The sequence below is a fragment of the Chlorocebus sabaeus genome, chromosome 10, assembly GCF_047675955.1.
Source record: "Chlorocebus sabaeus isolate Y175 chromosome 10, mChlSab1.0.hap1, whole genome shotgun sequence".
Taxonomy (NCBI): domain Eukaryota; kingdom Metazoa; phylum Chordata; class Mammalia; order Primates; family Cercopithecidae; genus Chlorocebus; species Chlorocebus sabaeus.
Genome location: NC_132913.1, coordinates 127,270,050 through 127,341,595, shown reverse-complemented (window position 1 = coordinate 127,341,595; position 71,546 = coordinate 127,270,050). Strand labels below are relative to the sequence as shown.

Genomic DNA, 71,546 nt, shown 5'->3' with positions numbered 1-71,546 from the left:
CCGTCACCTGGGCCGGTGGGGATGACGTGTTGGCCTCAGCAGGGGCCCTGGGCAGCCCGGCCTTCCCTTGAGATGTGCCTGAGCATGCAGCAGTGACGGCGGCCCTGGACCCTGGACGGCCTGGAGACAATGTGGCAAGGCCAGGCCCACGCAGTTTTAAGAATTCAGAGCCCTTCACATTCAGTCAGAAAATTGTTGACAATTGTTTGCAACGTTCACTTAACATTTATCTGCCTCCATCTCCTTGACTGGAAAATGGGGAGCTCGTGTTTGGACAGTCAAGGACGGACATGGCAAGAGAATGGGTAGCCAGGGTGTGTGGCGCAGATGCACCAAAGACGTCCGAAGCCAAGGTTGATGTCCCTCCGGTAGAAGCGTCCCCGGGGGTCCATGGACGTATGCCTTATTTTGGGAGGTCTTGGGAGTGCAGAAGGGGCTAAAACATGGCAATGCACTCAAAAGAACCATTGTAACATGTATTTTTGTGTGTCATTGATTTTGGAGTTTTGAGTGATGTGTGTGCGACTGCGTCTGTGTGTTTGAGACGGAATTCGCCCTGGTTTTCAGGGTCATTTCCAGAAATGACATTCGTGGATGTCTGTCATCACTCTAGACAAGGGCGTTGATGACAACAGGACAGAAACACGTGGCCACGCTGGAATACCTTCTCCTATGAGCACCGCCAAGAACCAAGAGACAAAAGCAAAGGGTTCCGCAGGCACTAAACTCCCGCATGTGACTGGGAAGCTGGGCCCTGAAGACCCTCCCTGGAAGCCCACTCTTTCCGCTCCACACACAAAGTAAACACATCTGCTTACCTGCCCTCCTGAAGCACAGCAGATCAGACACAGCTCAAAGGGAGGAGTAGGGCTTTTTACAGCAGCAAGATTTGGAAGCTGCTGCTAGGATTAAAAAAAAAAAAAAAGAGTACAAGGAAACAAAACATGGAAAATGCAAGGCCCCGACTGTCCTTGAACGCGGGACACTTTAGGGTTGGGGCAGCTACGGATTCCCGTGTGCGTGCCGTGATGGGACAGACCTGCAGCCATCATCCGTGAAGGCGTGTCATACAGGAACTTGCTGTTGGTGTCCTCGTGAAAGGAGGTACAAAGGCACAACACAAAAGGCGAAGCGTTCACACTCACTCTGCTCTCCTGAGCTCCTCCTCTCTGGCCCCTTAATTTTATAGAAAGGCCAGGCTCAGCGCAGACCAACGCTACGTTGCTCGTTGGTCAGCAGAGCCACATGCAGCTCTGTCTAGCTCAGTATTTCTCTCTGTGGAAAAACGAGGCGGAGGAGCACGTGGAGTGTCCCAGGTGGGGCAGGAGGATGATTGTTCCTCCTTGCAGGCAGTGCCCATGAACCCCCTCCCTAAGCCGGGCGTGTTCTAGTTGCCGGGTGGTGTAGGGATGAAAGCCAAGATTAGACCATTGGAACAGAAGAGTTTGAATGCTTGGAACCCACAGCAGCATGGGGCGGGGAGAAGGTGCCTCTGCTGTGACATGGAAAATCCTCTCTGCTTAAGGAGAATGTCCATTAATAGTTCACTTCTGACCAGATTATGGTATCACTGCCAGCAGATCTCAGAAAAGCCTCTGCGTTTCCAAATTCTAAAGCCATTTCACTTTTTCCTAACATCAGAAATTCCTTGATTCCTGTTCAAAGCGGCGATGGATGCCAACTCCGCTTAGCTGAAGGCTCTGAGCAGACTCCTCTGGCCCTATTTACAACCTCACGGCCATTTCCCCTCGAGGTTCTTACCTGGACCCCCACAGAGGTAAGCCCTGTTCTGTGCTCAGAGGCTGTCAGATGAGCTCTAAGGGGGCCTCTTGGGCTCAGAGGGGAGCTGAGAGAAGCAGCCCCCGTCCTGGCCAAGCTGGAACTGTGCTTTCGTTCCTTCTGAGCCCAGCTCAGCTCCTGGGACTTTGGGAGCTGAGGAGGCACAGACCCACCCTCTACTGAGAAGCTCCTGTCTTTGTTGACAAGAGGGAGGGTCAGGAGGGGACTGGAGTCCTTCTCCTAAATGGCACTGAGCTGAGGGTATCTTCCTGGGACACCGACTGAGCCTACAGTCACCTTTTTAGCGCCTGAAGGGCGGCTTCTATCGTGAACCCACTAATTGCTGGACTTTGGAATTCATTATGCGTTTGCATGAGGCTTTGTGGGGTCTTTCTAGGTGCGTGGTTGCCTGGATGGTTGCAGCTCCCTGAGAGATCAGTAAGAGGGTCCCATTTGGGAGCCCTACAAGCATAGGCTGGGAGCCCATGAAGAAGGTGGCCTAGCAGGAATCTGTCCCCACTTGGAGCCAGAGCTGGGGCCAGGACCAACATTCTGATGACTCCCTGCCACATGGGCTGGAGGGGTCGGCCTGGCCCCAGGGCCACCCTCAAGTCAACAGCGGGAGTCCTTTCATGAGAGCACCTCTCAATGGAGCCAAGAGTTCTGATGGGATGGAGAGAGGAGAGAAGAAGGAGGGGAGCCGACTCGAAGGGGTGAGAAGCACGGGAGAGAGGAAGCAGGAGAGTGGCAATCTCATTAGGACCAGGATGGTACAGCCAGAACGTGACTCCACAGGCACCTCTCAGGGAAGTGCGCACGGCTCACACCCCTGCTGCCCCTGAAGGCAAAGGCACATCTAGATCCCAGCTTGCTCGTGTGTGGTCCAGGAACCAGCAGCATCAGCATCACTTGGGAGGCTGTTAGAAATGTAGGCCCTCAGGCCCCACCCCACGGCTCCTGGGTCAGAATTCTCACTTCAACACAGTCTCTGGGGCACGTGAGCCTCTTGAAGCCCCACTAGCTCTGTTCTAGATGACATGGAATAGTTAAGGGGCCAGGTGTGGTGGCTCATGCCTGTAATCCCAGCACTTTGGGAGGCTGAGGGTAGGAGGATCCCTTGAGCCCAGGAGTTCAAGACCAGCCTGGGCAATGTAGTGAGACTCCTCTGTCTCTACAAAAAAATTTAAAAATAATTAGCCAAGCATTGTGGAGTACGCCTGTAGTCCAAGCCACTCTGGAGACTGAGGCAGGAGGATCACTTGTGCCTGGGAAGTGGAGGCTGCAGTAAGCTGTGATTGCACTGCTACAGTCTAGCCTGGACAACAGGGGGAGATTTTGTCTAAAAAAATAAGTGTGAAGGGCAGATTGTGAAGGAGGCTTTCCCACGCCGTGGCTTGGTGCCTTCTCAGACCGCCCTGATTAACACCTAATGAGCTGGGATCTCATTACAACCCTTAAGTTAAAACATGTTTGTTCTATCCCCGTTTTATATAGTCACAGGGGATGCTGACACCAGGTGATTTGATGTGCACTGAGGGAAAAGTCTCCCAGACGGAAATGGCTTTTGTTGGTTTCCTGCAGGATCACTGGGCCAGGGCCAAACACAAGACACTGACAAGTCGAGTGCCGCTGCCCCAGAGGAAACCATCCACAGGATGGCAGGGCACGCCAGGCAGGGGCGAGAGATGGCAGGTGCGACTGTCTCGGGGGAGGGAAGAGCGGGAGCCTAGTCACTGCCCAGCCACTCCCACCACTTGCCAGGTCAGTCACCAAGGCCAGCCCAGACTCTGGGGAGGGAGCAGCGCCCAAACAGGGAGAAGGGAAGTGGTGGGCACCTTTTGAGACTCTACACAGATCCAAGACAGAAACACAGACACGAGGTTGGAACGCAAGGCCCTGGGCTCCAGGACACAGGGTGGGTCTTGGGTGGGGGAGCAGAGTTGGCTTTAAAGGAAGGAAGAAGCTACCATGGATGGGTGCAGAACAGGAAGGGCCCTTAGAGAATGTCCAGGGTCTGTGGGCTCCAGGATTCCTGGGAGTCTGTGATGGTGCCTCGGCTGGTTCCCTGGGGTAGCAAGAGGGTTATAGGGTACTTTGTATCCTGACTTATTTACTTCTGTACTTATCTATTATTCTAATGGAAAGATAAGATGATGCTTATTACAAAAATTCAAAGATTCCTTTTCCCTTAAAATGGAAAAATGAAAATCATAAACTTCAAACAGGAAAACTGTAAAAAGGAGCTATGTCAAGGAAGTAACATGGTCAGGAGTAAATGTCCTTAAAGCTCCTGCCATTGCACCCAACATGCATGGGGCAGGCTGGACAGACAGGCAGACTGGCCATCAGGGGAAGGGGCTCTTCAGACACATGACAAGGATTGAGTCTATTTTTCAGAAAAATGTTTTGAGCCAAATGGCTTGGCATGTGGAGAAAGAACACAGTTTGAATCTCATGTCTTTAAAACTCAGTAAATTCAGATCCATCAAAGAATTTAATATTAAAAACTAAAATGTGAATGTTCTAGAATCAAATGATGCTGAAAAGACTTGGAGTTACTGAAGGAGGCCTTTTTTTTGGTATGTTCCCAACTTCAGAAATCGTATTGAAAAATACTGATAAGTATGACTATATAAAAATGTAAAATAGCTGGGGAAAAAAAAAAAAAAACGCCTACAGCCAGGATGAAAATCAAATTTAAAAACTGGGAAGGTGTTTTTCACACACATGATTGACAAGGTCTATTATGCAAAGGATATTTACAAATAAATTAGGAAAAAATCCCAATAGAAAGAAATGGCAAGAGGCTATGCACAAGCATACAAAAAAGAAAGAAAAACACCCAAGAATTATAGAAAGGAAATACAAGTATAACAATAAGAGTTTTAAACATTAGCTATTGGATTGAGAAATATTAAAGATTAAAGAAATCTGTGCTGGTGACAGTCTTCTTGTGTGCTTAGTAGCAGCTTACATTAGAACCATCTAAAACACAGTTCAGAAACCAGCACCGTAATGCGTGATGGCTGCAGCTTCTGCCTGAGTCATTATTGGTTGTAAAGGCGATAATTGCACAAGGTTAAACAAGGGATGTACGAAGATGTTCGTAGGAAATGATTTATTAAACAAAGGGAGAAAGAAAAACATGACCTCTCTAAATGTTTATTAATGGAGACTGGCTACATAAGCTCTGATTAGATCACACACTAATTAAAAGCAATGATGTACATGTCTGCTTGTTGATAGTGAACTATTTCTATAACATATTGTTGATAGAAGAAAGCTGATTTCAGAATAAAGTGCACATGTCTACAGGGTAAACTTGCATTTAGATGGACAAGCATCCCTGTCCTCTCTCCCGGAAGTGCCATCGCCCTGGAACGTGCTTGGGAAAGAAAGAGGGGAGCTCTTGTGTTCTTGCCCAGTTTGTCCACGTGAGCATTGCACCCAGAGCTGCCTGCCCCCTGCCCCACCTTGCTGCGGGTCCAGCACTGGTGGGAAGCACTTCGCTCTCCCAGTTCCAATTTGATAGATGGAGGAACCCCGAGCCAGGGCAGCCGCAGCCATTTCTAGGTGGTTAAGCTTGAGTGGATTTCTACTTTCTGTTTTACGGATTGTGTAATTTTTCCCCCATGTGTAACTTCAAAAACAAAGAATAACTTTTCAAAGATAGGTACGGAGTGGTATGTGGAGGGCCGAACATTCCTGCACCTGACAGTGTGTTTGAAGAAGTCCAGGGCATTTATCAAAGCACGGCGGGATTCGAGAAGAGTGCCTAGCTGCTGTGAGCTGCCAGCCCTGGGGTCCTGACGATCCTTCTGTTTGCATCTTGTACTCTGGCTTTCAAAGCTGCTCTCCTCCATGATCACCTGGGGGAGCTTCAGAGGCGCCTGGAGGGAAATGCATGGATACAGGGGCCTCTCTCGGCATTCCTCGGAAAGTCCAGCAGTGCCTCCAGAAGGCGTGGACACTGGGCCTGGGTGCTGGTCTGGGGACCCTGGTCTCAGGGACACCCAGCCTGGAGGCCGCGTGAGGGGAGGATGCCTTTCCGAGTCCCTTCCAGGAGCACCTTCCATCTTGCAGCAGTGGGAGCGTTTCACCCTGGCTTTATTCCGTTGGCCCTCTCATCCTTTTCCTGCTGCTTAGACAAGGATCAAGGACGGGCCAGTGGGATGTAAAGGTAGCTGGACCCACCCCTGCCCCTTGCAGCGCCCCTGGGCGGGGCGGGGGGGGTGCATGTCCCTACCCAGGACTGGTGGGAAGATGAGCACCAGCCAGGGCTGAACACTGAGTCCACCTCCCTCTGGAACACAGCCTGTGGCTTGGGCAGGGCAGTGGCCTCTCTGCTGCACGTGCCCCACTCCACCCCATGTGCCCCTGCTCTGTCCACGTGCCCCACGCTGTGTGACTTTGCTTTGATGTTGTTCAAGTGGCACACGGAGAGGTTGTAGCAAAAGTTGGCCGTGGAGTGCGGTCTCCCAGAAGCCCCTTGTGTCTGGCTCTCTGCATCCTCCAAGGCCTGTGTCTCCAGATTTGCCCATTTTCACCCTCCCCTCTGAGGGAGTGAGGTCCGATGATCCCTGGTAACTCTCTGTAGGTAGTTTGGACCCAACATCTCTCTGGATCCAGTAAAGAAACCAAAGATGAGAACCACCATGGAGACTTCTCGAAGTTCCCCAGAGAACAGATGAGAGAGAGAACTTCCTAACTGCCCGCTCTGCAGGATTGGTTCCAACCCCAGCTCACCGGGTTCCTCTTCCTTGCCTGCTGCTCACTGAGTAGGTGGGACCAGCGAGGGCTCAGAGACCAGAAGCAGGTCCCCTGGGCCGGGGCTGCAGGGAGCCGGGCAGTACTGTCGGTTTCTTATTAGCAAGTTTCCCCTTCCCTCATCAGGCAGAAGAGCAGGTGGTAATAAAATAAAGGACTGCTGAGTGCTCTCGGGGAGCTCTGTGCAGGGGGAAGTTGGCTTAAAAGGCAAAAAGGCAACCACGAAGCTCATGGCAAGGTTAACACCACGTGCTACGAGGGTGGTGCTGCAGCCGGTGAGAGCCGCAAACACATAACACCTGCTCTGGCTGATCCGGAAGGCTCGGGTATGTCATGATGTATTTTGCTTTTTAGTGTGTGTCACGGCACATCTCAGGACCCAAGTTCACTGTGCCAGAGGGAAAAATAAAGCTGGAAGCTTTGTCATGCGAGAAACTGCCTTCCATCTTTTTTTTTTTTTCCTGAGGCGGAGTCTTGCTCTGTCACCAGGCTGAAGGGCGGTGGCTCACTGCAACCTCTGCCTCCCAGGTTCGAGCAATTCTCTGCCTCAGCCTCCTGAGCAGCTGGGATTACAGGTGCCCGACACCATGCTCGGCTAATTTTTTTGTATTTTTAATAGAGATGGGGTTTCACCATCTTGGCCATGCTGGTCTTGAACTCCTGACGTTGTGATCCACTCGCCTTGGCCTCCCAAAGTGCTGGGATTACAGGCGTGAGCCACTGCGCCCGGCCTCTCTTGTTCTTAAGCAGAGAGCTCGGAGAGGAGGCCAGGGGTCTGCACAGCGGCTCTGCTATGCTTCCTGTGTCTCACGGAAAGTGCTAATTTTAAAATACCGGACAAATGCATCACTCATTCCTCTACCTGCTCCTCTTCACGTGTGACGTGAGGGGTCAGTCACATGACCATACCCTCCCGCTTTCCCTTGCTGCCCCCTTTTCCTCTTAAAATATGGAAACTCTTGAAATCCTCTTTGGAAAAAGCACAGATCACAGACTGTTCCTGTGGTTTTGTGTTCCTTTCTTCATGGTCACGTCCTTAACCTGGGCAAAATAAACCTCTGAGTGGATTGAGACCTGCCTCAGACACTTTCTGGTTTACACAGTCAGTGACAGCATACGAGCAGTTGAAGCTACTGATTTATTCTGAAAGGGGATTCTCCGTGTGGTGTAAGAGTGAGGTCCAGGAGATCCCTGGAGACCTGTTCTTCCTCGCTGAGCACCCCTGTAGGAGCTGGAGGTCCGAGCTTCCCCCGCCCCCTCGGCCTCAGGCGCACTGGGCTGGGGGATCTCTGGAGGACTGGGCCCCACAGACCGGACAGGCGGTGCCCACTACTTGTCGCTGGTTCAGGAAGCGCAGGCTCTGGGGAGCTTTGGGCAAATGACTGGGGGCCCCCGCTTCCATCCAGTCCTGCCATGACCTGCCTGTAAGGCTGGATGAGACCTGGTTCTTTCACTTTAAAACTGGGATGGAGCTGAAAGGAGCATCGTATCTTGGAGACTCTGAAAACTCAGCCCTTTGTTTTACAAGGAGGGAGACAGGATCAGACTGTGGAGGAGGCGTGCCTGGCACTGGGGACTCCAGTGGTCACAGGTTTGGCTCCTGGCCCAGGGCCTTCTGCTGCACGCTACTGCCCTGGGAGGGCCCTCAGCTCCCTCTGAGACAGTGAGGATGCCTAGGGGCCATAGCCCCTCACTCAGAAAGACCCAGAAAGCTCCCAGGGGGCCTGAAAAGTGTCTCCAAATGCTGGACTGCAAAGAGGCCTGGTCACACACATGGCCCGCTGTCAGAAGTGACCATTTGCCGGTGGGTGGTGTCCACCATGGTCTGACCGTCTCCAGAGACCCCGCCCCTCCGTCCTCTGCCCATCAGCACCGTTGTGTCCAACGAGCCTGAGGCTGAGGCTGCTGTGGCTTGCCAGCCACATGTACTTGGACAATGATTCTCACCACTGCACCTCGGTGTCCCCCGCAGGGGTCTCTGGCCTCCCCGGAGTGAGTGGATGAGCTACAGGGACACTGGAGTTGCTGGCACAGAGCTGGGCCTCAGGGACCTCTGTGGGTCAGCTGGAGCTGCACCAGGCATGTCCCTGGGAGCCTCCCTAGGCAGCATCTCAGAGGGCAGCACCTGTGTGGCGCATACTGGGAGCAGCGGGGCCCAGCTGGGGCCATCACACGCAGTGGCCGTGAGGAAGGGGCACGTTCGCTTAGACACACCTGTCCACACCTCAGCCATCCCCAGCACCTGAGGGACTTCACACACCTGGGATCTTTTCAAAACCCACCCCAGAGCCATGCGATTGCCCTTTGCAGCTTCCACACAGGTGCGTGGCCTCCTCGGCCAGCGCTAACCGGCAGTGAATTTGTCCCTCTCTTGGGAAGCATGACTCCAGCTTAATTTTTTTCTATCTTTAGCATCTTCAACTTCTTTTCCTTTTATATGACGAGGCCGTCCTTGTCCCCACTCCCTGCTGCACGCAGCGAGCCCTGTGTTCCCTTTGTCCTTTCAGAAGCGCCGGCTGCCATCTCCCGCACAGCAGCGGCTCCCTGCGGATTGTGGCGAAGGCTTTGTTCCAGGGAAATAATAAGGAAATGGAGATTCCAAAAACAAGGCACTGGCTCGTCAAGCCCTCAAGACAACCACATTGGTTCCTCCTGAATCTTGTTAAGAATTTGCAGTAACATGTTTTGGCTGCTGTTCGAGCACTGAAGGGGCCTCCCTGGTGGCCGTTGGCAACAGAGGTGGTGAACCGAGGAAAGGTGCGCTGTGATGCTAAAGGCGCCAGGATAAGGACGCTATGGCGCCAGGATAATGACGCTACATCGGAATTTAAAACCCCGTCAAATTCAGTTAAGACGTTGAGTACTCAAGCTAGAACAGCAAATGTGAGGCCCTAGGAAGGCTAGTGAGAGCTACACTCCTGTATGTGGGGCCTCCTCAGAGTCAGGCTCAGAAGTGAGCACAAGTCAGAGATCGGGCAGGGCTTCGTGGAGGAGGTGTCCTCGGAGGGGCCTGTGAGGGTAAGAAGGAGCTCACGAGGCAGCCGCAATGGGGGCAGAGGAACATTGCGGGTAAAGAAGGGAGGATGAGAGAAATACAGCCGGTTCCTCACACATGGTGTCCTTGGAGCCTCAGCAGGTGTGACGATGACACAGGCATGTAGGGGACAGCAGGGATGGAGTGGTAAGGGTGTGGCGTTCATACCCAGGGATCTTCTATTCAGTCAGCAGGACCTGGAGCACAACTTTAAATCTATGGAATCCATTATTTGTTTCTAACACTAAGAGCGTTTCAGGCGGGGGAGGATGGAAGGGTGGGGGCTCGGGGTGATGATTAAAGAGACTTTATCTTTATTTTATATATATATATATTTTGAGACAGAGTTTTGCTCTGTTGCCCTGGCTGGAGTGCAGTGACACGAGCTCAGCTCACTACAAACTCCATCTTCCTGGTTCAAGCAATTCTCATGCCTTAGCCCCCTGAGTAGCTGGGATTATAGGCGCCCGCCACCACACCCAGCTAATATTTTTGTTTGTAGTTTTAGTAGAGACAGGGTTTCACCATGTTGGCCAGGCTGGATTCAAACTCCTGACCTCAGGTGATCACCTACCTCGGCCTCCCAAAGTGCTGGGATTACAGGCGTGGCCACCGTGACCGACCAGAGAAGTTACCTTTAACATTCACGTGTTTAAAGCAAAGACGGGAACCTGAGCCGGCAACAGGCTCATAGCAGCTCTTCCGCATAGCTGCTCACTATTTACGATACTCAGTATTTTTAACCTTCTTGAGATGAGAGTGTGCAATGTGTGTACACATCATTTCACGGTTTCCCAGGCCTTGGCGTGACCTTCGTTGATAATAGACTCACGGCTTGCTTCAGCTCCGAGGCTTCTCCCGCCTGCCTGGCTGTGGCTGGGATTTGTTCCCTTCCCTCTGACGCTATCTTCGCAGGGACCATTCCTGTGCTCCATGCCCAATCTTTCTTGCCCCTCGTCTTCTCCATCGTGGGGCGTTTTCATTTTGCTCTTTGTCCTTCCCCTCTACATCTCACGACAGTGCCTGGGGTTTGTCCTCTCCGTCCCCAGCAGGTTTCTGCAGCAGCGCGAAGTCTTGAAGCCGAGTTCACAGCTTCACTCAGGTGGAACTTCCTCCCCCTGCTGTCCCCAGTGCCTGGCCCAGCCTGCGTGTTCCTTCCTGCTACTCCTCAGCCAATTCCATTTTCATCCTAGTCTGTCACTTAGTTATCTCGCTCTCCATCTCTTTTCACAGAGTTTCCTGAGTCTTGTTGAGAACACAGAACAGATGCTTTCTAAAAATTGCCATTTATCCCACGGTGAACAGTGACTCTATACCATTCACATTCATGAATATATAGAGACACAGACGTGTGCACACGAATGGATACCACGAGCTCCCTCTCTGCAACTCCGGAGCTCTGTGCAGGTTGTAGAACGAGTTGTGCTGGAAGAGAAACCATTTTCCCAGGCAGAGCAGGTGGGCTCCCCGGCTCCTCGCACCGTCCACCTTTCTGAATGAGGGCCTTCCCTGCAGCTCACCTGTGGAGTCCAAAGTCTGGGGTCTGGCCCCCCACTAAAAGAACCAACCCAACCCCAGGCAGAATTTCAGCCCCTACCCCTCAGTCATCTCACAATTAAGAATGGAACTTACTTCCAGATAACCTGAAAGTTTATCATTATTCTCTTGCCAGAAAGGGTGAGTCACCAAGTACTAGCAGCCTGGGTTGCTGGGCCCAAGGGATCTTCCAGGGCAGCCCCTCCCTTCCACCAGCTCTGCCTTCCCAGATGAGGTCTCCCCCTGGCCACCTTCACGTGCCACCCAGTCCCGAGGTGGGACAGAGGATGGTTCCAGAGTGGTGTAGACATGAACACGTTTCCATGGCCCAGAAAGTGGCAGACGCACAGCAGAGTGGGGGCTGCGCCTAGGGGGTCTCACTCCCAAGAATCCAACCCAAAGGCTGAGAGGTGCCAGTGGGGACCTGGATGCATTCCAGTTCAGTGACCACACTGTGGGAGGTAGAAATCCCTGTGGCGGAGCACTGACCCACAGTCCTGGCTCCCAAGACCCCTCCTCGAGTACTTCACTGGGGAGCTGGTGATGGGTGGTGGCCAGAGTGAGGGTCCAGCAAAATACAAGCACCTCCCTTCATGCTTCTCCTCACCAGGTCATTTTCACAGGGCAGGAGGGAGTGGAATAAATGATTTAGGGTATTTTAGTGCCCATTTTACAGCACCGTTAATGCCCCATTGGCATACGAACTGGTTGCAGAACCAGTAACCCAGCCACGAGGAGACTGGCATCAGGGAAGGAGTGTGGTTTTGCTCATTCTCCTCTTCAATGAGTCTGGCTAGAGTTGGGTTCAGGTGGCAGTTGACTGGGCGTGAAATTGTGTCTGGAATTGGTTCCTTCCAGTGGGTTCTTGGTCTCACTGACTTCAAGAATGAAGCCACAGACCTTTGTGGGGAGTGTTACAGCTCTTAAAGGTGGTGCCGACCCAAAGACAGAGCAGCAGCAAGATTTATTGTCAAGAGGAGAGAACAGACGTTCCATAACATGCAATAGCACCTCACAGCGCTACCACTGCTGGCTGGCGTGGCCAGCTTTTATTCCCTAAGTTGTCCCCACCCACGTCCTGCTGATTGGTCCATTTTACAGAGCACTAATTGGTCCATTTTACAGAGTGCTGATTGGCCCATTTTACAGAATGCTGATTGGTGCATTTACAATCCTTTAGCTAGACAGAAAAGTTCTCCAAGTTCCCCCAACCCAAAAGCCCAGCTGGCTTCACCTCTCAAGATGTCTTAACCAGGATAGAGAAAAATACAGAAGCAATTGAACAGTTTACTTCTCAGATGTATTCAGCTGAAGAGTTTGTCCCTGGATATTTGTACTAAAACATAGTAAAACCAAAAGCCAACACATGATATTAGTTAACAAATAGTTCAATTAAAGAATTCGTTGAAGAATCTGACTTGCAATGGAAGAACTGTTCAGTGGATCAATTTTCTAAATACTTGCTTGGGCTTGGTTCTTCTGAGCTTAGCTCACTTTGGGGACGGAGGCAGGAGAAGGATGTGACCTTCATGTTCTAGATTAAGAGATTGGTGCTCAGGGAGGTAGGCGCTTTCTGGTCTTCTGGCTAGTGAGTACCTGAGCTGAGGCTGAACCCACACCGTCCTGCCTCTAGTGAGTGGGGGGAGGAGGCTGGGGTTCGGATTGATGTATAGGAGCAGCGTTCCAGTATGGATTCTAATTCTAGACATAGAGTATATGTTTTGCTTCCTACTCCTCTCAAAGATGAGGGCTTCTCTGCCAGCTTCAGTGCTTGGCTTAGTATCCCTAATGGCTGGGATGCTATCGTGATCATTTGGAGACTCCATGAAATCCTCCCTCTTTGGCAAAACATGTGAATCATCACTGTGTCTTCCTGGACTTCTGAGGTGTTGGGGAACCTGTGAAGAAGGGGGGCTCATTTTCCTAATAAGAAAAAAGATGAATGAAATGAGGACTTTGATGATCTGAGACAGCACCAGCAAACGCATGGCTCACCATGTAGAGTTAGTACAGAAGTTAACTGTTTACTCAGGAAACTTCAGGAAAGAAAAAAGAGAAAATGAGGCCAAGCAGTAGTCAATTCAAAGACAGAAGTTTTCAACATGCTTATTTATTCTTGGTATGTTTTCAACTTCCTTTTATGTAGAATTTTAAACATATAAAGAACATGTAGAATGCTACAGTATATTTTCATGTACCTAACACCCAGCTTCAAGTACTGTTCTAAATCAATATACATATTTTTAAATCTAAATTCTCTCAGCCTGGCCAACATGGTGAAACCCTGTCTCTCTTAAAAGCACAAAAACTAGCCAGGTGAGGTGGTGGGTGTCTGTAATCCCAGCTACTCAGGAGGCTGAGGCAGAAGAATCATTTGAACCCTAGAGGTGGAGGGTGCGCTGAGCCAATATTGTGCCATTGCACTCCAGCCTACAGATAGAGACTATCTCTCAAAAAATACATACATACATACATAAATTCCCTCACACTTCCCCTTTCCCCATATTTTTAAAGAAATAAACCCAAGACATTATAAAATATATTTTGTACATGTTTTTGCATGTATTTCTAAAAGGTAAAGGCTCATGTTTTTAGGCAAGATAATGGTTATGTCTTTACTATTTTAGAAACCTTTTATATTATCAAATATCATCAGTGGTCAAGTTTTCAATGGCCTCGTAAATGTCAATTTGCCCTTCTTACATTTTGTTTGTTTGAGTCAGAATCCAAATAAGGTTGACACAGTGTGATTGGTGGATGTTTTAAAAGTCTCTTTCAATCTGTAGATTTCCCTCTTCTGTAATTATTCTTTGAAATATATCTGCAAAAGGAACATGCCTGCGTATTTCGTTTTGTGTAGTCATTGATAGATTTCAAGATGAGAAGGAGAGAAAAGAAAGAAGGCCTGGGTCCAGTGGAACTCTCGAGCTTCTGGATAAATCGGTTTCTTACGCCTCTTTTCCAAGTGGGGAGTGCAAAGGAGGATTTGGGACATGTGCGCTCTGCTCTGTCTTTGTTCTTGGTTAAAGCTCACATTTCAGCTCTCTGTGGCTGACTGTAGAATGGGTTGAAATAAATGCAAGTCTCAACCTTTCAGACCCGTCACAAAAGGACAAATTCCGCATGAAATCATTTGAAGAAGGTATTCCAAGTATTTGAAGAAATACTTTAAAGTATTTAAAGAAAGTAGAATGGGGTTTTCCAGGGGCTGGGGGAAGAGGGATGGGGAGGGAGTGTTTAATGGGGGCAGAGTTTCAGTTTGGGAAGATGGAAAGTTTCTGGAGACGATGGTGGTGATGGCTGCACACATTCGGAATGTATTTAATACCTTGGAATTGTGCACTTAAAGTGATTATTGTGGAAAATTGTACATTATGTGTCTCTTACCATAATAGAAGTTGAGTTAAAAAAGAAACTGGGGTTAGAGTTGGGAAAGATACATTATTTACAAAGAAATAAACCTGACAGCTACTTCCTCAACAGAAAAAAATAGAAGTCAGGAGACAATTGAATGATGTCTTTCAAGTGCTAAAAGAAAATAATTGCCAACTCAGAATTCTATGCCCAGTGAAAATATCTTCTAAACCTAAAGGTAAAGTAGATGTTTTCAAATAAAGTCTGAGAAAATTTGCAACTAAAACACAGAACTAAAGGTAATGTACAGGGGATTAGTTATTTATTTATAATTAATTTTTTTGAGACTGAGTCTCACTCTGTTGCCCAGGCTAGAGTGCAGTGGCATGATCTTGGCTCATGGCAACCTCTGCCTCCCAGGTTCAAGCTATTCTCCTGTCTCAGCCTCTCAAGTAGCTGGGATTACAGGTGTGCACCACCATGCCCAGCTAAGTTTTGTATTTTTAGTAGAGACGGGGTTTCGCCATGTTGGCCAGGCCGATCTCGAACTCCTGACTTCAAATGATCCACCCACCTCAGCCTCCCAATGTGCAGGGGATTACAGACATGAACCACTGTGCCCGGCCAGTACAAGGGGACTCTTTCTGTAGAAGGAAAATGATCCCGGGTGGAATCTTTGAAATGAAAGAATAATGAGAAAAAAGGTAATTCTACTTGGGCCAATCTAAATGAATATTTAGTGTTTAGAACAACAAAAATCATGTCCTGTGAGATTTAAAATAAATGTAGAATTGAAATACACAGCAACAGTAGCATAGAAGTAAATGGAGTATAAATATTCTTAGGGCCTTGCAGTATATTAAAATTATTTTGGAATTTTATTTTTATTATATAAACTCATAAAATTTTACTGTATGTTATATAAAATGTACATAATAAAATTAGATCTTATAAATTTGTATGTAAATATATACTATATGAATATAAATATTTTATTTTATAAAATTTATTTTAGAATTTTATAAGTGAAGGATACATTTTGAAAATCTCTAAGCCTAAGATAAGCTCTAAAAGAAGAATAAAGAAATGTATGATTAAGGAGTTTATAGGAAGGAAAAAATTCACAAAAGAAAATTAATACTGTATAAGCCAAAAGAGAGAAAAAGATACAAACAATACTGAGGAAAAATGGAAAAACAATAAATTAACAGTAGTTTTAAAGGATAGAGAGTGTCCTTGCCATCCACATAACCCATGACTCATCCCAGAGTATATAAGGACTCCTGGACATCAATGAGGAAATGTCAGAAAGCCGAATGGGAGACCAGCAAGAAACCTAACAGGCTGTGGATGAAAGAGGCCACACAGCCGGCCAGTGGACCTCGAGGTGCTCAGCCTGGCCAGTTGTCAGGGAAACACATATGAAGCCCACAGCATGGTGGAAAGGCTCAAAGACAGCGGCCTGTGCTGACCAGGGCCGGCCAGGTGTAGAGCAGCGGACCCTTCCGTGCTGGGGGAGCCTATGGCGGCACAGCTACGTTGGAGGCCAGTCAGGGCACTGCTAGAGCCTAGCATGTGTGCTCCCCACCTCAGGAATGACACCCAACCAGAAGCTGTGCACACATACCCAGACCTGGGCACAAGGACGAGACGTCTCTGAACAGCAGGACGAATGCATTGTGGCGTCCAGTTCAATCCCAGTCAGCAATAGCAATGAGCGCATTCACAGCACGCACACACTCCCCGGCATGGCTCTTACAGGTGCGATGGTGAGCAAAAGATGTCAGGCCAGGAGAATGTACACCACATCTTTCCATTCATGCAAACTTCCAATCTTCACATTCATACAAACTTCATGCAAACTTCCAATCTTCACATTCACACAAACTTCCAATCTTCACATTCATACAAACTTCATGCGCACTTCCAATCTTCACATTCACACAAACTTCCAATCTTCACATTCATACAAACTTCCAATCTTCACATTCATACAAACTTCATGCGCACTTCCAATCTTCACATTCACACAAACTTCAAATCTTAATATTCATACAAACTTCCAATCTTCACATTCATACAAACTTCATGGGCACTTCCAAACTTCACGTTCATACAAGCTTCCAGTCTTCACATTCATACAAACTTCATGCAAACTTCCAATCTTCACATTCACACAAACTTCCAAACTTCACATTCATACAAACTTCCAATCTTCACATTCATACAAACTTCATGCAAACTTCCAATCTTCACATTCACACAAACTTCAAATCTTCACATTCATAAACTTCATGCAAACTTCATGCAAACGTTAAATCTTCAAATTCATACAAACTTCAAATCTTCATACAAACTTCATACAAACTTCAAATCTTCAAGTTCATACAAACATCAAATCTTCAAATTCATACAAACCTCAAATCTTCAAATTCATACAAACTTAGAACCTTCAAATTCATACAAACTTCTAATCAGCGGGACGCGTACTGTGGGCAGAAGGGTCAGGTGGAGGCTGGGGAGGGCTCCAGCCCCAGGAGGCCCGGGAATGCCGGTGACGCCCTGCCTGTTTGTCTGTAGGCGGTGAGACAGGTGCTGTGAAAATCCAGCATGCCGTACCCTGGTGATTTGGCACTTTTCTGTAGGGAAGTTAAACTTCAATAAAAGAATTTATTTAGAAAAATAAAAGAGGCCAGGCCCATTTTGGGGGTTATGGTTATGTAAGTGCAGATATTCCAGGAAACTCCTTATTAAAAGCATGGTCTAGAGAACAGACGATGTCATTCTGTCCCAGCACTGTGCGGGTATAAGGCAGAAATGCCAGGATAAAGCAGAGCCCAGCCTGGGGCGGGCAGGCGAGGGATGGGAGGATGCATATGTTGGCGGTGACCCTGCAGGGCCTGGGTGGGCCGAGGAGCAGCTGCAGACTCCCACTGCTCTCACGAAGGCCTGGCCAGGCATGCGCTGCGTGCTGGGGTGGGGACACACATGAACAGCGCTGGCCCCTCCCTGTCCCTGAGGGCCCCCGCCAGTCACCCCGGGATGCCGGCAGTGCAGGGGCTTGACCTGCTGGGATGTACTCTGGCCATGTTAGGACCCCTGGCACGGGGCCTTGTTTCCTCCTTATTTGTTTGCCTGAATTCGCGAGTTAAACTAACTTGATTTCTTTCTTTTTTTTTTTTTTTTTTTTTTGATTCACTAAACCTGTAGTCCATATGAGCCCACAAGGGACAGCTTGGGCACTGGGAGCCAGCCCAGGCCAGACATGGATGACGTGGATGATGTGGACGACGTGGATGAGGGCATCTGCAGGCAGCGAGGCCCCGCTCCTGTGGGCAAGCAGCAGACACGGAGTGGAGCCAGGCACAAGATTCCTGCTCTCAGACTCTCCTTTCAGACAAGGCACCTCCACCAGGCAGGAGCACCGGGGACAGAGCGGGGTCCAGATGCTGCCCCTGTGCTTGTTTCCTGGGAAGACAGAAGGGGCTGGGAAGGAAGCGCATCCCCAACACCCAAGGACCGACTCCCGAGCCGTGTGCTGTGTGGCGCTTTCTTGGGTGAGGGATGTTGCAGGGACAATGCTTTTCCTTCCACGCAGCGGCCCTGAGCCCTCCTGCGAGGGAGAGGAGGCAGGACTGAACCTGCTGCTGCAGGGGATGGGAAGGCGAGCTGCCGAGGCTCTGACTCCAGGAGCACGTGGGCACACGGAGAGGTCTGGGTGTGCCGTCGCTGGCCATGTCCCAGGGGCTCCAGTGACCCCCTTAGCACCCAATGACCTTGCTCCTCCTCCTCCTCTGTTTCGGGTGTTTGGACTCCCGGCCTCCTGGCTTCCTGGAGCCCCTAGCGCCACACGCTTTAATTCCACGGCAGTCCCATCGCTCACCCGTGCTCCCCACCTCGCCTGCCCGGGCTCCCTCTGCGTCCACACCCATCCCTGTCAATAGCATGGCAACCACCCAGGCTGGGGGAACAGGCAAGTCCTGCGTCACTGGATTTTCCACAGTGCTTCAAACACTGCCTGGAATTGGGAGTATGGGTCTTGCTGCGTTTATGAACTCAGAATTGCATTTCTGAGAAGCACCTTAGGCCGATAATAGCGCTCCACCATGGAAACACTCCCGATCTCGCCGGCTGTGGCAGTTTTAATGCTGCAGTTTATAAAACTGTTTTTAATTAGGCAATGCTCCCTTCCTGCGCGGTATTATGCTTGGGTCCTAATCCTTCGAATTAAGTGGCTAATCGTGGAAAATGCCTCTTGTTGCTCTCTGTAATACTTTAGTTCTGCTCTTTACAGGCCTTTTTATTTTTTATTTAAGAGAGAAAGAGGTATTATATAATACTGATGTAATAGAATGCAGTTGGAGTTCCAGCATGCAATAGAATAACTGAGGTATGCTTCTTGAAAAGACTGCTTCTCAGTTAAAACCTTCCCATTTTAGAAAAACAAGAAGGCTCAAATTATGCTACGTTGATAACTGTAGATTGCTCAGTATTGTCCAGGACCGTGGGAGTGCATGAGCGAGAATGGGGGGCTCTGGTTCCACTTCCTTGTTTTACAGGCGAGGAAACTGAGGCACAGAGACATTTCCTGCTCAAGGTTCATAGCTGTTCTGTCCAGGTCCTCAGAGCTGCTCAGCCCCGGTCCTCAGAGCTGCTCAGCCCCGGTCCTCAGAGCTGTCAGTCCAGGTCCTCAGAGCTGTCAGTCCAGGTCCTCATAGCTGTCAGTCCAGGTCCTCATTTCCCTCATAGCTGTCAGTCCAGGTCCTCAGAGCTGCTCAGCCCCAGTCCTCAGAGCTGTCAGTCCAGGTCCTCAGAGCTGCTCAGTCCTGGTCCTCAGAGCTGCTCAGCCCCGGTCCTCAGAGCTGTCAGTCCAGATCCTCAGAGCTGTCAGTCCAGGTCCTCATAGCTGTCAGTCCAGGTCCTCAGAGCTGTCAGTCCAGATCCTCAGAGCTGCTCAGCCCCGGTCCTCAGAGCTGTCAGTCCAGGTCCTCAGAGCTGCTCAGCCCCGGTCCTCAGAGCTGTCAGTCCAGGTCCTCAGAGCTGTCAGTCCAGATCCTCATAGCTGTCAGTCCAGGTCCTCAGAGCTGTCAGTCCTGGTCCTCAGAGCTGTCAGTCCAGGTTCTCAGAGCTGTCAGTCCAGATCCTCAGAACTGTCAGTCCAGGTCCTCAGATCCCTCATAGTTGCTCAGTCCAGGTCCTCAGAGCTGTCAGTCCTGGTCCTCAGAGCTGTCAGTCCAGGTCCTCATTTCCCTCATAGCTGCTCAGTCCAGGTCCTCAGAGCTGCTCAGTCCAGGTCCTCAGATCCCTCACAGTTGCTCAGTCCTGGTCCTCAGAGCTGCTCAGCCCCCGTCCTCAGAGCTGTCAGTCCAGGTCCTCACAGTTGCTCAGTCCAGGTCCTCATAGCTGTTCAGTCCAAGTCCTCAGAACTGTCAGTCCAGGTCCTCAGAGCTGTCAGTCCAGGTCCTCATAGCTGTTCAGTCCAAGTCCTCAGAACTGTCAGTCCAGGTCCTCAGAGCTGTCAGTCCAGGTCCTCACAGTTGCTCAGTCCAGGTCCTCAGAGCTGTCAGTCCAGGTCCTCAGAGCTGTCAGTCCAGATCCTCAGAACTGTCAGTCCAGGTCCTCAGATCCCTCATAGTTGCTCAGTCCAGGTCCTCAGAGCTGTCAGTCCAGATCCTCAGAGCTGTCAGTCCAGATCCTCAGAGCTGTCAGTCCAGGTCCTCAGAACTGTCAGTCCAGGTCCTCAGAGCTGTCAGTCCAGATCCTCAGAGCTGTCAGTCCAGGTCCTCAGAGCTGTCAGTCCAGGTCCCCAGAGCTGTCAGTCCAGGTCCTCTGCCTCCAGTATGCAGAACGCTGCACGCGGGAGGAGGAAGCCTCCATCTGTGGCTCTCAGCTCCCTCTCCATCCATGAAGGGAGCAGTCGGCGAGTGTGAGTGGGTGTCCAGGCTGCCTCCTGGGGCTTCATGCTTTTTAAAACATATCCACACTGTATCCTCCCCTACTATGCATGAGGAAGCAGAATGGTACTAGGTGGGATTGTGTGGTAGAGAATTCTTACTGAAGAGAAACCACAGAATTAACCGTGAACACTCACTGGCCCACAGTCTGTTCGAATTCTGCCTCATAGCTCACACACTCTCCAGACCAGCCTGGGGATGACCCGAAACGCTGTCCTCCCCTGGGGAGTGGGCTTTCAACAGAACCTATGAGCTGCCTGAGCCGTGCATCAGTCATCTCTGTGACAATGTGTGCCGCGTGCTGGTCGTGGGTAACAGCTTCGGAGTCCCCGTCTGTGGGTGGCTGGTGGAGCTTCAGCAGGAGTCAGTGGGGCCTGGAGGGCTCTGTGCCCAGGAGGAGGAGTGCCCACTGCTTCCCCATCCCCTTCACATCTAGCAGTCCCTGAGCCCCTGACTGCCCTGGTCCAACTTCCATGAACTTCCGGTTTTACTAGTCTCCCTTCAGGATGTAAAGGGATGTTTGTAAGATAAGATGCTGGCAGGGTGCTGGGTGCCAAGGAGCAGCAAAGACGGTGGGACACAATCCCACCCTCAGGTCTTGCCATCAGCCTGGAGGGCACTGCTCTGCTCTTTGGAGCCTGTGTTTGAGAGACACATTGTTAGATGCTTGCTCTGCATTCTCTTTCTCCCCTTCTCCGGGATGTTCTTTTCTTTTATCATCATTCTCTCCTGCATCCAGCTCACTTGAGGCCTGGCCAGACCCGCTGATTCCTTGGTTCTGCCTCTCAAAGTGAGGAAGTGGGCGTGGACGCTGCTGAGTGAGCCTGTCCCCACCTCCTGGACTTCCCAGGACACTGCCTCCTGGGAGGGACTTCAGAGGTCACCCTGTTCCACTCCTTCACTTTCCAGGCCAGGAAACGAGGCTCACAGCTTCCCGCCACTCACAGGTAAAGTGAATTTCAGGCTGGGCCTGGTGGCTCTGCCCCCAGGCTCTGGGGCAGGGTGAGAAGTGGCTCTGAGAATCAGAGCCGGTGAGGGGCCCAGCCTCCCAATCCCAGACCTGCCATTCACACTGTGCCCCAGGGCCAGGAGCCTGCAGTACGATTTTACATACTCCACTGTCCTTAATGTCTACAACTGTTGAAATTCCAAAAATACAACAATGACTTTCTCTTTTAGAAAAACATCGACTTGTCCAAGACTTGGAAGCCCTAGAGAAATGTGGCCTGGTGCCAAGGGACAAAGACCACACAGAGGCCGGCTGTGGCACACCTAGGAGGTAATCGTGCTCTCCTGAGGCTGTCCTCATGCTGGACATCAAGTATTCCCTCCAGTGTCCGTGTCCCTCGGCACTGAGGACACAGAGACCCAGCCTCAAGTGGTTTCAGCAGGAGCCCTGTAGGGTTAAATTCCCAACACGACTAATGAGGCAGGAGTAAGGTTAGGAGGCCATACAGACAGGTCCCCCTGTGGGAAGCCTCGCAGACTCTTCCCTGCACCTTCGTGCATCAGCACCTGACTCTTTTGCAAGGTAAGCGCTCCTGCAGGATACCAGCCGCCTGCCAGATGGTTACCTTTTCCTGATCCCTGGCTCAGGAAAGAGAACAAAAGCCCATTTTCCCTGATGTAGCTTCCTCAGTCCCCAGCCAATCACCACCAAAAGCCCAAGAAGCTATTAGCTACAAGTTCTTGCCTTGTAGGGGGTGGCCAGGGACTTCTCCAAGGTCCCTCATGTGCTAGGGTCAAGGTTTAGCTTAGAGTGACCTTTTCTTCATTTTAGTAGTAGAAACACATCCACAGGTGGAGATTTCATATGCTAATGGTACATGGGATATGTGTTAGATGACATAGATGCTGAGCACATGTGCCAACCGCAGGTCCACCTTTGCATACCTGACCACACCAGTGTTTTATGAATATTCGTACGTGGCTCCCACAAGGGAAATTCCTCTTAAGGCACTGGCTGCTGTCTCTCCCTTCGAGCAGTCCACCCTGCCTCTCAGAGTGTGCCTTTGCTTTGCAATAAACTTCTTTGCTTACTCTTACTTTGAACTCGCTCTCAAATTCTTTTGTGTGACCACCTCAAGAACCTGAACCAATCTACCGACAACACCAATCTATACAACACTTTTACGACCTGAAAATTCAAGCACAGCAACTAAATTAAAGTAGCTGGATGGCCTGATCCTTGGCTTTGTGGTTATGTTAATGCTTAGATCTTAACTGATTTCCTTAGGGTATTTTTAACAACAGTGGCTCTGTTGATGCAGAATAAATACAAGCTAGCATAGCCAATGACTACTCACGAGAGCGGTAAGTAATATCACGGTGTTTTTCCTCTTCCCCAGTGCTCGAGATGTTTATTAGAAGGGGAAAGAGAAGGGAGAAAGGATAAGCACGTTTATGCTAAGAGGACCCATCCATCACTTTAATTCAAGTCAGAATTTAAAAATATCGCCCTAAGTTCTTGTTTGTTGGATCCAGAGATCCGAGTTACTGGGCATTTCAGTCCTGACATTTGCATCCAGACAGTTTGCAAAGGGTAAAGGTAGAAAATGCTGTAAACCCAATCAACTGCTGCTTGATATTCCAAGTAGGGTGAGTAACCTTTTCAAATAATAGAGGAACTTGCGAGTGATAAGATGAACTCTGATCTTCGGAATCACAGATTCTTGGTAATGCATCTCTTTACCTTTGACTTGCCTTCTTATACATACCTTGAGGTGCTGGGTTTTGATAATAAAGAAACATCTTGTAGAGCTTACAAACAAGATCCCATATGTCACTGTGATGCTTTCTGGCTACAACCACAGGAGCCTTCATGACACCCTGTCATCCTGTCTGGCCACACTGGCCTTTCCAATTGCAGAAACACTCTTGGGGGCTGGAGTGGGTGCAATCCTGCATCCTGACCAGAGTTTTCCAAGAAGGGGTCTTATTCCAGCCTACCGGTGTGCATGGGGCAGACCTGCCTCAGTCACCCTGACTTCATTTCTAATTGCTTTTTCTAACGACATGGAGCTGTGGCTGAGATGGACAGCCTTGCCATGGTGACACACATCAGCTCATCTACATCTGCCTCTGCCATTCCAGTGGCCTGTGGAACTTTGGTTGCTGGGTCTCCAGGGACATGAGGCACAGTAACCACTGTTCAAACGGGACAGTCCTCAGTGTAAATAGGACACTAGAAATGATAAAGATATGCAATGTTTAAAATATGTATTTATTGACCAGCAAATTGATTACATTACATTACTGAATCCATAAAATAACTCTATGAATAAATAAATTTCAAAAACAAAATTCCTGTTAAAAATAATGTATTTTTGTGTTCACCAAAGCAAGATAATCTTTATATTGGATATCTGAACACCGAAAAAATAGCCAAGCAGATTATTATTGATATATATTCATACACTCTACTTGAATCTGCTGCTTAGCCATTTCTCTTCTCATGAAATTCATAGTTTATCTCTCATCTTTTTAATCTCTTCATAAAATTACAATCTTCTTTAAATTTCGGCTTTATCATTAATAAATTTAAAATTATAGACACTTTCAATGGACTCTTCTCTGCTGCTACATTCTAATATATGTTAGAAACAACATTCTCTCTAACTATGCTGAGGTATCAAGTAAGTGCAGCATAATTTCTGCTAAATGGAGGATAATCTTAATTCTATTTCTCATATATAAGTGTGTAAATATTTCAGGCCAAATGTTTCCATAGATACTATCTTTATGCTTCCATTCAGAGTACATTTTTTTGGCAAAGATAAGATAAAACTTGTCAAATAAATTGTGTCTATTTATGGTTCTTTTGAATCTCTCACCATATTTAGATCATGCAAAACTGTAAGACTTCTCAATTTAATTCCATTCTGGTATAGAGTATAAATTTATCCAATTAAAAATAGGTGCTCCCTCGAAAGATTTTTCCCACAAATTGAGATATACTAAAGCAAAGCCATACAATTTCAAAATTAAACCTGATACATGGCTAGAGCTTTTACCAAGTTAATGTGTTCAATTTCTTCTTTGATTTTATTCCATTTACATTTAACGTAATTACCGATAAAGTCTATTTGCTTTCCATTTGTCCCACCTGTTTTGCTGTCTTCCTTTTTTTTAATTAATAAAGTGCTTTTTTAGTTATTGAATTGTGTTGAACATTTAAATACACATTTTTGTACTTTTCTTTTAGATGTTGCCTAGAGATTGCAATAAGCATCATTGATTTATTAGATGCACCTGGAAGTACCACTTTTATCACACTCAGAGTAACACAAGTGTGGTGGCCGTGGTGCTCTCAGGGTTCTCAGGGTGCTTAGAGAACCCACTGTCAGGAAAGTAGCTGGTGGATAAGTTCTAGCTGTGCACATGCAGACACACCGTAGTGTCACGCCAAGCCTTCGGTCCCCTCCCCAGGCTGTTTCCAGTCAATGATGGAGCCTGGTAGGAGTGCAATACTAGCTCGTTCCTGACAACAGGGTTCCTATGACAGATAATCTTTGCCTGGGGCTCCCTTGCAGCCTGACTGAGACCACAGTCTGAGGCTCTTCCTGCCCAGTCCTTCCTTCTCTCCTCTCTTCTTTCACAGGTGTCAGACCAGCATGATGGTCTGAAGGTTCTGTGTACCCACCCGCCTTCCCCTCCCGTCTGTCTTTCACAGGTGTATCCCCAATACATCTCTGCAAGTCTCATTTTTTTAAAAAAAATCTACTTCTTGATACCAGATTTGACAAAAGAAGAATCTTACAGGAATATAATTCCATTCATTCCCCCCTGTCCTTTTGCTACTATATATTGTATTAGCACATTTTCATACTGCTATGAAGAAATATCCGAGTGGATAATTTATAAAGAAAAAGAGGTTTAATGAACTCACAGTTCCACATGACTGGGGAGGCCTTACAATCATGGTGGAAGGTGTAGGATGAACAATGGTATGTCTTACATGGTGGCAGGCTAGAGTGCATGTGCAGGGGAACTGCCCTTTATAAAACCATCAGATTTCATGAGACTTACTCACTATCAGGAGAACAGCATGGGGAAGCCCACCCCCATGATTCAATTACCTCCCACCAGGTCCCTCCCATGACATGTGGGGATTATGAGAGCCACAATTCAAGATGAGATTTGGGTAGGGACACAGCCAAATCATATCATGCATTTTACAAACTTGGCAAACATAGTTGCTGTTGTTGCTTTGCACAATTAACATCTCTCATATTTGTACACATATTTTCTCTTTCTCCAGCTCTGTGTTCCTTTTGCAATTCCAATTTCCAGTTAGAATTGCTTTCCTGCAATCTGAAGAATTTTCTTTACTGTTTCTTGACGTGTGGTCTGATGGCAATTCATTCTCTTTGCCTTTGTTTGTCTGAAAGTGTTGTTATTTTTACCTTCATTTTTGATTTTTTTTTCTGAATATAGATTTCTAGGTTGGCAGGATCCCCCTTCCACCCTTTTATTTAAAAATATCATTGCAGTATTATCTGACTTACACTAGACCATCTTCTATTATTCCACATCTTTCATGTTCTGTTTGGCTCTTTACTTTTTTTCTTTTATTTCTCTGTTTTATCTTGGATATTTTCTATTAACTTATCTTCAAGTCTACCAACTCTGTTCTCAGCAGTGTCCAGGCTATTTTTAAATCCATTGAATGGCTTTCCAATTTTGGATATTGTGTTTTTTCTGTTCTAAAATGTCTATTTGACTTCTTTTATAGATTTTAATCCCTGTTGAAATTCTCTATCTTCCATTTAGTATATCTCTCCCTGGCACTTAACATATTAATCATAGTTATTTTTAAAAGCTTATCTGCTAACTCTGATATCTGAATCACCAGTGAGTCTGATTTTCTTGTCTGTGGGTAAAAAACTATAGAGGAAGGCATTCTTTTCCTCTGAAGAGTTTAACATTTCCAGTTTACTCTCCCATATTTCAATAATTATATCCCTTCCAGTTTCTTCTCAGTATCTTAAATTAGTTAATTAGAAAAACAATTTTTTTAGCTTTTATGATTGTTATTGGCAGAAGAATCAGAGAAATGGAAGCTAACTTATCATGATTGAAGCTAAAGTCTTTTTCTTTCTTTTAGATAGTTAAGTTTCAATGTCTTCCTATTTATGGCTTTGTTTTCAATAATTGTACTTGCTTGAGTCTTCAAAAGCTTAAGTTCTTTGACACTCCAATTAGTTAACACTTTCAGCAAATATTTCAAAATGTTTTTTATAATATATCATTGATAGCATTGCAGGACATTTAGGTTGATTTACAGAACTCACACATTCCTAAAATTAAATTTATGATAGGTAATAAGAGGAGAGATGTATTTCCATGATAAGTATGTTTATACAACGTCAGTGTAACCATAAAACATTTATAGTTCAATCATTCCGTGTGTGTGTATGTGTGTGTGTGTCTATCTATGTGTCAATTTGAGTGGGTCACAGGATGTCCGGGTTAAACATTGTTTCTGGGTGTGTCTGAGGGTGTGTCCAGATGGGATTATCATTTGAATTGATGAATTCAGTAAAGTAGATTTCCTGCCCCAGTGTGGGTGGGCATTATCCAATCTGTTGAAAGCCTGAATAGAACAAAAGGTGGAGGAAGAAGAAATTTGCCACTATCTTCCTGCCTCATTGCTTGATCTGGGAAAACTCATTTAATCTTCTCCTGTCCCTGGAGAGGTTAACATCACTACCCTAGTTCTCAGGACTTCTTTCTCAGAATAAATTACATCAACAACTTTCCTGTGTCTGCAGCTTGCAGACACAGATTGTAACGCTTCTCAGCCTCCATAATCACTTGAGCCAATTCCATAATAAATCTCTCTCTCTACACACACACACACACACACACACACACACACACACACACACACATCTATCTATATAGCTATCTACTGTTGCTTCTGTTTCTTTGGGGAGCCTTAAATAAATGCATACATACATACATACATCATACATATATGGACATTCCTCAGTGTCCACAGGTGATTGGTTCTATCCCCTCTGTCTCTGGTAGATACCAAAATTCAAGGGTACTCAAGTCCTTTATAGTCAAACCTCCATATCTGCAGGTTCCACATTCAAAGATATGAAGATACAGAGGACTGACTCTCTCTCTGTCTCTCTCCACATACACACACACACACACACACACACACGCAAATTTACACATGCATAAAATGATATATATAAATATCCATAATTTAAAAACTTGATGCTATGACTTCTATTTCAGTTGGTAGACTATCATAGCTTGTTTGACAAAATTGTGGATTCTATTTGCACCACAACCAACTCCTGGTTTCCATCCTGCTGTGGTTTGAATGTGTTCCCCAAAGTTCATGTGCTAGGTTACATCACAAGGCACTGCCCTCAGGAATGAATTAATGCTGTTACTGAAAGGATGAGTCTGACCCTCTCCCCTTCTCTCTCTCTCTCTCTCATGTGCCCTTTTGCTCTTCAATTTCCACTAAGGGATGACGTAGCAAGAAGGCCCTCACCAGATGCCGGTTCCTTGGATCTCCCAGCCTCTAGAACTGTAAGAAATAAATCCCTGTTCTCTAAAAATTATCCAGTCCACATGTCTTGTAAAGCAGCAAAAAACAGACTAAGACATATCCTGAGGCTTCTTAGTTTAGCAAGAACATTACCACAGTGCTGTACTCCACCAAACTTTGTATTTGTATTGTCACTGCAAAACAACTAATTTTATCTCAGTGTTGAATTGTTTGACTGAACTGCATCTACAATAATATCAGATGTTTCACTTCCAAGAGGATAAATTTCTCAAGGCCCTATTTTGATTCTATAAACTACATTTCGAAAATTAGAATCCTTTATTGGAATTAACATAGTGGGTTTGCTGTTCACAGCATCTCGTGGTGCTCATCAAGTAATTGAAGAGCTGGCCTCTCGGAAGGTCTGTGAAGCCCTTCTTCTGTTACTGGAACCCACACGTGAGCAGCTAGGGCCTCATTCTTCATGTGTGCACACGGAAGTTTAGAATTTGAAGTGAACAAGATTAATTCAGAACAAGAATGAATTGATCTCAATAAAAAGCCATGCTTCATGGAATATATGTAAATGTGCCTTCTGTATCTGCATGTGTTACATTATGATTTTTGGTCACAGTTTTTTATGAATAACAACTAACTTTTTAAAGTAGATGCTGATATATTTTCAGCAAATTTGTGTCTTCTGCTTTTTATAAGTTCAGGATTATCACCATGGCCCCACATTGAATGGTACATGTCAATAAACATTTCATGCCGCTTACACACATTCATCATCACTGAGAAATAAGTGCTGTAGAATTTTGTGTTAAAAACAGCAAAATTTTTAATTTTGTACTTTTTAAAGCTTATTGTGCAGAAAGGATTCACTGCAAAGTCAAAATGTTTTATCAAATGATAAATTAATTACCTGTATTCAACAATGGCAAAGCCACCAAAGTGGAAGTCTGTGCCCCATGACGTTCTACAGTGGGGCCCACTTGGCTTGCACTTCCCTGCAAATGTATATTTGTTTCTAGAGCTGCCCTGACAGCTTATCACAAATTGGAGCACATAAAACAACAGAAATTATGTCTCTCACAGTTCATGAGGCAGAAGTCTGAACTGAGGTGTCAGTAGGGCTGGATTCTTCCGGAGGCTGTGAGGGTGCGTTCCTTTCTCCCTCCTCTATGGCTCCTACCATGGCAGCAGCCCTTGGTGTTCCTTGGCTTGTAGATGGACCCGTCTAACTTCTGCCTTTCTCTTTATATGTATTTCTTTCCTGTGTGTGTTTCCTCCTTGTCTCTATATGCAAGTATCCATGCTATTGGATTTAGGGCCCACCCTACTTCAGGATGACCTTATCTTAACTTGATAACATCTTTAGAGAAACTGTTTCCAAATAAGGTCACATTCACAGGTACTAGGGATACAGATTTGAACTTATTTTGCTGGGGGGACACAAATCAACCCACATATACTTTCCCTATTGTTTCCTTTTTCCCCTGCGTGGCAGTATCCTGCCATTGGGCATCTCACAGACCGCAAGGCTTTGGGTCATGGCCCAACTGTCTGGCTCAGCCAGTGCCCAGCAGGGGCAGCAGCATCCACACTGGAGGACTGAGGTCCTTCCTGCTCACACCTGAGCATTGCACCTCCTTTAGATGTAAGAGCCGGTGCTATCCCTGAAGGGGACATGTTAGTGACCATTGTCTGAAATGTGTGGAATGGAGAGGCAGGTGTTTGAAGTATTCTTCCAGATCGGACCACCTGTTCCGTGCACATGTGCCTCCCACTTTTCTGACCCCAGTGCACCCACCTCCACATGATCAGCCTCTTTGCTTTTCTCCTTGGGATGCCCAGCGACAGCCTCTGCCAGCCTGACCCAGGACAGGCATCCAGAAAGTGTGAGGAGGGACATTTTGGAGGCTTAGGAAAAGCAACTGCAATGGCCTGAATGTTTGTGTACTCCAAATTCATATGTTCAAGCCTAATCCCCAGTGTGATTCTGTTAGGATGTGGGGCCTTGGGAAGGTGATAAAGTCATGGGGGTGGATCCATCCTGAATGGGATCAGTGCTCTTATGAAAGAAGCCACAGAGAGCTCCCTTGCCCCTTGACCATGTGAGGACACAGTGAAAAGGCATCATCTAAGAACCAAGAAGCAGCCCTCAGCAGACATACAACCTGTTGGCAGTTTGATCTTGGACTTCCCAGCCTCCAGAACCATGAGAAGTACATGTTTGTTGTTAATAACACACCCAGTTTTTGGTATTTTGTCATTTCAGCCCAAAGAACTAAGATGGCCACAGGCAACTCCGAAAGAACCAAGAGATAAAGAGGGGATTTGGACACAGGCAGATCTCGGCAGGGGTCCGAGTCCTGCCATGTCACAGACACAGGGACCCTGCCAGGCCTTGGCGTGTCCACTCTAAGACAGCACCCAGCACTGCCCCACTTCACCTGGGCACTGGAAGAATTCGTGCGTGTGAAACTCTCAGCACAGTTCCGGCTGCTTCACAAAGGTCTTCTCCCTGCTCTATCTCCAGCACGTAGAACTGTCTGTTTCCGGCATGTAGCAGACACTCAAAGCTATGTGTTGAATTAACACATTGTCCTAATCGCCGTGATTATTTCTGATAGCATTCTCGGGTGAGTGGCTATCACCCCTGTGCCTGCCTTGTGATCCTATCCTGGTCATTGCCTCTGACCCGACCCTGTCACACACACACCTGGAGAGATGCCCACCTGGCTTTTCACAAGGGACCCCCTACCTTGGGCCCCCACTTGGCCTCACGGCACTCACCCCACGCACTGGTCGAGCTGCAGCCATGTGTCCTGGGCTTCTGCTTGACTGGAAGGGGACCTGGAAGCATCCCGTAGGCACGTGTGGGTGTCCTGCCACAGCTGGGCCCCGGCTCCTGCTCCTGTGGGGAGAGAAAAGGCAAAGGTGAACACGCTCACTATTCCGGGTGATCCCCCTTCCCCATCACCAGTGTGACCTCAGGGCCCGCCACCTTTCAGGAGTCTTTGCAGGCGTTGGCATCTCCTCTTTACCACTGGTTCCCCGCTGTGGGGGAGGCTGTAGGTCTAGCTGTCAGTTCCAGAGAGCCGCTCTGCTGGGCTACTTGGCATTTGGACTCTCTGTCAAGGGGGAAAGCCTGGGCCCTCCAGAAAGCTGAACCTGAAAGTCAGGCTTCGATGCTAACTTTGAGGGAGGAGGGCAGGCCTGGGATGCAGGGAGGGAGGGAGCCACACTCAGGCAGGTGATGGAGCTGGACCCCAGTGAATACAAGGGTTGCTCAGCCTCCTGGGAGAGACTGTCCCCTGAGAAGTGCCACAGAGCGGAGAGGAAGTGTCTGTCCATGGGCACCCGTGTTCTGCTGGCCAGACCCCCTGCCTGTGGCACACAGGGCCGCACGTGGTCCAGGGCATCTGTTGTTCCAGCATCGACAGGGGTGGGGTGTGGGGGACCCTGTGGTGGAGCTGATCTGGGGGCTACAGAGGCAGTGTCTGAGGGGCTGTGTGAGGGGCACAAGGGGTTAGCTACTGCCTTCAGACTACCAAGAAGAAAGAGGTCAGAGAGAAGGGCCTGGGAGGCAAGGCCGTGAGCAGAACTGGCCAGTGCGAGGCTGATGAGCTTTTTCTCTTGTCTGTACTTAGCCTAAAGACGGCGAGAACTCAGAAAACGGTTCCAAGAAAGGGTGGGTGCAGCACACAGGCTGCATGGTGTGAGGTCCGGGGGTGTTGCTGCGATCACCCACAGGGGTCAGCTTCAGCCATTCCAGGAGAGCAGGCCTGGGGCAGTGGTGCTGCCTGCTGGGGGTCTTCACCCCAAGATCCCAGCTAACACGGGTGCTGTGTGTGGCCAGGGCAGGGCCTGGTGGCCCCAGGAGGGATGGGGGGGCTGGGTAGACCTGGATGGCACCCACCTTTGCTACCTCCCACTGCACAGCCCCAGACAGATGGCACAGACTCAGCCCAACACCATGTGCTGTGTATGAGTCCCTTGGGCATGGGGACACAGGCCCTGGGGCACACAGAGCCACCCCCTCCTGCATCCGTCCACTGTGAGGGTTTCACCTGTCCTGTCACCTCAGTGCCTGCCATAAAGACCGGGTTTGATGACTTACCTCTGGGACATCGAGACCCCACCACCTCGACCCTCTAGCACCATGCCATGGGGATCGGAGGGCCGGGGTTGGAGCACAGGGATGTGGGGACACGAGGTGGTCCCTCCCTTTTCCCTCCCAAGATGGATGCAGACGGCGGCCAGTGTGGGAGCCCGGCCAGCGCTTCCTGGCTCACTCCACTGTGCGCTTTCCAGCCTATCACAAATGCCATCAAAGAAGCAATTTTCTTCCTCCTTTACCGTGAGAAGGGAGGTCAGGCCCAGCCTCGACATGGGAAATGTGTTCCATGCCGACTGACTTCAAGTCTCAGCACAGGCCTGCATCCAACTGTGGAACTGATTACTTGGCAGCCTGAGGGTGATTTCCAGCCCAGGTGCGGCCCTTTCACAGCGCTGTTCCCAGGCCCTGAGGGGATGCTGGCAGGAGGCTGGGGAGGTGCCTGGGTTTCACCTCCACTCCTGGGCCCAGGCAGGGTCCAGGCCTCTGTTTCAGGTCACAACCCAGGCAGCAGGCATGACCCATCACGGTCTGCTTTGTGCCGAGTGCTGCACTAAACCCCAGGATCACTGAATCCCGCTGTCAGTCCCATGAGGATGGAGCAGCCCCTCAGTCCTGCCTGTTCCTGCACCGGGAATCTGAGGCCTGGGAGGGGCGCAGCTTGCCCCAGATCACCTGGTTTGGAGCAGAAGTGGGGCTGCTTGTCCAGTCTAGTCAGTAGGAGCTTGGGCTCTGGGGTCAGGGGGCTTGAGTTCAAATCCAGGTCTTCCCTCCATGGCACCAGGACCTCAGGGGCAATTCCTTCTCTCCTCTGGGCCTGGGCTCCTCTCCTGGGAGTGGCGTGGTCATAGCTTCCCTCCCAGGGCAGCTTGAGCCCTGTTGACGGTGGCTCTCTGGGGCCAGCCCCACTTTCAAGCTCTCCTTCCAGCGTGGCACCCCTCAAGGCTCACGAAGCCCATTGAGCTCATGTTCATGGCCCAGGCAGCCTCCTCTTTCCCAGGCTGCCAGCAGATCTAGGGCATCTGTTAGCTGCTTTCAAGGCTGTGAACTTAATCTGTGTAAACCCGTTCACAGAAGTGCATGGAAACCACCTGTAGAAGCACCCGGACTGCTCCAAGCTCACCCTGGCCCTGCTTAGCGGTACGAACGGAGTTACTCACTGATTCATGTGTTCAGTAAGTATTTGCTCAGAGCTGGACCCCCAGAAAGAAAGGCCTCCAAGCACATCATTCTCTCACCTGCCGTCCCCATCCTCAACTTAAACTTAGGAAAGTGAGGCCCAGAGATGCCTCGGCATTCCCCAGGCTCCACGCTGTCAGGACCCTAGCTTGGATTTGAACCTCAGTCCTAGCAGTGCTTGAAGAGCACCCACCCACTGGGGTGGCACAGATCCCGGGGGGAGGGTCTCAGCTCCGAAGAGGACCGGAGTGGGCAGGGGTGGGGGGCGGGCGTACCCACCTTCTTCTGCCCAGTGCATGCTTCCTGTTTGCTCCCACCTCTCCTGAGTGCAGGCAGAAGTTCCTCTGGCCTTAGCGAGAATCAAAAACGCTCCCTAGGACTTCTGGATGCACAGCTGAGACCAGGAGGAAGCTGACTAAGACAGCTGGGCTCGGGGCACCAGGCTTCTCTCCTTGCCTCGCATGGCATCAAGACAGCAAAAGGGAATCAGTGCGCAGCCCCCGACAAGTAGGCGCGGCCTCAGGCAGGGCAGCGTGGACTGGGGAGGGCGCTGAGCCTGGCTCCTCACAGACTGGTCTCCATCCCCAACCTGCCCTCGCCCAGGGACACAGAACTCCCACCAGTCAGACTTCGATCTCTCCCAGCCAAACAAGAAGGGGGCAGCTGTTCCGTAAAGAAATTAAATGGGCCGTTGAGGATGCTGTGCCTGCAGATTGATATTTATGGAATGAACAGGGAGACCCCCAGCAGCCTGTGTGACGGTTGATGTCCCTGAGCAAAGGTGTCCCTGAGGTCCTCTTTCTGGCATTGACCAGTCCCCTCCGTGCCCCAACTGACGTTTCTTTTGCCTCATTCTTCAAAATACCCAGGGATCCTGGGTTGTCCATGCCTGTGTTTCAGAAAATCCACTACAGAAAGGAAACAGAGGCAGAAAACTACGTAGCTGACCCTGCAGGAAATGAACACAACCCACGTAGCAGGAAGAAAACCCTAAAGAAGCCAGAATTCCCATCCTCTGTGGAACAGGAGGGTGGAGCCTTCCCTGACCCAGAACGGGGTGCTGTGCGAGGACGCAGCTGAGAGCAAGAACAGCCCCTGGAAAGATGCGTTTGCCAAGACTGAAACAGCAACAGCCAGCTGCGGTAGAAGTCTTGGTGGAGAAAGTTGATAAAATCTTCCAGAAAGTCAGATGGAAAGACAATGAAATGGAAACCATGGGGACAGAGGAGAGGAACTGAATTCTCTCGAGAAGAAATGAGTCCCCAAGTCACTCAGCAAGGAAGGCTTGAGCCGGACTCTGGGCTGCAGCCCACTGCTCACTGGTGGTCCTGACCCTGAGGGATCCCTCCCTGGGTGGGGGCCTGGTCCCACTGGCCTCGGGTGGTGACTCTGTGATTCATTGTCTTTCCTTTGTGCCCTGGGGTGTCTCGTCCTCCCTGCTAGAACCAAGGGCTGACAGGATATTGTCTCTTATGTAAGTGAATCTCACAGCAATTTCATTTGTTCCAAACTCTGAAGGTGTGAACATGGAATAACAGGAAGGACATGATAGGCCTGGGCAGCGGCAGGCGTGGGGCCTCTGGGCTGTCTGCCGGCTCCTGGGGAAGTCAGCAGGCACCCCTGCCACCTCTGCTACTGTGGCCAATTCATGTCGCTGAGCATCCCAGCTCAGGGAAGTCTGGACTGAAGGAAATGGGTCCAGGATGCCCTTAAAACCGTGGCACTATAACCCAGCTGCTACCAGGGGCCTCACCTCGGCTGCCGGCGCTGATTTTTTGTCTCATCTTTTAGGATTTTACTAGGACATTTAAATCAAGCTGCGCGCAAACGTGTCAACCACAATACAATAAAGAAAAATGCCCTCCCATGATGAAAGAGCCGTGGTCTGTGATAAACATGAAGGCCGAGGCTCTGGTGGCGTTTAAAACTGGGGAAGAGCTGAGCTATAGTAAAGCATATTGGTAGTCGCTTCCCCACTGTCACAGCCCCCGTGCATTTCTGAAAAATTAACAAGGCTAATGTTCGAGATCTAGAAAGCTGCCGTTTCCCACATACCAGCACTTCCTCATAATCTTTTTGTGTAGGAATCAAAGGGTAATGGGAGCCACGTGCTGTTTATGAAGCAACAACGGGTTCTCCACGCTGTCCCCATGACGGCAGCTCAAGGAAACGCACACTCTCCTTCTGGGAATTCGACTTTCTGGCTTTATTCACATAGTGTCTATTTCAAGATAGGCTTTGTGGTTTTGAGTGAAGAAATGAGACAGAGGAGTCTGTCCTGCACACTTTTAGCGTGCTGTCACAGAAGCTGGTGTGGCTCTGCACCTACCCACTTTCCAGGGAGCCTCTGTGTCATGTCCTTCCCGCTGCCTCCAAAGGGCAACACGGCTTCAGAGTCATGTGGCTGACGGGTCCAACCACTCTTCCAAAGGCAGTTTTTCCCTTTTGCTTATGCAGGAAACCCAGTCTCTTTTCTTGGGCTGGGAGCCTCCGAAGAGGGGTCCTCTCTTTTCAGGGCGGCTGGGTGGCAGCATTCAGGTGCTTCTTAGGAGCGTGGGAGGTGGAAGGAACAGGGGACACCTCCCTTCATGAACAGCTGAGAAAACTGAAATAGTAGGGAGATTAGCTCTAGACCCAGAACGCAGGTCTCACCCTCTGTTCCCAGTTCTGTCACCTTTCCCTTCTTTTCTCGCCCACATCAGAGTTCACGCTGGCTTCCAACTTTCCCTGTTTTCCCATCCGGTTCTGTGCATGGCACACCCAAAACCCAAAACTCACTGGTCTTGGCCCTGGTGTTCCAAGGGTCCCAGGCCCACCCTCCTGCCCTCTGTGAGGTTTCCTCCTCCCCCTTTCCTCCGCTTCTATGTTGGGTCAGTCTCTGGCACCTCACACCCAGCCTCCTCTTCTCTCCCTGCTTCCAGTTCCATGGTAACCCATCTATCCCAACCTTGGCTCCCCACTACAGCAGAACTAATCTTCCAAAGCCACCACCTTCATTGTGCCGACACTTCTGCAGCAGCCTAGAATCCCTCCGAGGACCCCAAGTCACTAGTGAAGCGGACAGTATTCTCCCCAAAATCATGTCCTCCTAGCACCTCAGAATGTGACCTTATTTGGAAACAGGGTCTTTGCAGATGTAATTAGTTAAGGATCTTGAGATCGCGTCCTCCTGGATTTAGGGTGGGCCCTGAATCTAGTAACCAGTGTCCTTATAAGGACAGGAGGGATACAGACCCAGATGTGACCAGGAGCAGAGAGCAGGGCGATGTGTTCACAAGCCAGGAAACGCCACAGCCACCAGGAGCCGGAGAGAGAGGCATGGCACAGGTCCCCCAGAGCTTCTGGAAGGACTAACCTTGGAGATATCTTCATTTCTGACTAGTGTCCCCCAGAACTGTAAAGAAATCCATTTCTATTGTTTTAAAGCCCCCCTGGTGTGTGGTCCTTTTCTATACTGGCCCCAGGAAACTAACACTGATTACTTAGGCTGGACAAGAAAGCCAAGGTCTGCATCGGCTAGCCAACCTTCAACACCATCGGGCCATTCGTGTGCAAGCCTTAGGCACAGAGTCTTAGCCCTGTCCCCCTCGGCACCGTCCCACCTGTGACAGCATCCTGCCCCAGCCCGGGGGTCACAGCCCAGTTCCGCCGCAGGAGACTTCAGACGCCTGCAGCAAACAAGCCTACCCTTGGAGCTGCAGGCGTCATCATTCCTTTGAGGACTCCAAATCCTGCTTTCAGCCTGGCCCTTCCTCCGGACAAGGCCCTCATTTTAAATTCCTGCAAGGACTTCCCCCTTGGAGACTCTGTGACAGTCGTGCCCTCCTTCCATGCCAGTGCCTCTTCCTGTCCCAGGGGTACTGGAAGAGGCATTAACGCAAACACAGTCTACCAGACTCTCGAGTCAGGGCTGGGTGGAGCATCCATTGGGAGATGTGTCCTTGACTTTACCCTAAAAGTGTGGATGGCTCCTCTCAGCCATTCACGCTTAGGGTGAGGAAACACCTGTTACAAAGGGAAGCTCTGATGCCTGCTAGAAACCGCTGTCCCTACAGCCCTGGGAGGCAAGTTGAGACCCCAGCCTCCTTCTTCTCCGTGTTTAATAGTTTTTCATCTTCTCTGACTGCCTGTGATAGCTCTGGCTAATGTCTTGATAGAAAAGGTGACTAAGGGCCCTAAAGGACCTTACCAGTAGGGCAGGGATCATCCTGTCTGATGAGCCTGTGGCTGAGGCTGGAGCTGGGAGCTGCCTCAATGCAGAGGCTACATCTTTGATCAATATCTGAGCTGAAAGGTAGGAGTCTTGGCAGGGGTGGAGCCCACGCTGCAGCCTGGCAGGGCTGGGCCAGCAATGACCTCCCAGCTCAGTGGACACTTCCTGTTAAGTTGAGCAAATCGGCCTTGAGTGTGAGGAAAACTAACTAATGGGAAGCATAAAGAACCATGACTGTGTCATGATGACAGCTACGGCTGGTGTGGGAGCTCCTTTTCTCTACAAATGAAATATGCTGTCAGGAAGCCCCTGCCTAGCAGATACTACTGGCCCCACATAGCTGTAAACACATTGCAGGCTTAACTCGTTTCATCCTTCTAATGACTGTTATACAGGGAGGGAATACTCTGATCCTCGTTTTACAGACAGGAAAACTGAGGCACAGAGGGCTAAAGCAATCTGCCTGCAGCCATGGCAGAGCTCGGGTTGGATGCAGCCAGTCCAACCCTGAAGTCCGCACCCTTCACCACTGGGCTCGGCACTGGGACTCCACACAGGGTTGGGGCAGTTGGGGGTGTACCTGCAGGACAGAGGCAGCCCTGCTGTACCAGATAGTGGGGTGCAAACTGCTGTGACAGATAAACTCAGAAACCTCAACGGCTCAATGCAATGATATGGGATTCCTGCTCCCATGAAGTCCAGTCAGCGGTGGCCGAGCTCCAGGCATGGATGGAGACTCTGCCTTCTTGAACCGCTGGCTTCTGAGGTCTCCCTGAGTGTGGATATCTAGCCAGTGGTGGAAGGAGAAGAGGAGGAGGGAGGACAGGAGGACAGAGGATAGAGAAGGGATGCTTTGGTGGAGAGAGGAGGTGATTATGGGTCAGGCTTGGTATGGTGGTCATGAACTCTGCTTATACTCCAATGGCTAGAATGAGTCACGTGACCACTCCAATCCTCAGACAGGGCTGGGAAATGTGGCTTCAGGGGCTTGGTGACTGACTAGGAGGGGTTCTGGTGTGCAGGTTTTCAGCTCCATGCACCTGAGGCTGGTGGTGCTCTCTCCTTAGCTGCCGGTTGTCTCCTGTCCCCTCCCTGCATTGTCAGTCTGGGCCAGGGCAATAGCATGGAACTGTGCAGAGGACACTCTGCGGGGAAAAGACCCACTCCTGGGTCTGTGCAGTGGGACCGTGGGGTCACTGTTTTCTGCAGTGGGGAGGGGGATACTCAGAGCCACCTCTCCAAGCTTTCTTTTGGTGGGTTGTGGGATACTTGTCTCCCTTTGATTCCCTGCCCCTTACTTTCCCTATGAGATGGGGTAAGATGTCATGACCCGGTTGAGATGTGGTATGAGCCAGGGTGCTAGGTTGGCACAAACCCTTTCACCAGTATGCCCTGCAGCTGGGCAAATGAAGCCAGAATCCGGCAAATGAAATGTTCCTTTGCTGTTGTTCCCGTGTACTCCTGGGGACTTGGAAAGGAGAAGTGGTGACCAGAAATAACAATAATGATTATGGTAAACAAACATGATTCAGGGTTTCATGCCAGACAGTGTTCTGAAAACCTGACATGTGCCAATTTATCCTCCTAACAAGGATATGATAAATATTAATATTGTCTCCATTTTATTAGTAAATAAACTTGAGACACAGATTTGTTCATGTAACTAGTAAACTTCATGGAGGAGCTTTAAACTCAGATGGTCCAACTGCAGGGCCCACACTCTGACTGTGATTTCCTTGACATTATTCAATAGGGAAAATGTTGCTCTCTCACTCCTACCAATTACACTAACAAAGTAGTATTTTTTGGTTTACCCTGCACCTGTGAAATGACATTCTCTTGACTATTTTTAGAAGCCCCAGGTGACCTTGTTTCTGGAGGCAGCCTGTGAATCCCCAGCAGTCTAGGATGGTTTGATCCCTCTGTCCCTCCTGACCATCTGGAGAAGACAATCTGGAGATCTGTGCAGGTTCATGGGGTTCTGGAAAGTGTACAGGGGAATAAGCCACAGAGTAAGAGAGGAGGGGGCGGTCAGCATGAAGCTCCCCCAGGGGACCAGGGTGCAGGATGCAGCAGGAAGCCTAGGGATCTTAGTTGTATAATTTCTACAGTCACAAACAGGCAGATTGCCTGCTGGATGTAAATTTTAGACACATTTTGACTGGCTGAGCATTATTTTTTAGAGTTCAGATTGATTGAATACATTTAATATTCTAGAAATCCTGATTTCTCTTGATGAACCAGAAGAGCTGGCCACATTGGGCTCAGTGTTCCCCAGGACAATAAGCTGGGTTCACACGGTTCTTTGGGTGGGGGCTGTGTACTCCCAGTCCCTGCTGACTGGGCCACATCTAGTTGTTGACACCAATTGGCCAAGCCCATCTATGCAGACATTATGATCTGGGCCCTTTGGTATAGGGGGAGCCAGGTTCTGAAAACTGCTTGGGGAGGAGGTGGTTCTCAAATTTCTAATATAGATTAATGCAGTTGAATGTTTGTGATCAATATCTCAAAGATTTAATCAATAACATGAGGTCATATGTAGTTATGTGGGTCCTACTTTACAGCCACAAAAGATCAGCTGTTTTTAGAAACTGTGAAAACTTATACCTTAAGAATATATTTTTATGAAAAAGGTAGTTCCAGGAGTTGATGTCCCATTTTACACCTGCAGTTAACTAAGTCCTGCAGGCTCACGACCACTTCTCAGGGGACGTTGATGAAAACAGTATGGTTAATTGGTGTCAACAACTGGATGTGGCCCAGTTGACAGGGACTGGCAGTACACAGCCCCCACCCAAAGAGCTGTGTGAACCCAGCTTATTATCCCGGGGAACACTGAGCCCAATGTGGCCAGATCTCCTGGTTTATCAAGAGAAACCAGGATTTCTAGATTATTAAATGTGTACAATCAATCTAAACTCTAAAAAATAATGCTCAGCCAGTCAAAATATGTCTAAAATTTAGATCCAGCAGGGAATCTGGATCTATTTTTCTGAACCCACCCTTCAAATGTGTGCTCTAGGAGAGGGTCATGGTGGTGTCCACACTTACAAAGTGGACAGAGTTCAGAACAGCATTTGCCCTACCAAAGCGTTTTTCAGGTAACATAAGGTCCACGGCTGTTTTCTCTAAACTGGATCCCTTCATTGTGTTTCAGGTCTATTTATAGCCCCGGGAAATGCTGATGAGGTCAGTGCTCACAGGTGGGGCTGGAGATTGAAAAAGCACTTTTCCACCTGCGAGGGAATTTGAGCCTCCCAACACCTGTCATATGAGAAAGAACAACTTCCACCCGAGACTCCTCGATGGGTGTAGGGGCGGGGGTGGTGGGCTCTGAGCTCTGGCCTCTGTCTGAAGGCAGCTGCAAATGGGTTTTTGCCATCCTACCTCTGCTGCTGTGACCCCAAGGGACCAAGTGATATGACCCAGGAAGTCCAGGTGGCAGGGATCCCAGGCCCTCTGCTCTTAGACCCCCAGAGGCCAATGGCTCAGCTCCCCTCCTGGAGGGGGCAGTTCTGCTCCAGGCTATCTTTAGGTGGGACCTGAATTGAGTGAGACCACCAAGGCCATCTTGAACTGGATTATAACATCTGCTGCCTCACTGCAAATGCCAGGGCCAGGGTGTCAGGGGAAGATGCTGACTCTGGGTTTTGTGTCTGAGATGGCCGGAGCAAGTGATTGCAAAAGGCCGTTTTCCATGTTCACCCTCCACCGTCGACTGGGTCTCTTGGAATGATGCGGACAGTGCTGCTGTGACCAGTGATCAAACGCATCTTCTGACCGGTCTGGCGATGACCCGGCATGCTGTCTGTCTAAACCCAGATGGTGGCAGGTGTCAACTGAGACCCTGCCCTCTGCCCCTGCCTCTACCTCACTCCGGCAGGGCAGCTCCGAGGGGCTATGCAAGGGCCCCCACCCGGGCAAGACCTCTGCAGAGCCCAGCTCCAGCTGGCAGGGGTGTTCATGGCACGGAGTCCCCTGCCTGCGGCAGACAGCGATGTCTCCTGGCACCACGGCCGCTGCGCCTGCAGTTTCAGATTCCTTCCCTGTCCTGTCGCTGATGTTGCGGGCGATTTATTTGCTGCTTGGCAGAACTCAGTAGCCCTTAGGAAATGGATGTCAGCTTATTGTGTCTGGGGGAGGGATGGGTATGTACTTTCCGCTACATAAACTGGAGCCTTCCTAGCTCTACGTCCGTCTGCCCACAGGCTATGTTGGGAGCCTCGGCCTGGCCCTCACCCACTCACCTTCTTCATGGTCTTTGCCTGGAGACAGTGGCTACAGCCTTCCCAAGTCCCAAGTTCATGAAAACAGCCCATAGTAAGAGATACTTGCTTTAAACATGAACCCAGATTCATTGTCATCTGACATTAGAAATCTGAATTCAAAGATTTCCTGGTGGGACGAGGCTCTCCTCATGCCTGCTCTTCTCTGTTCCTGGCTGGGCACGTGAGGGTCTCAGCACTCACAAGACATATCCTCTCATGAATTACCTGGTGTTTGGGACAAGCAACAATAGCCCTTGGCTGGGTGGATGGAACCCAGAGTCAAGAGACGTCAGGGAGACCTCGAGGCCAGGAAGGCCACAGGAGCTGCCTCATAGTCCTGAAAGTGCTCTGGTGCAGTGAGCTGTCCTGCGTGATGTGCAGATGTGCAGCATAAAGGGAGGTAAAGCGAGGGTGCCGATGGGGGTGGCCAGCAGCCACGGGGTTATTTGATGTTGAATGTCACACTCCTTTGGTGGCGTGGGATGCTTGGGGAGTGCAGACCCTCACAGGCACCCTGGACCCCACTCCACAGCCCGGCATGTGTGCCGTCAGCACCAGCTCCATGCATCTGTCTCCCCAGCACCCAGGACACAACATTACCAACAGGCTGAACCTCAGAGCCGGGGCACGCACGGGACCTGGATTGAGGATGTGTGAGGGACTGACTTTGCCGAGCCACTGTCCAGCCCAGGATGCGAGACAGTCATCTCCTGGTTCCACCCAAGATGCTGTATGGTGCCAGACCCAACCGTGACCCTCACCACACAGGGCCCAGGCTGCCACCAGGATGGAAAGTGACTCAGGAAAGCAGGTCACCCCCTGCTAACAAGACCCAGTCACTGCTTTGGGAGAGGCGGGCAGTGGCCCTGGGAGGAGAGGGTGGGGGTTGGAGTGTGGACTAAGGACATCAGTGGGAAGGGGCGGGAGGTGTGTGGGCCCAGGCTCCATGCCTGGAACATGCGACTCGGCCTCATCAGATTGTGCTTACAAAACAGACTGAAGAAAAAGTGACCAGGGGTTGCAGGAGCAGGACTGCAGAACTCTGAACCCCAAGCATGGAGCCCTTCTGAGCATGGGTGTCAGCACTCACGGGTCGAATGCCCATGATGCTTGCCTGGTACCTGATTAGGTTTGGATATTCACCTCTCATCCACGGAAAGTGCCGCTGGGAGAGACAGAGCATACACCCGCAGTGCCTGGGGCTGAGGGTGGAACTGGGGGCTGATGGCAAGCAGGCTTGAGAGGATTTTGGGGTGATGAAAAAGTTGTAAAACTGGAGTGTGGCGATGGTTTCACAAATCTGTAAGTTTACCGAAAAACATGCAATTGTATGCTTGCTCGGTGGGTGAATTTTATGACATGCAAATTATACCTCAGTAAAGCTTTAAAAAGCACACTGCTGGGCATTCAGAATTTGCAGAACAAATGGTCAGCCATGGGACTCTGCCTCTGCTCCCTCTTCCCTGCCTCAGTTTCCCAGTCCATGACATGGGAGAGGGATTTCTAGAGAACCTTGTGCTCTGTAACTCTGGGCCTTGTTAGCGCCAAAGCCTCTCCCAGCCAGTCACTCCCAGGAGCAGCGAAGGTCACGTAGTGCCTGAGGTTGGCCCAGGAGAGGGGTCTCCTGCCCCTGGGAGGAGCACCAGGCAGGGACCACTCCTGTGGTTGTTCTGGAACTGTCGCCTAGCCTCCCGAGATGTAGATGATGGCAGGTTGAGGGTGCCCTATGCCAGGTGGTGCCCAGGTCCATTAAAGGCACAGCATCGGTCTCTTAGTGCACCTTCTCCACTGCCCAAAAGCTGTGCTTGTGGCCATGGTGCAACCTCATAGCCCAGGTCCATCAGGCCTGGAGCAGTGTTCAAGCTTCACACCCCAATCCAGGTGTGGTTTATGGAATGCATCTGCCACAATAAACCCCTGGGGTTCAAATAACTGCTAGAAACATGGCTCCGTGTCAGGGCTTGCCATTCCGGCATCAGTACTGAGTGCTCACTGTTATAGGAGCGGCAAGGCAGGTGGGGAGCCCTAGGCCTGTACAGCTGCTGACTGAGCTCCCTTGCAGACACAGAGGCCCCGAGGGTGAAACCGTGAAACTGAGCACAGCAACCCGTGGGTAGGAGATGCTGAGCCCAGGCCTCTGTGCCACACCTCCCTGAGGAGATGCAGGAAAGCAACCAGGTGTGGGGCCTGCCCAGGGTCTCCCCAGAGGCCTGTGGATCTTCAGGCTTCATCCAGATCAGGTGGGGTCCCTAAACCAACCTCCCCCAGCCCTGCAGGCACAGGCACCTTCGCACAGAGGAGCAGAGGGAGGGAGTCAAGTTGGACAGGCTGAACTTCTCCCTCATGGGCTAGTTGGCATTGACGCCTCGGGCCGGGTCTGCAGTCAGTCCGGGGGCTCCTTAGGGAGACTGGCAATGCTGGGAGACGAAGTCACCATGCCTGCCATGTCACCTCGGCACGCGAGTGTGCTGGGGACAGGTTTGCATCCCTCTATTGTGCGTGTGTCACGTGACTATTCAGTCACCAAAGGTGTGGGGATAAAATTAATGGATTCTGATTCATCTGGAAAACTCCCTTCCCCACTGACAATGTCTTTGTTGTTTTTTTTTTTTTTTTTTTTTTGGTTTATCTTTGCCAATGGCCAGCATGAAGTTAAACCAATATGAAAATATGGACATGTGCTCCTTGAGCCCCTGAGGAAAGGCTGGTCCCAACGTGGCCCCCACCGCACCCCTGAGGGCACGCCGTCTCACGGGAGGCCCTCGAGCTTCCCCGAGTCCTGACCCAGGTGAGTGGGCACCAGCGTCTTCCATTGCACACAGCATTTCTCCTGAGTCCAGATTCCTGTTTTCTCTGGAGACTGCCAAAAAAATGTCACCTACAACATCTGCCTTTCTTTTCTTACGATTGAACTGGCTGTCCCCAGCAGATGAGTCTGTGGGAGCAGATGGGAAACTGACGGAAACCCAGGGAGGAGGGGGAAGCAGGGTGGCTGGCCACCTGGAGGCCAGGAGTTGGCCACTGCAGGGCACCCCTGCCCTTGTGGGTAGGAACCTCCTCCCTGGAACCCTGTAGCCTTCAGCAAGACTCAGAACACACACGTTGTCCCTCTTAGAATCACAGCATGTGCTTCTGTGCGAAGGTGGCCACAGCACACACGGAGGTGACGACTCAAGCACGGCCAACAACCAGACTATACTCTCCACCTCCCATCACTATGACTGCCAGCTTCTCCAACAAAAGGTTCTGGGTGGTGCTGGTGAGGTCCCCAGGGCACCGTGCTGCGTGTGACTGTGCACGGGCGACTCTGATACAGCCCTGCCCTCAAACAGCTCCGGGATGTGTGGAGAGAAACATCTGGACACCAGTAACGTGTTTTGGCAGCATGGTGGTCACAGGCCCGCCAGCCACCAGCCTCTGTGCTCCATATGGGGTGCGGCTGTCCCTGGGACGGTCACCTACAGAGGCCAGCAGTTGGCAGGCCGTCTTCATCTGAGAGGCAGGGAGCAGGACAGAAGGAAAGGCTGCTTTGAAATCCTGTCCCTTCACCCAAACCAAGGATACCTGGGGATAAAGCAAAGCTCCCTAGGAGTGGACGCTGTGACATGTCTCCCCAGGTACCTCCCTGTGCACCCCCTATTCAAACCTGCTTCCCACAGGGACGCCTGCAAAGACACACTCTGAAAACTCATCCCAGGAGATGAGCGGCCGTGTGAACGGACCCTGCACACGACGGGAGGCTGCATGTCCACAGGAGATCGACTGCCCTGGGCTGCTGGGCAAGAGAGTGTAAAGGCTCCGAGTCGGCATGCAGAAGGCACTCAATAAGTGCTAGAGGAACTTGAATCTGCCGTGTGGGGATGACAGGGTGTTCCGAGCATCTGCTGGTGTGTAACACGTGACTCCTGAACTCGGTTGAAATAACAACCGTCAGTCCCTGAGCTCACCAGTCTGCAGTTTGGGGGTGAAGGGGGCTGAGAGATAGAGACAGAGAGAGAGAGGGGAAGCTGGTCACGTTGCTCCAGGAAGACATGTCTGGGCAGTCCTCCCGTCATGGCAGTGATGGTCGGGTGCGCTGCTCAGCTGTTTCCCATTAGAGAGAAGAACCCTTTCCAGAGGCCTCCCTCCCTTTGACCAGGTCAAGAGCTAAGGCCAAATGTTGCCTGGCACGCTGTGAAGTCCCATAGGCCTGTGGCCCTGCCTGACTCTTGGGGAGCCTGCGGAAGTGAGGAGGGGTGGCCAAGAGGATGCCAGGAGGAGAAAGATCAGTTCGGGGGAATTAGCACCAGGCCAGAGGGCAGGAAGAACAGCCGTCCCCACTCCCCACTTAGGGTGGCCAGGCCTAGAGCCTGCAAAGGGGTCAACCCTTGAAATTCAGAAGTCCCAGGCCAGGCTGCTGGCTCTGAACCTCACCTATGAATTCTCCTGAGCCACTCCACATCCCTGAGCCTCAGTTTCCTCATCTAGGAAAGGGTGAATCACTGCACTTTCTTCCCAGCGTGGGCGAGTGGCATGTGATGCTCGGGGCCCCACTGCGTGGCATGGAGACCCCTTTTCTGACAGTGAGATCACCTTAGTTCCCACACAGCTGTGTATTTTGTCCCTCACGTTTGCACAGCCTAAGATTTTGTCTGTTACCGCCTACCCTTGAAAGGCCGGTGAACCTCCAGCCTCTTCCGCATGCACCTGCAGCTGCAGCCTGAGTTGATGGCAGGGCCTGCTCTGCCCCCAGGCAGCAGTGGAAAGAGTCAGGAGTCCCTCATTTCCACACCTGGGTACTCCCTAACCCTACAGGATGGATCTTTTTCAGCAACTGGGGCATCTGAGAAGGAAGTACAGTGCATAGGAGGAAGAAGAGTGGCTGGTGAAGCATTTCAATTTCATATGCTAGTTGCTAAAGGCCTTTCTGCAGCTGTCTCTAGGTAGGAGGGCCCCATGTTCTCCAGTGGACGTGTGTGTATGAGGAGGTCCCCACTGGACTCCACCAGTGGTCCCTGGAGTCACAAAGAGCAGGTGGCTATACCCTCAGACTTTACCTATGGGGTCACTTCTGTGGGCTCTGACCTTGGCATACCTAGGATGATCTTGCTGGGGACCTGGGAAGAATGCCAGGGAGCTGCAGAGTTCCTTTCTTGACTTGTGAGCTGGACAACAGGCCCTCTGTGCTCAGGATCCAAGGGGCTCCTTCACTGGACCCCAATGGGCAGGTCACAGAAGGTCTCACTGGGCCCGGATGGACACGTCACAAAGGGTCTCCAGAGGAAGCTGTCACCCTTCACAGGAGCTGCCATGAAGGGCAAGTGATACTGTGTGCAAAAACATTGTGCAAAGCAAAGCAGACTGCACAAATCCAGAAAATGTGGAGAACAGGGGGCTGCCCAGGCATTTGGTATCATTTGTAAGTAAGACAAGAACTGCAGGTTCCAGGAGGTGGCGGGTGTGCTTGGCAGGCGCTGGGCTGTGATTCTCTGACGGGTCTGATGGTGCCTGAGGCCGTCCTCTGAGGAAGGGCCACCTGCTCCGTGTGAGGGAGAGAAAGCACTGCCCGCGCCCTGAGAGCTGATGTTATGCCTAAAAGAAACGCACACAAGCAGAAGTGTCCTCGGCCAGATTCTCCCTCGCTACAAACATGTCTTTTGGCCAAAGAGAAATTCTAGTTGCTCTAAAGACAAAATCTGCAGAGCCCGTCTTATCTCTGGCATTGCCACTGCCTTCTCATCCTGCCATGTGGCCCTTCCCGTTGCCCAACCTCTCTCCACCTCTGTCACCTGACAGACCTCTTTTTCCAGGAGCCCCTCAGCCAGCGGGAGTGCACTCCCAGCTTCACCGCTAGGCATTCCTAATGGAATTCTGCTTCTTTTTCATTTCTTTCCAGGCCTCCTTTTATCCATGAATCTTAAAATTTCCTAATGATTTAGCTAGTCCTTGGAACAGAATCCCTTGTATGGAAGAACATAACAGCTCAGAGAAGAAAGACACGTGGCCAAAGCCACAAACAAGGCTAAGGGCTGCACCGTGACTGGAATTCAGGTTTCCAGGCCAGACCCTTCTTTGCAGCCTGGAGGAGAAGGATAACACATCAGCAGAAGCAAGCCGGAGATGCTGCAGTTAGCAGAGGGAGTGAGCTGAGGAGGCACTTCTTCCACTCAGGGAAACAGCCAGGAGCTGCCAAGTGACACACTCTGACCAAGGAGAAGCTTGCCAGGGACATCTGAGACACCTTTTCCTTTCCTCATGGAAATGGCAAACCAGCTGGCACTGCTCTTCAAGAGTGGACGCAAAGCCTGGAGAAGCAGCAGACATCCCGCAAAGGCGAGAGAAAGGCCAGGAGAGCCACAGAGCCTCTGCCCGGATGTACAGCTGCTGAGCCAACACCAACCAGCACTGACCCCCAAACCACCTGCCCCGTGAGAAAAACACACTTACTGGTTTACGCCATTGTTTTCCGGGTATTTTATCACACACAGCCTGATTTATTCCCACATGATGCGGGTTTTCTGCCTAGAGGCAGCACACAGCCACTCCATCTCAGGGGAGCGATGGGTGCAGGAACAACAACAAATATCAGTCTCTTGACACAGTCGACTTTGTTGCTTCCTGACTGTCCTGCACAGCAGGTGCTCCTGGTCCGTGGAAACCTTCCTTCTGCACTTTTGCCCTCCCCGAGGTCAGCGGAGGATGCTGCATTCAGCCAGCAGATGGGAAACACGCGACAGTTGTCTATTGATGCAGAACAAATCACCCCCACAACTTAGTGGCTTCAAATCACAAACAGTTATGATCTCACAGTTTCTGGGGGTTGGAAATCCATGCACAGCTCAGCTGAGTGCCCCCACCTTGTATTCTTGGATGAGGGTGGAGTCAAGCCCTCAGCAGGGGCTTGGGTTTTATCTGAAGGTTCAACTGGAGTGGGTTCCATGTCTAAGCTCATTCATGGTTGTCGGTAGAATTCAGATCCTTGGACTCTTGGACTTGGAGCCTTTGTCCCTGGATGACCATTGGCTCCAGCCCGTGCTCAGGCCCTTGCCATGGGGGCCTCTGCCTGGTGTAATGCACAGCATGGCGGCTGGCCTCATTAAAATAAGGGAGAACGGGAGAGAGGGAGGGTGCTGGGACAGGACAGTGAGAGCAGAACAGAAGCCACCGTCTTTTTATGTCCCACCCAATTACTTCTGCAGGGTTCTGTGTAGTCGCTTCCATACTCAAGGAGAGGGGTCCCACAAGGGTGTGAATGCCAGGCGGTGGGGATTGCTGGGCATCTCGGAGGCTGCCTCTCACAGGCACAAAGGCAGGCCTGTGCCTTGTCCACCTGTCCTGGGGTGGCACACTTCACTTCTGCTTGCCTGTCTCGTCAGGTGACCACACCTGACCACGAGGACGCTGGGAAGGTGATCTAGCGGAGGTCCAGGAGCCACAGGACATGGTGAGGAGTGACCACAGTCAGGCTCTGCCCCACCGGGTGGAAGCCCCCTTCCTCCAGGACCTGCAAGGCTCCCTGCCCTCATCGGCTCCCCCAGCCCAGGAGACGCTCTGTCTCACTTGCTGGAAGGTATTTTCCCTTCATGCTTCTAGCTAAGATACTCTGTACTTCAGATTCTTGCTCTTCCACTGAAACCTAGGGCTTGCGTTTTTGGAAACAAAATCCATAAATTCTCGCAGGGGATGAGATTTCTGCTTTGACTAAGTCATGACCCTCTGTGAGGCAGTGAGCCTGGCGCTGCTGACCACCTGCTTGAATTGGAGGATGGACAGAGAAGGAGAGATTATGGGGCAAAAGCAGAAGGATAGATGCCCTCTAGGGAACACAGCATACATTTGAATCCCTCAACCAAGGACTCTGATGATATCAGGCAAGCTTGTGTTCCCCCGCAAATACCTGACCTTTGCTACTCAGGTGGGAGATGAGTCTTGGAACCACGTGCCTTTCCCATTGGGCTGCTGGGAGTGAGTGGGACCCGTGTGTTCTGTGGAAACAGAGGCTCTCAACAGAGTCCAGCATCGGGGCGGGGCTGCCTCACTCAGAGGTAAGAATGTGGGTCAGGGTTGATGTTCCCTGAGAAAGTAATTTTAAAGTAATGTTGACTTGCTCCAACCAACACCCCCACAGACATCTTCACCATGCAAAAAAATGTTGTGTCTAATGCATGTGTCCTAACAATGAATCACTTCACTGGGGCATCTTAGAATGCCTGACACGCACGCCACGTGGCAGGTTGGGTCTCCCCACAACACTGCTCCAGTCCTACGCACTCATCCAGAACTTGCCACCACTCCCGCTAAGTAGTGAATCTCTTTCTTCTGTTATTGGAACTTATGAGACTTGAGGGCCACCTCACTGAATAAAATGCTGCAGAAATGACACCATATGACTTCCAAGGCCAGGACATGCAAGATGAGACAGCTTCTTCTTGGACTTCCTTTCTGTCAGGACCTTGACCTTGTAACCAAGCCACCATGGTGTGAGGAAGGCCAGGTGCTCTGGCGGACAGCCCCCGCAAGGTCCCTGCTCACAGTCAGCATCAGCCACTAGACATGAGTGAGCACTCAGGCCACTTCAGACCCAGCCTGTAAACCCTCCCCGCTGGCGTCCAGGGCACGGGGAGAAGCTGTCCCACCCAGCAGATTCATGAACAAAATAAAGGTTGTCATTGTTATTAGCATCAAGAGTTGGGGTTTGTTACACAGCATTAGACAACAGCCACGGCACATGCTTCCTAGCACACTGGCCCAGGTGGATAACTTGTTACGTGTACAGTGAGAGCCACCTGCTAGTGGAAGGGGTGACAATAGGCAATAAACCAGTGAAACCAAACAGAAGCAGATTCGGTTTAACACTGTTTTTCCATGGTCTTGCACTCTGACCGTGATCTCCTGGGAGACCAGGGCATAATGATCAAGCCACGTGCCCATGAATGAGGATGGAAGAGTGGAAGTTGTGTCCAGAAAGGGGCACGTGAAGACACTGCAGAATCCCCCATCCTCATGGCGTGCAGTTCTGGCACAGGTTCCCAGTGCAATGTGACACCTCCCTTCTCCGGGAAGAAGGGCCTGTATCCAGCTCACACGCAGCGGCACAAGGGCATTGAAAAGGCAATGAAATGAAGTGAAAGTTTGTGGGGGCTCTGGAAACAGACCCCGCCTCCACTCCTCCCACTCACCGGAGATTGTCACCAGCCGATCTGCTAGGAGCCGCTCCTGCTGCCCTGGACCACACTCAGAATGCCCTGTGTGCTGTCCCCAGAGCCCAAGCCCCCAAGGCTGTGCTGACCTGCACTTTCGGCTGCCCTGATCTCCACCTGCAGGAGAAGCTGCAAAGATGTTTACAGTCGGGCTCTGACACCCCTACCCTGTGCAGTGGACCCAGGTGTGTGGGGCCTGAAGACGCTACAACCTTGGAGACCTGCAAGAAAAAGAGAAAAATTATAAACACAAATTTAAGCATAAAAGTGAACAGTTATTTTGAATGAGAAGAAAATTGCAACCAATTACGACTCTTTAAAAACTGACAAACACCACAAGCATCACAAAATGAAGAAAAATAGCAGCATCAGTCATTTACTAATTATCAGCCTGTTGTACATTTCTCTCCAAATTTTGTCTGTATACTTTTTCATGGTCTCTTCATACAAGCACACAACATCATTTCTATGACGAAAATGGAAAGATAATCCAGTCCCCTCCAGCATGAGTGACCTCTTTTTTCTCTTAGTTGTTGACAGTTTAGAAAAGTTCATTTTAACTTGGCAGCCTATTGTTGGTAACGACGAGAGAAATTTTAGGATTCTTGTCAAATTTAGGAAAATCTCTACCATATTTCTTTCACACCCGATCTGTAAAATATTAATGCTTTTTATATTTTCTTGGGTAGTGAATGTTCTTAAAAATTTCAGATTGATATTCTGAACTAATTTCACTTTTGTTGAACAGATAGTGGGTTTTCAGGTGGCAAAAATTACAAATTCTTCGTAAGAATTTTTTCCCATTGGATGGGAACTACACATTAGAGCTCCTGGAACTTCAGTCTTATTAGCTTCATGTAAACTTCTCTGAGCTTGTGTGTCCCCAGGCAGGCGAGCCTCTCAGCAGCAAAGCCAGGGCTGTGCCATCGCCCAGCGCACAGGGCTGTGGGGAGTCAGTGCGGCCGTGCAAGTGCCAGCCCACTCCTGAGTGCTGGATACAGATGAGCTTTCTCATTACTTACTGCTGTACACCCTGGCAAATGTCTCCACAAGACTGTAAAGTGAATATTGGTGGCATGTGTTAGAGCAGCCCGGTTAGTTCTCCTGCAAAACACAGACCTTGGGAAACCTTGGCTAACTCTTGTTTGCTTGTTTGTTTTGTGAGGAGGAGTCTCGCTCTGTCACCCAGTCTGGAGTTCAGTGATGCGATCTCCGCTCACTGCAACCTCCACCTCCCGTATTCACGTGATTCTCCTGCCTCAGTCCCCCGAGTAGCTGGGACTACAGGCGTGCACCACCACACCTGGCTAATTTTTGTATTTTTAGTAGAGATGGGGTTTCACCCTTTGGCCAGGCCGGTTTCAAATTCCTAACCTCAGGTGATCGGCTTGCCTCAGCCTCACCAGGTGCTGGGATTACGGGCATGAGCCACCTCACTCAGCCAGCTAACTCTTTGGCTGTCGCCCAGTTTTTAAAGGACAGCACTGTCTTTCCAACCCTAATGGAAGCTAATTTCTTGCTTATAAAGAGTTAACTAGAAATTAGCTTTCACTAGGGGTGGAAAGACAGTGTAGTCCCTTAAAAACTGGGTGACAGCCCTACCTGCACAGCCAAACACATCTATGAGAACGGTGTGGTAAAACAGTACACGTGCAGGTGAGAACGCTGCTGGGGGGAGTGCAAAAGGGGGGACAGCCTCCTGGAGACTGGCTTGGCTGTGCCCTAAAATGTCAGCCACATACCACTATATGACTCAGCAGTCTAAGTCCCTGGGCATTTTCTCTAGATAAATAAAAACCTGAATGTGGATGTTTATAGCAACTCTAGTCGTAATCAGCAAACACTGGAAAAGCCCAAATGCCCTTTAACAGTGGAATAAATGACGGCACGTTTGTGTCATGGACCACTTGCCAGAAATAAAAAAGAACTAACTTGATACAGGCAACAACCTAGGGTGGGTCTCAAGAAGTCACGCTGAGCGAAGGTAGCTTTGCACTGTGGGGCTGATTCTGCTCCGTTCTTGAAGAGACACCACTGTGGGGATGGCAAACAGGTCAGCAGCCCCGGGGGTTTCGGTGCAGGAGGGTGTGGCTACACCGGGCAGCAGGGGGCGTCGTGCTGATGGAATGTGGTGGTGGTTACACAAATCTCTATGTCTGTTAAAACTCACAGAACCACGCACAAACAATTAATGCTACTGTGTGGCTCTAAAGTGCTGTTATAAAGAAATACCTGAGACTTGTGCTGCTGTAAAGAAATACCTGAGACTAGGTAATTTATAAAGAAAAGAGGTTTAATTGGCTCATAGTTCTGCAGGCTGTACAGGAAGCATGGCTTGGGAGGCCTCAGGAAACTTACAGTCATGGCAGAAGGCGAAGGGCAAGCAGGCACGTCTCACATGGATGAAGCAGGAACAAGAGAGACAGCGGGGAGGTGCCACACTCTTAAACAACCACATCCCGTGAGAACTCACCCACTAAACAGTACCGAGGAGATGGTGCTAAGTCATGGGAACTCCATTCCCATGAGCTGATCACCTCCCCCCGGGCCCCATCTCCAACACTGGGCATTACAATTCGAGGTGAGATTTGGACGGAGACACAGGTCCAAACCATATCAGAGACAATGACAGCTACACAGCCAGGGGAACTCCCTTCTGGGCCCAGATGCCCAGGACCTCAACCAAGTAGCTCATGGGGTAGCAAAGGCTGCATGCCAAGCAGGGTTTAGGCATCTGAGCCTTGCTTGTTTCAGAAGCACACGTGGTGGAGGAGCAGACGGACTGGGGTCGGGGCCTGCGGGCAACCTCCTCCGAGGGCAGGGCCGGTATCCAGGGGACAGGAGAGAGGGGTAGCCTGGCAGCGCCTCGCAAGCATGGAAGGTGGGAAAGAGTCATGCATGTCTGAGAGGCAAGAAGATTGCACATGAGGCTGCCTGGCCAGGGACGTGGCAGGGGGAGCCACAAGGGTCCAGGGCCCTGAGCAGCCTCCAGTGTGGTGAGATGGGTCAGGCCTGAGTGGGCAGTGCTCAGAGAGTTGATTCTGAGATGTGGGAAGGTGCTGAGGGCCAAGCCCTCTGAAATGCCAGCAAAGCACTGGTCATGTGAGAGTGGGAAGGGCGGTTAGGGAGGGGACTGCTGTGTCACCAGGGACACCCAGCTGGCTCTCCGGTCCTGGACCCCTGACCACCTCCCTCCCAGATGCCTCTGTCCATGCTTCCTGAGAGGTGACCCCAGCTTGACAGACAAACCGTTGGGAACCAGGAATGCAAGGAGCCCACCCACGCACGGGGCTGGCAGGGGTCTGAGGAAATTGGAAAGAGATTTTGTCTACCCACACGGAGTCTGTCTGATACAAATCCACTGCAGGATGCGGTGCGGGCCAGGAGCACCCAACCCCTGCCTGGAGAATCGAAGAGAGTGACGGGAGCAGCCCGTTTCATGGCATCTACCCCGTGGTATGTGGCGTTTCTAATTTTAGACGCAGGTTGTCATGGCAACAGGATGTGTTTTTTTGTTAAATATAGCAGCTGTTTCAGTCTCACATGCCCTGTGGACAGGAGTGTGCTTTTGCTGGGAAAGCACTCGGATATTAGGTGTAAGGAATGAGGAATGAAAAACATCGGCTTTACACAGGAGAATGGAGGAAGCGTGCCTGATAAACAGTGTTTTCAAAGCATCAGAGCAGAGGCCGTGCGATTCCAGGCCGGGGGCTTTCCCCTGACTTGCCAGCGCGCCAGTGTCTCTGAAATAAGACCACACTGCAGAAAACCGTACTCCAGCCACGCCCAGGAGCCCAGGCTTTGGGGGCTACCCAACAAGGGTCGCTATCTGGGGCCCTCTGCACTTGGGCACATCACGTGAGCTTTGTTGGTCCTGGTCTCTCCATCTGCAGGTCAGAAAGGCACCAGCTCCCAGTGCCCTGGTTCCTGGGCGGATCCTGCACCCACTGGCTCTGGCACCACTTCCTAAATGACAGTCCTATTTCCACTGTGAAGAACAATGCACACTGATGCGAGTGAACACAAGGCAGCTTCCTTCCCACGGCCGTGTGTCGCCTTCGAAGGAGGCTAACAGAGCCGTGCTCAGGCCTCCCAGGAAGGGTCCACTGGCTGACCCAGCAGGCTGGGTCCAGGCCGTTTTAGAGGAAAGGCTGCTTTCCCTGGGCCCCATACAGAGACATCACTCAAGCACTTTGCCCACTTCTCTATTAAACAGCAAATCCCCCATATTAATTTTCTGTTTCTGCTACAGAAAATTGCCACACATTGAGTGGCTTATGACAGCACGCAGTGATTACCTCACAGTTCTGTTGGCCAGAACTCCAGCTCAGGCTCACTGGGCTAAAATCAAGGTGTCTGCAGGGCAGGGCTGTGTTCCTTGTGTAGGCTGAAAGGGTGAATGCATTTCTTCGTCTTTTCCAGTGTCTAGAGGCCACCTACATTTCTTGGCTTGTGGACCCTTTATCCATATCTGAGGCCAGCGATACCACATCTTTCTGACCCTTCTTCCACCACCATTTCTCTCTGTGACTGCAGCTGGGAAATGTTCTCCACTTGATGGTAACTGGTGACATTCACAGATACTTACATCTCTAAGTAGCTCTCAAAAAATCCTTTAGAAGAGACCGTAATCATCACTTGACCATGCCTGACTTTCATTCTTTCATCCACTCATCCATGCACTTATCCATCCATCCACTCATGCATCCACATACCTACTCATCCATTCATCCACCCATCATTCATACATCCACCTATCCAATCATCTGTCCATCCACCAACTGTTCCATTCACTCATTTACCTGTCCATCCACCTACCACCCATCCATCTACTCACTCACCCACCCACCCATCTATCCACCCATCCATCTACTCACTCATCCTTTCATTCATTCATCCATCCATTCACCTATCTACCTACCCCTCCACCAATGCATCAGTCAACCCATTCACTACCCATTTACTTATGCAACCATCTATCCATTCATCTATTCATCCATTCATTTGTCCATTCATCCTTTCACCCATCCATCAATCCATCATCTATCCATCCCATCCCTTTCATCCATCCATTCATCTATCCATTCACCCATTCACCCATCCTTTCATTCATTCATCCATCCATCCACCTATCTATCCACCCACCTATGCATCAATCCACCAATTCACTACCCATTTATTTATGCAACCGTCTATCCATTCGTCTCTCCATTCATCCATTTGTCCACCCATCCATCCACCTATCTATCCATTTATTCCATCCATCCATCCATCCATCTACTCACTCATCCTTCTGTTCATCCATCCATCTACTTATCCATCCGCACACCCACCCACACATCAATCCACCCATCCACTACCCACTTACTTATGCAACCATTCATCTATTCATCTATTTATCCACCCAGTTCTCCACTCATCTATCCATTCATTCATCCACCCATCTATCCATCCATCCCATCTGTCCATCCATCCATCCATCCATCCATCCATCCATCCATCCATCCATCTATTTATCCATCCATCCACCATTGATCATACCTTACTACAAGGTAGTAAGTCACCTGTGCTAAATTCAGGAGAAAAAGAATTGAATAAAACCACTCTTGACCACTAGGAGCTCACATTCTTTTAGGGAGTAAAGCATGCCAGTAAGAAATTTCTACACACCTGCACAATTATCTCAGAACAGAATTGTGTGGGGCAGGGAAAATTCCTTCAGTCTGGGGAATATGAGCATTATTCAGATGAGACTGCTGTCCCCCATCAACTGAGATCCAGCTGGAGACTGAGAAATATCAGAAATCATGAGAATACAAGTCAGTGAGAAGTTGTACTAGGAAAGGTCAAAGGGAGGCATAGAACAGGTGTTGTGGGAGTTAACAGGAGGGGGTAGTTGCGTCCATCGTCACAATGCCACCCTAGCCTCCCACGGGATGTTTGCTCCATAAGCTGGCCTGGGTCGACCTTAAGAATGTTTCACAAGAGGGAAACATTCTCTTCTTGTGCTGTGTCTGCTGACAAAATGTCTCAGAGTAATATTTGGATTTGAAATTCTAGCTTTGGGCTATTAATTTCTCTGAATCTAATTTTTCTCATCTATAAAGTGGAGATAATTATACTTATTTAAGGAATGTTGCCGTGAACACATAAAACAATGTACACTGAGTACCTGGCTCCTGCTTGGCACCTTTCTTGGTTGATTCATTCAACAGATACCAGTGGACACTTATGAGGGCTGAACATGCTTGGTGGAGAAGAAGCAGGTACACAGTTAATGAGAAGTGCACCTATGTAGGGGCATGAGAGCTAAGAAGGGACAGACAAATGGCAGCAGTGCACAATGCCGAGGTGGCACCTGCTTGGACAGGGCACTGGGAAGATCTCCTGGGAGGCAGCACAGCCAGAGGCTGGGGAGGAGCCTGGGCTCTGGGCAGAGGAACGGTGCTGTGCAGTGCCTGACAGATGCCGGCTTTCTGTCCGCCCCTGCCTCCTGCTTGGCCTGCAGTGAGCAGCTGCAATCAGCCCCGGGTCCCTGGAGAGGATTGGGAGGGGAAAAAGTCATAATGCACATTTTATTGAGTGGAGGATGAGGTCACCGGTGATTGATGCCTCGATTGCTCCCAACACAAACGCGTTGGGGACTCTGGAAGTCGATGCCAGTGCCATGAGGACAAGGCTGGGGGAGACGGCTCCCAGGGCCCCTCCCTCTGTGCTCTGTGAGGACCATTACCAGGAGCGAGGGTAGGCGTCTGGAGGAGGTCCATTAGGCACCACAGCACAGCCCAGATCGATGCCATGGAGGGTGAAACAGAGCAGCAGGGAAGGGGTGGGCCGCTGTCCCCACTGGCCAGACACGGAGAGCACAAAGAATGCACGGAGGGGCCCAGGATCTGACTTGAAATATGCACTAACATCTGGGGGCCTTTAGGCCACATTTCATCCTGCTTCCATAAGGCTGTGTTTTCAGAACAAGGATGACTATGCTCTCTCCCTGGTCAGTAGAGGATGGTGAGGTGATTCAGAGGAAGCAGAAATTCTCAGGAACTTTCCAAAATGCAGGGCATTGCAGTGGCAGATTTACTTCCCGCTTACTCAGTACGTTAGGTCTAAGCACAGAAGCCTCCTCGGTGCGCGTTCCCGAGGCCCATTCCTGAGAACTGCACACTGCAGGCTGAGGCACTGGGGGCTTCCAGGACAGAGGGTGAAGAGGGGACCACAGGGTGTATGTCACCCATTGGGAGAGTGAGGAAACCCTATTATTAGGGGCACATTAAAACCTGAATGAGAATGATGCCCCAACCCTTCCTGAGCCATGCACTGGGGAACCAGCTTCATGGGGCCTCCCAGTGCCAGCCGGGCCCGGATGTGGCCTCCAGATTCAATGCTGTACTGCACTCGGAAAATCTGGTGGACATCTCCAGACACCCCCAACTCTGTGGCGTCCAGGCTAAGAATCTTAACCTCTCAGGGCCTCAGAGAGGTGCAGCCACATGTGTTCAGGCTCACACAGCAGCCTGGCCTGAGATGGACAGCTGGTTCCTGCATCTGGGACCGGGGCTTCAGCACACCAGGACCCACGGAGCGCCCTGTGCCCACAGAGCCAGTGTGCTCTCGGGGGTTCCACGTGCAAACCATCGGCCGGCCTGCTGCCACCAGGCCTCTCTCTCCCATTTTCCAGACGGTTGGCCTGCTCCTGTTTGGAAAACAAGTGCGGAAACCCAGCCAGGCCACCTGAGGTCTTCCTCATTCACACCCTCCCCTCTCCGACTCTGTGGGTGAGGCTGGAGTTCATGTATTAAACACTATCGGCGGGGTTGGCGATTCTTCCCTAGATTACTCGGATGGTGTTTATTTTTATTTCTTTTGTCTGTCGCACAGTAAGTTTCTTCTCCCTTAAAAACGCTTCACCCATGAGTTGCTCAAAACAAGGGTCTTCTGCCAGCACCGTTCCCAAGTAGGGCAGAGTTCCCACGCAGGGCAGAACTCCCACGCAGGGCAGACGCCCAGGGGTCAGCCTGGGCCCGGTCACGGTGGGTTACGGGGTCCTTCATGTAGCCCCACAGACCCCACCCAGCTGGGCAGAGTTGTCCTCACCCCTGGCAGAGGTGGTGTTATGGTCCCCACAGCCTGCTCCTGCTGGGAGAGGCAGAGTCGCTCCTGCTTTTGCGGTGACTTCCAGGCTGGCTGGAAGCCCCTCTCCTGGGCCTTTGGGTGCTGCGGCCTTCAGCTCAGCCTCCTCGATTCCCCAAGCTTGCAGTGTGGGAAGGCTGCCCTTCCCCCTCCGCCCAGACTGCAGGGGGCACATACCTGCTGCAGAGGGGTGGGAGGGGCCCCCGGCCGCGCTCCAGCAGGCCTGGGGTGCTGGCAGCCAGGATGAGCTTGGTCAGCCTGGGGTTCACCTGGTGTTTCTGTTCCAGGGTATGGAGGCAGCACAGAGATGAAGCCCCCAGTTCCGCCCCCGAGACCACCAGGGAGCCTGCACGGTGCTACCGCTGCCCTTGGAGACCACTCCTCACACAGAATGGACCCAACGACCCAGCTGTGTGGGCCAACTGCCCCCTCCTCCCTGGCCTGGGAGTCCCCTGGGTGATGTCTACTGCCCAGGTTTTGGAGGTGTAAACTGACTGTGGGCATGTGACCACATGTGCCCTGTCCGGGAGGGGCTCCCCCGTTGGGGAGGGGCTCCTCTCCAGGCTGCAGAGGCCCATCCTCCCCAGGCTTCCTGCACCCTCTGTCTGGGAACCAGCAGCTGCAGCCCCTGTGCCACTATGGCCACATGTGGAGTGCAGTGGCTGGGAGCTTGGGGGTGGCATCACGCAGCCCTTCAGATGCCACCTCCCACCTGGCGGGCTCGTTACCTGGCTGAGCCTGTTTCCTCATCGGGATCTTACCCTTCTGTCGTGGCTGTGGTGAGGTTGGGCTGAGGTCATGGTGAAGTGGCCTGGCAGGGACAGGGTGGGTGCTAGGATGGGGAAGGTGCCTCCTCTCCTGCCTGGGTCCTGGAACAGGACGGCTCCCTGGTGAATGGGCAGGGGAATGGGGAGGAAGTTGTCTGTTGGAACTTCGGAGCCTTGTGGAGAGCAGGGCCTGCAGAGGAGGGCTTCAGAGCAGACCTTGGACCCACTGGACCCACTGGGGTAGACACAGCCACAGAAGAGCTGAGGAGGTCCCCCCAGCAGCCTCTGCCAGGACAAGGCCACATTGTGGTCGTGGGGACGTGGGCAGCCCACTGCCTCTCTCTGTCCTTGGGCTTCACTTGTAAAACACAGAGCCTGGGAGGAGCAACAGTTGATGTCTGTGGGCCAGTGAGGACATTCTGGGGCTCCTCTCTGGCTCTCTGGGCAAGAAAAGCTCCCACAGCCCAGGGACGCAGCCTGAGGAGGCTAGGACAGTCTGGGTGTGCCAGGCCCCATGCCCTGGGCTTGCCCTCCAAGTGGAGGCATCCAGGTGGGGAGGTGGGCATCCAGGGCCTCTCGAGGGCCCCTGGGTGTGGAATGTGGATGACCCTCGAAGTGGTTCTGATGGGCGGTCTGGGCATCCCCCGTAGGGAGAGCCTGGGAATGAGTGCGGTGGTCCCAGGAGAATGACCCGCCTGACCTGGCCCTGCCCAGGGAGATCCCAGGGACAACCGCTGATGCCTGAGAGGCTGCAGAAGAGACCAGCCTAGTGGGCATTGAGAGCCTGGGCCCATCCAAAGGCCATGCTCCTTCTGCAGGTGTGAATGGATATTTGGGAAAGGGGCCCATAGCGGAGAAGAAAGCAGGGAGCTTGGTGGGGGCGGCGTGCTGGTGCCAAGGCAGAGCAGGCAGCCTACAGAGCAAGGGACAGCCATCAGGGTACAAGGAAGGGGTTTGGACCCTTGGGACAGCTGCTACAGGATCAGCGCAGGGGATGAGGGGGGCCAGGCCCTTGTCACCGTGATGGCTTCCCGAGCTCCTTCCCATCCATCTTCCTGCAGGGCCTGCATGTGGGCCTCCCGCACCAGGCAGCCCCAAGCTTCCAGGCCTGGATCTATGTCCGCCCTGTGTCTGGGGGTGTCCTCGGACGCCGTGAGGGAGGGGGTAAGTGGCCCAGCAGATGGAGAAAGCCCCAGAACTGAGGGCTGGCTGAGCATCTGGATATGCCTGAATTCTCATCCCAGCTCACAACTGCTTCCTGAAAGTTGCTGGTTCATTGCTACTGCTGTCTGCTTTGTAGTTGTGATGGAGAATGAGAGAGAAATATATTTGTTTTTTTTTTTTTTTTTGGAAGAGAAGCTTGCTGTTTGTCCTCCCTAGTCCCTGCTCAGAAGGCAGCATCTCTGCAGCCCTGGCCCCGAGGCAGCCTCTGCTCTGAGTACCACTAGCAGAGCTGCTCTGGAGATGCGGGAGGTAGCTGCTCCCCGTGGCCCCCAGGAGGCCATGGCCGCTGCAGGTAGTTATTCTAAAGAGCTTCTCCTCCCACTTGCCAGAGCTGAACACAGGTTCTGGGAGCTCCTCTAGCCAAGCAGGAAGATGGGAGATGCTGGCCTGGCCCAGTCCCTGCCTCCAAGGCCCCAGGACTAAGGGGTAAGGGACTGAGCAGGGCTGTGCTAGAGGCCAGGGCTGGGTGACGGGGCCAGAAAGACAGGCCCTGCATGGGGAGAGGGGCGAGTTGTGCAGCCACACATGGTGCCCACTCCTGCTTTCAGGCTCGGCAGCAGACGCTTTGCCAGAGTCGAGACTCTGCCCGTCAGGGGTGGTCTTGGTGCACCCGCAGCCTGGCTGGCATCTGAAGGCGGGGCTGTCCACCCCCAGACTGGCGTCTGAAGGTGGGGCTATTCACCCCCAGGCTAAGTAAGTGACTCTAGTCCTGCAACTTGTCAGGGAGTCCGGACACAGCTTCTGTCTATGGGGCCCTCTCAGCTCCAGGGATGACCGGTCAGCACCCCGGCCACCTTTGGGGGTCTGGGTGCTTATGAAGGATTCCAGGCCACTGCACACCCTGAACAATCAGCTCACAGAATTTGGGGTGAGCTTCCCCAGGCCCTGTGCATAGGCCTGTGTGTCATCAAAGCAGGAGTTTTTACTTCTATGAAGACGTAAAACCTACCACGGCTTTCTAAACAGCCATGCTCACAGGTGACTCTGTGTGAGCCGGTTGGCCAGTTGTTGCAGAAGATGAAGTGGCCAGCCTGGGGTCTCACCCTGTCACCACTCAGCTGGCCTGCAGTCCTAGCTCCGCCACAGCCCAGGGTAAATCAGGGTAGATCAGGGTAGACCAGGGTAGATCAGGGTAGACCAGGGTAGACCAGAGTAGACCAGGGTAGACCAGAGTAGACCAGGGAAGATCAGGGTAGATCCGGGTAAACCAGGGTAGATCAGGGTAAACCAGGGAAGATCAGGGTAGATCAGGGTAGACTAGGGTAGATCCGGGTAAACCAGGGTAGATCCGGGTAAACCAGGGTAGATCCGGGTAAACCAGGGTAGATCAGGGTAGATCAGGGTAAATCAGGGAAGACTAGGGTAGATCAGGGTAGACCCAGGTAGATCAGGGTAAACCAGGGAAGATCAGGGTAGATCAGGGAAGATCAGGGAAGACCAGGGTAGACCAGGGTAGATCAGGGTAGACCCAGGTAGATCAGGGTAAACCAGGGAAGATCAGGGTAGATCCAGGTAAACCAGGGTAGATCAGGGTAGATCAGGGTAGACCAGGGTAGATCAGGGTAGACCAGGGAAGACCAGGGTAGATCAGGGTAGATCAGGGTAAACCAGGGAAGACCAGGGTAGATCAGGGTAGATCAGGGTAGACCAGGGTAGATCAGGGAAGACCAGGGTAGATCAGGGTAGATCAGGGTAGACCAGGGAAGACCAGGGTGGATCAGGGTAGACCAGGGTAGATCAGGGAAGACCAGGGTAGATCAGGGTAGACCAGGGTAGATCAGGGTAGATCAGGGTAGATCAGGGTAGATCAGGAAAGATCAGGGTAGATCAGGGAAGACCAGGGTAGATCAGGGTAGACCAGGGTAGATCAGGGTAGACCAGGGAAGACCAGGGTAGACCAAGATAGACCAGAGTAGACCAGGGTAGATCAGGGAAGATCAGGGTAGATCAGGAAAGATCAGGGTAGATCAGGAAAGATCAGGGTAGGTCAGGGTAGATCAGGGTAGATCAGGGTAGACCAGGGAAGATCAGGGTAGACCAGGGTAGACCAGGGTAGAGCAGGGTAGACCAGGGTAGATCAGGGTGGACCAGGGTAGATCAGGGAAGACCAGGGTAGATCAGGGAGGTCGGCTTCCCAGGAAGATCATCCTGAGTAGGGGCCCCAGGGTGGCCTCAGTGGAGAGCACTTTGGCATTGGATGGAGTCGGTAGAGCCCAGCTCTGCCCTTGGCTGCCTAAGACTCTCTGGGTAAGGAGTTGATTAGTTCTGAGTTTTGCCTTTCTGTAAAATGGGAACAATGGTGTCTCCTCCAGGACGTCCTCGTAGGGATTAAACAGAAGATCACATGCAAAGCCCTGGGCACGTGAGTGGAGCGTGTACCACAGGACCAGATGGTAGTCACGTGTGCAGTCAGAATGTCTGCATCTGCTCAACAGTGTGTGACCCAAACAGCCAGTGTTCCCTCCCCTGGCAGAGCCAAATTTTCAGAACCAGGGCTCAGAGCTTTGGGGGTGGTTGGGAGCCCTTTGTTGAGTGGCATCTGGTTGGTGCGACCGTTTTTACTCTGAGTGCAGACCTGTCAGGGGGACTGCCCCCATCACCTGACCACGTATTGTCCTCCCCACTGTGCCCGGACAGGCACTCTAAGGACACCCAGACTCTGCTCTAGACCGGAGCCTTCCTCTGTGGACCACCCCCCAGCTTCAATGGTAACACTGACCTTCTTCATGGTGAGCTCTGGGCTGGGGCAGGAGCCCATGCGGTGGCTGCATCCATGGGGCAGGTAGGCCTCAGTTCTTCCACCAGCATCTCTGAGACAGTTCAGAGAGGAGAGGCCAGTTGAGCACATTATTAAGCTAGTTTAAAAACCAAACATTTGCTTTTTGTCTTTGACTTATGTCTGTCTTGTTTTGGGGGCCTATGAGGAGCAATGTGACTTTCCACACCTCAGATGCTGCAGAAGGAATGGCTAAACTCCAGCCCAGGTGAGCGCAGGTGAGGGGCAGGTGAGTGCAGGTGAGGGGCAGGCAGGCTGGGTGTGGAGGGGCAGCCCAGATGAGGGGCAGGCGGGCTGGGTGTGGAGCTGCTGCCCAGGTGAGCACAGGTGAGTGGCAGGCAGGCTGGGTGTGGAGCTGCATGTCCTACACTAGTGGTTCTAGCCATGCAGGGTGTGGAAAGCAGGATTCCAGAGTCCCTGTGGTGAAGAGGTTGGAGAGGGAAGGAGCCTCGCGTGGGCGACACAGACTTGAACCTGGTGCCTCTTGAAAGCCCCCCAGACTCCTCTCCCTTGGCTCTGAGAGCCCAGAGTGAGCACCTTCTTCAGCTTGCTCTGGGCCTGGCCCTGAGTGTGATTCAGGGGTCTTTGGAGAACTAAATTCTAAGTAGCATGCAAACCTGTCACAGGAGAGGGAAAAGACATTCTGACTCTAATGGCAGAACTCACTGGTGGGGGCTGCTGTAGGGTCAGGGCTGGGGTGTGGTAAGCTCCAGGGCAGGACTTCTGCTGTGGGTGAGCACCGGGCACTGGGCATGTGCAGAGCTGCTCTGCACAAGGGGAGAGTGGGAGGAAGTCAGGGTGCAGGAGCCCGTGCAGCCAGACCAGCAGGGCGGGGTCCGGGCCGTGAGCACACATGCTGTTGAGGATGCTGGGGAGGAAGCGGCCACAGGGATGAAGGTGGTAAGCCAGGCAGCCGGGGACAGGTGCTGCGAGACCACGTCCACCGCAGCACCTTCCTCCTGCTTAGCAGAAATTTGGGTGTGGGCTTTTCCCTAAGCAGTGGGTTTTGTAGGTTCCCAATAATTGTGCCTTAGGCGCAAGAGATGGGAAGAAACCAAAATCACATCGGGGTGACACATTTGGAGGTTTCCAAGTTTCCCGAACACTGGACACAAGCCCGGCCTCCGCCTGCTGCTACCATGGCCCAAGTGCCTTCTCTCCGACAACTCTAGGGTCTACGGAGCACTGGGCACCGGGCCAGGCACCCAGCGGGGCACCGTCAGGGGTGCAGAGATGAACCAGACAGCGTCTGTGCCCTCAAGGAACTTACCAGAGGCTGGGAACACAAGACAGCTGCCCTGTTCCACGTGCATGGGGTGACATCAGACACAGTTCATCCATTGCCCACTAGAAGCAATCCCCCACCTCCCAGTGTGAGGGCCGGGAGGCTGTGCCGGTTCAGGGGTGCACTGGAACCCCGAGTCCTTTCTTCATCCTACCTCACCATTCCCCACGTCTCTGCTTCATCCTAGAACTGGGATCAAGACCACAGCTGCAGCTCCAGGTGGGACAGTGTCCTAGGAAGTGGGAAGTGGGTCTCTGCCCAGGAGACCTATTAGACAAACAGAACAAAACAGAAAAAAGAAGCTTTTTATGATGGAAAATTTCAAACATGGACAGAAGTGGAGAAACGGGAGAATGGGTGCCAGGCCCCATCTCGGCATGTGGGTGGTGCTCCCTCTGCCTGTCCACCCTCCTCTCCTCTCTCCTCATGCCCCAACCCGCCTCCCACACCTGTGGAAAATGCACAGTCATTCCTCAATATTGGGGTTCACATTATCCTGATGGTCTATCCTTTGTTTTACAGGTTTAAAAACAATTGGAATCAGGACACAGTTGAGGGCCGTGCATTGAGATTGGTTGGTGTCTAAGTTTTAGCCTGTAGTCTCCTTCCACATCTGTTTTTACATTAACTTTTAAAATGTTTTACTACTTATTTGCTTGTTTTTGTGGTGGTGGTTCTTAAAGAAATTGGATCATTTTTCATTTTCTGATTTTTGCTGAATACATCCCAAGGGTGGTATTCAATGTTTTCCTCTGTCCCCTGTAATTCCTGAAAGCTGCTGACAGGCTCTGTCGGGTATTTGGGGGAGTCTGCTCTTAGACCATGCTGCGGGCTTTCATCTGGAGGCATGCGGGGTCCCGCTTTCTCTGTGATGTGTACAGCGGCTGATGATGAGCTGCCTTGGTTCATGGCTTCCTTGGGGGCTGTAAAACAATATCCTCACTCTATCCTCGCTCCTGTGTTTATCTTCCGGACACTCCCACCAAAGCAAACTTCCCTTTCATACCAGCTTAGCTGCCCTGAGGGACGGTTTGCATAGAGAAGTCGATAAAGGCTTCATTTTTATCCTTTACTTATCTGTGTTCAGAGTAACGAGGTGGTTCTCCAGCTGCAGCCAAAGTTGACCAATTATCTTTTTGTTTTCTTATGAACTCATGGATTTAGACACTGTGGCAGTGTTAGGACTCATTGTGGCTATCATTCTTATCCTTACTCAATTGTATCTGAAGCTTTGGAACAATGAGGAGATCTTCTGGGGTTTCTCTGACTGGCCCCTCCCTGTGCCCACATCTCCTCAGTCAGAATCAGGTCTGAAGTCCACACCTGATCCCCCATCAGCCGGGGAGTGACGAGGGAGCCCATCGGACTTGAAGTTCTGGGGCTGGGCTGGGCCAGCGCCCTGAGGAGTGTGACCACCTGGAGGACGGGCACACCTGATCAATATGGAAGGGGAAGGAGGGGGAAGAAGAGGGGGAGCTGGAGCTGAGGAGCCCCCATCAGGGTGGGCCTCAAGCCTTCTGGGGCATGGGCAGACCAAGTGGATTCCTGTGTGGGGGGCCCCTGGAACAGTGCAGGGGGCTCCATAAATACTCCCCGCTGTTACCACTGCTGCGGCCGAAAGCACACTCGTTAAAAAGTCGGCCAACCCAAATGTCCATCATTATAGACTGGATTAAGAAAACGTAGCACATATATACCATGGAATACTAGGCAGCCGAAGAAAAGGATTTCATGTCCTTTGCAGGGACATGGGTGAAGCTGGAAACCATCATTCTCAGCAAACTATCACAAGGACAGAAAACCAAACACCACATGTTCTCACTCATAAGTGGGAGTTGAATAATGAGATCACTTGGACACGGGGGGCAACATCACACATCGGGGCCTGTCAGGGGGTGGGGGGCTGGGGGAGGGATAGCATTAGGAGAAATACCTAATGTAAAGGATGAGTTGATGGGTGCAGCAAACCAACATGGCACATGTATACCTATGTAACAAACCTGCACGTTGTGCACAAGTACCCTAGAACCTAAAGTGTAATAATAATAAAAAAAAATGTCGGCCCTGAATGTGCTGACTGTGAAGAGCCCGTGGACAGGAAAGTGACCCTGTGCCTGCCAACAGGCTTCAGAGCAGAGGGTGAAAGTGGAACCTGGTGGTGCCAGCCTCAAGGATTCAGCGCTGATGCTGTCCCCCGAGTCCCTGGGCTTGGGTGCTTGTGAGCCAGAGGGTGCTCAGATCCGCCTTTCCTCCTCTAAGCTGCTGTTGCAGTAATGGCCTAGTGCGGGCGGGGAGCAAGGGGGAGGCTGACCTGGGTCCACAACTCCAGGCAGAGCTGGTCCTGGCTTCCAGATGGCCGGACTCTCAGCGCTGTCTCTCACGGGTCTCACGGGTGAGCAGAGATGCTCCAAGTCCTCTCCGAGTCAGAGAGGCTTCCGATGCGCCTTGTGAACATGACCCTGCAGTCCTTGGGTGTTCTTGTCCTGTGACAAGTCCCACAGCCTCAGCCTGACTCCCTCCAGGCTCCCCTGCCCAGCCCCAGGCCAGGGAGCCTCTGCTGAGCCCCCAGCAACAGCACTGCCTGTGCCTGACATCCCCAGATACACGGCAGGTGTACAGATTTATGTCTGTATAGAGATGGATACAGATATTGGTATATAGATAAACATGACTACATTACACTTACATATGGTCATCGCTTCCCAGAAAAATGTTGACTATAGTCTTCCAATCTGTTTCCATGTATGTACATATATCTGTATTATATATATATGTCTTGTACACTCATTCATATGTATAATACACACATTTTTACATATAAATTATATATGTGGGTATAGATGCTTTCTTATATTTGCTTATATATTGATGTATTATATAAAACCATGTGTGGTCAAATACAGTTATTGGCACAGTGATAAACAAATATGACTGTGGACCACATCCCCTATAAATATGAAATTTCACATAGGGCAAGAATGAATAATCGAAACAGCAGGTACGTGTGTGAGCGTGTGGAGACCCCATGGGGCGTGGGGGGCCTGTCTGCTCATTTCCCACTTCCTCCTGTTCCTGGGGTCACCACCCTGGGCCTCCTTCCCTCTGCGTCCGTCGGCATCACGCTGCAGGAATTCCTGGCCTCCAGGTGCACGGATCATGCCATCTCCAGGTCCAGTGCCAGGGTTGGACACGCCGCTCTCATTTGCCATCAGTTCTTTCCATGTGACTCCAAGAGGGGCTCTGTACACACCCTGCAAAGAACCTCTCCCAGAGGAACTTCTCAGTGGTGCTTTATACCTCCCCCTCTGACCCCCATTTGGTTTGGGGAACATTCATTCTTCTGGAGGCATGTTCTTCTCTCTCCTCAAACCTGTGAAAGGAAAATACATCCCAGGACCCCCAAATCACTAAGCCAAAGGGAAAAGTCAAGCTGGGAACGGCTTAGGACATTCTATTCAAAGTCATCTCGCTGCTCACTGAGATAAATGTATATCTGATGGCCTCCTTTGGAGAGGCTAATCAGAAACTCAAAAAAAAAAAAAAAAAAAGCAACCATTTGCCTCTTCTCTACCCGTGACCTGGAAGCCCCCTCCCAGCTTTGAGTCGTCCCACCTTTCCGGACCAAATCAATGTACATCTTACATACATTGATTGAAGCCTCACGTCTCCCCAAAATGTATAAAACCAAGCTGTGCCCCGACCACCTTGGGTACACGTCATCAGGACCCCCTGAGCCCGTCACAGGTGCGTGCCCTTAACCTCGGCAAAAGAAACTTTCTAAATTAATTGAAGATACTCTTTTGTTTACAAACCCTATTTCTTGAACTTTGTATATGAAATTTTCAGAGTATAGAAGTACAGATTCTACCCAAGAGAAACAGAAACTTAGATCCGTGCAGAGACTTCCTCGCAGCGTTACTGATGCCAACCCATGCCAAGGAGCCATGCAAATGCCCATCACCTGGGGAGTGGTCGGACCCAGTGGGCTGCAGCCAATCAGCGGGGGCTCCAGTCATGAGAAACGCAGGAGAAAGAAGCTGGACTCAGTGTCCTGCGTAGCCTATGATTCCATGTATATGAAAGGTCTGGAAAAGGCAGGTATTTTGGTGGAGAAGTAGATTGAAGACAGCTGGGGCTGGACGCAGGGTTGGGGATTAGCTAAGAGTGGGAGGGAGGGGGTTGACTGAGCGACGTCCTTGAACCAGTTTAGGGTGACAGCCCCACCATGGTAGTTACCAAAAATCACTGAGCTGTATACGTGAAAGGGGTGAATTTGAGGATATATAAAATATGCCTAAATAAAATGTTATCTAATACCAAAGCAGCAAGAAAAGGAAAAAACAGCACATAGAGAAGTAAATCTCCCCCACACCCACCCCCAGTTTGCAATCATCAACCACAGCCAGTCTTCCAAGCCTCGTTCTTCTGTTTTTCTTTTTTTTTTCCCCCCACACTAGGTCTTGGTGGCCAGGTAAACCCAGCGCCCACAGCATCAGTAGCCATGAGTATAATCCGGCCGTCACGGTGGACAGGGAGGGCCTCCCCGTCCCACCCTCCTGGGAGCAGGAGGAGAGGTCTTCTCTTCATCCTCTGCTCAAGGTCGGGGTGATGAAAGCTGCGCCCTAGGGGGTTCTGTTCGTCTGCTTTGGGGGAGGCGGACGCGTGTTGCCATCAGACCTTTAACTGGAGTCCTGTCCCAAGGCCTCCCCGCAGGGGAATGGCACTTGGCCGTGGTGAGCAGCAGCACAGAGAGCGGACACGTCCGCAGGGAGAAAAGGCTGTGGGGAGGGGAGCGGCCGCCAGGCAGCCCTCGTGGTCCGGGACCGGCGTTCAGGGAGCAGAGAGCCCTTAGCAAGGCCACTGGATGAGGGGCTTCCCTCGGTGGGCACTGAAGAAGGGGCAGAAGCTGCGCGCAGAATGAGGGTCCAGGTGCAGAAAGCCACCCTCTGCAGCCTAAAGCATGGCAGTACCAGGCTCAGGGACCAGCCTCCTCAGTCCTGGTGTTCCCCAGCCTCAGTGCCAAGAAACGGGGTGGCATGAGGACACCCCAGCCCCCACATCTGCACCCCGGAGAGCTTCATTTCACTATCCATGGCGCTCATGGCACAGAGAGAAACCTTTGCTCACAGCTCCCTGCTCCCTCACAAAGTCCAAAAGTCACCCTTAATTAGGGGGTACCTGGGACTGTCCTGGTTTTAAAACCGAATCTCCCCCATCCTAGGAGGGCCTGTTAGTGCTGATCAAACTGAGATGGTTGGTCACCCCATTGCCAATGACCAGGATGTGGATTTTCCCTGCTCCTGCTGTCAGAATCCAGCGTGGACATACACTGAAAGGCACCCACCACCTGCAGGGCTGCGCTCAGCTGTAGGGCACTGCTGGCGATGTGATCTCCCAGGCAGGATTCCATGACATCTGCAGGAATCCCTTAGGGAGACATTCGTGTCTGGACGTGACAAATCCGAGACCCCGGGCAACTCAGGTAATACTGCCAGGAAAAATCACAACCCAGGTTTCCAACCAAATGCCAGTACCTTTCCCTGGAGCTGGGATGTGTGTGCTCACAAGGCCATGGGGCTCATCTGGGTGAGACACAGTGGCCAGGCCAGAGTTGGGCACCTTCTGCCCCATCCAGGCTGCACTCAGCTCTGTGTGTGTGGCGGGATCTCTAGCTGACCTTGGTGCGCTGTCTGTGGGCAAATCTTTCCCATGACGAAATTGAGATTCTACGAAAGTGGAGGAGATCAGATTAGAACCCAGGCAGTTCCAGGTACGTGTGTGTGTGCGTGTGCATGTGCGTTATTTTTAGTAACTTTACTGAGTGGCACCTGTCACCATACAGTTTTAGAACTTCTTCGTTTCTAAGGGCCGGCTCCCTCACGTGTCAGGCAGATGGCTCTGTGGAATTCGTTTCCTTTGAAAAGCAGTGATTTTTGAAGGACCATTGTTACGAAGGTGGCCACCCGGCTGTCCCTCATGCTCTGAAGTAGGCCTGCAGCTTCCACTTTTGCCTGTGAGTGCCAGGGCACGGGTTCTAAGTAAGGTCTAAGATGCCAGAGGTCATGTGCTTCCCCAGCATCCTACCCACAGCCCGCCCACATCACTGAGAAAACCAGACCTCAGGTCTTCCAGCAAAGTTCCCGAAACGCGCCTTGTGAATCCCCCAAGAAGCCATAGTCATAACAATGCTACTGTCTTCTGGAGTGCCATCGTGGGGTCGTTCCTCTGTGACAGCCACATCCATGACAGCAGAGGGAGAGACCGCCAAGACGCCTCCTGGGAGGGCTCCGAGCAAGTGTCCACCAGGCTCCTCCTCCTCCTTTGAGGTGTCTAAACAGACATGCTATTTCTCTACAGCACCCACCAGGCAAGCTGCCACATTACTTGATTGCTCACTCATGGGCTCTCTCCCCACTGCACGGCACAGAGGCTGTGTTTTCTTTCCTGGCATAGCTC

At 51.1% G+C, this 71,546-nt stretch overlaps 1 long non-coding RNA gene across 1 annotated transcript; it reads right to left on the bottom strand.

The window, feature by feature from the left end:
* Positions 1-12,233: 12,233 nt before the first annotated feature.
* Positions 12,234-48,223, bottom strand: LOC119625258 (uncharacterized). Its single transcript, XR_005241386.2, has 3 exons — positions 48,153-48,223; positions 30,740-30,860; positions 12,234-13,039 (listed from the first exon to the last, which is right to left on the bottom strand). It is a non-coding gene; the product is annotated as an uncharacterized lncRNA (long non-coding RNA).
* Positions 48,224-71,546: the final 23,323 nt, after the last annotated feature.